Below are 57,695 nucleotides of genomic sequence, written 5' to 3'. Positions count from 1 at the left end.
GGATGTACAACAACCTTTGCCTTACGACAAAACTTGAACGAAACTGGCGAATTTGTTTAATGCGCCACGGACGTTCAGACATTACATGGTACAGCTTCGCGCGTTGTCCGAATGCGAGTTAACGAATGTGTTGACTCTACTTCACCCAACTATCTCGTAAAACATTATCTGTTGACATTTCACAAGTCCCATTCACGTAATTTGCCTTCGCGCAAAAAAATGAGCATTTATCCAAATGCAACACCTCCAAATACTAACACTTTTTTCTCTTAAACGAAACTTAAGAGTTTGTAGAAGACGCGCTTTCAACACCGGAGTCTCGCAGTCAGAATAAATGGTCACTTCAATCGCTAAAACTGAGTTACTGAGAGCAGGTTGAGCCTCGTCTCTGCGTCTCCCCGTAACCAACTTTTCTTGGTAGTCTAATGTCGAACTCAAAATACGCAACGACACACTTGGTGCACGGCACGTTCCACCTAAAAAGCGCCAGTGTCTAGACGCCTTCATACGATCGTCGTCGCTGTTTCAGATAACATTCCAGATGAACAACGAAGGACGAACCGCTCCCGGAACGTCATCTATGGCAACACCCTGCTAATACAAAACAAATGCGAACTAAAAAAAAGGCCCCTGACAAAACTGAAAAGAAAGAGAGAGAAAGAAAAAAAAAACAAAAAAAAAGTGTTTGCTTAGTCACTTGACCGGCCTTTTATTTATTTTTTTTTATTCGTGCAACATGCATAGCTTGATTGTTTAGATTAGGTCCGCTATTTGTGCATCCCGTATAAAGCCCAAAAAGGGCTCCGGCATGCGCGTTCACTCTGGTCCATGTGTAGCAGTCCTCAGGGGAGGCCAGGTTAAGGTCTCGTGCCTGAGTCAGGGGAAGGAGGCGGTGCTGAAGGTTTGGGCAATGCCAGAGAATGTGTCGGAGGCCAACTGCGGACGAGCTGGCAGAGCGGTAGGGGCACGCCGGGCTGGCATCATCGGGGCCTCGGCCCCAGGAGGCCAAGACTGCTGGGGTGACTGCGGAGTCCGTCCGGATCCTTGCGAGGAGGACCTCCTCCCGCCGGGGCAGGCCCGCCGGGAGGGGATGTGGGCACGCGGAAATGAGTGCACGCGTAGCGACCCTTATGCGGGCCTTGCCCACGACGAGTGAGGCCTCCGGCTCATCCGGAATGGGGGCGGGATCAGGGGGGGGGGGGGGGGATGTCCAATCAGGGCTCGAGCAATTTGGTGGGCTTTGCCCTGGTGAGTACCGTGCTGGTGCCCAGGGGTCCAGAGAATCCGGACATCTTTAGCAGATATACGATTTAGGGCATGAATCTCATGGCAGATATGTAGCAAAGATCGCGTTGACTTGAGATGTCGGATGGCAGAGGCACAATCCGTGTGGACGCGTACTCGAGTGACATCGGGCATCCGCGTTAGTGCTTGTATAGCGTCTCGAATTGCGTATAACTCTGCGATAAACGGATCGTCCAACTGTATGGCGTAGAACGCCGATGTGTCAATGGAAGGCTGAGATGGACAATGCACTGCGGTAGCGATGCCATGTCGGTACGTTGCTCCGTCGGTGTAGACATCTATCGCCAACTCATCCGAGCTCGGGGCCGCGACCTGCTCTACTCGTGGTGGCGCGGAGCCGGACGGATGCGTGCGGACGGTAGCAGACTTGTTGGTAGTAATCGTATTGTAGTACCATGGTGGCGGTGGAGCCCCAACGTACGGAAAGCAGCGGGGAGGTTCCTCGTGCAAAGGAGTGGTGGTATGCTTCAGATTGCAAGCTTCTCTTCATTGATTGACAAGTTGTTCAATAGTGTTTAGTTGCGCATACTCGTACAGCTGTGCCAGGTAGGGGTATGCTGAGGGAGACCAGTCATGCCGCGAATTCCGTTCCTATTGATGGTTTCAATAGTCTTCCACTGAGATGCAGTGAGACGCTGGAACTGAGCTTGGTATATCAGTCGAGGTCGAAGGACGCATTTAACCATACATTGCGCTACCTCAGTCCCCGCTCCGCCACATCGTTTCGAGATGCGTCGGATGAGGTGTGTTGTAGACGCCGCCGCCCTGCGTGCCGCTTGAAGCCACTGCTTGGCTGAGCCGGACTGGTGGATGAGGAGTCCCAAGATCTTGGTTTGTGTAACCATCGGAAGCTGTGTCGACCCTATTCTGAGGAGCATGGGAGTCAATGGCAGTTTCGTCCGGGCAGCGTTGTTGCACACATGAAGGAATTGCGATTTCTCGGGAGACACCGTTAGGCCCAAGGTCTTTGTATGGCAGTCTAGTTTATTCAGCCCGGCCTGTAAGGCATTTTGTCGCACCTGTCGGGATGGGTGAACTGACCACATTGTGACATCATCAGCGTAAATTAAAAAACGAAGGTGTTGTATATCAGCGAGAGCCCAGGCCAGGGGAAGGAATGAAATGTTAAATAGGGGTGGTGCAAGTACTGAGCCTTGGGGCACGCCACAGTTTGATAGGAAATTTGACGACTCGCCATATGATAGGCGGACGGCGAAAGTTCTGTCGGTAATGAAGGCGTGGACAGCATTTATGACACGAGGTGGGAGGCCGAGGACCACCATTGCCTCCAACAGTGGGGCGTGAGCGATATTGTCATGGGCCTTTTATATGTCAGTAGCTACAAGTGTCCGAACCAAGTGGCTATAGGGTGACAGATGTAGGAATTCCTTTGCAAGGCGGTCGAGGCCATCGTCCGTTCCGAGATGTTTCCGGAATCCAATTTGGTTGGGGTGATAGAAACAGTGAGCCTCCAGCCACCAAGAGATACGTTTAGCCATCATCCGCTCATAGATTTTGCAGATGGTGGGAGTCAGTGATATAGGCCGCAGAGCTGTGAGGCCGGTCGGTGCCTTGCTCGGTTTGGGAATCGGCACTACAATCGAGTGTTTCCATGATGTGGGGAGCTCGCCGGCTTCCCAGATCTTATAAATGATAGCTAGCAGGGCTGTGACTGCCTCTCCCTCAAGGTTCTTGTGCACCTCGTACGGGAGACCGTCATGTCCTGGAGCGGAGCGGCGACTAGCACTCTCGATGGCATCTTGGAGCTCAGCCAGAGTGAAGGGCGTAGTGATGCCAGTAGTGTCTGACATAGCCGTGACAGGGAACGGGACCGACGGGCTGGCATGGCGAGGGAAAAGGGTATCCGCCGCGCGCGCCGCAAACTCATCGTCGGTGAGCCCCAAACGCTACTGAATGTTGCCAGTCCGGCCTTCAGCTTGGTGAGGTCGTTCCATAGCGTGAAAGGTCCGCCAGAGAGCCTCAGGGTACTTCGGGTTACTCAACGAGGCACACCAGTCAAGCCAGCGTTGGCGTGCAAGTCGTTTCTCATGGCGGCGTGCCTTAGCTGCCACGTGGGAAGCCTCATCCTGAAGTTGGTGGTCGTCGGAGTGTAAGGCTGCCAATGTGACCGCTTCAAGTCGCTGTTGCCACAGGCGGAGGAGGTGGGGATCAGGTGTTGGTTGATCACAGTGCACCGTGGTAGTCGTGGTGCACTCCAACATGGCTTCTTTGATGGCTCTCTGAACTGTTTCTGGGTTCTGCGCTGTGATGTTAAGAGATGATCGAAGTTTATCCCAATCGGTTACCTGAACTTGCTTCCGGAGGCGGTTATATGCCGTGGGGAACCATCTGATAATGATCGGGAAATGGTCACTTCCCCTAGTGTCGTTTTCAGTCCTCCGTGCCGGATGGCCAGTCCCACGTCACCAGGTGAGGTCCGGAGCGTTGGACGGGTTCCCCAGGCGAGTGGAACCCGGCAAGTTGAGACGATGGAATCCTCGATCGGTGAAGCGATCGTATACTTGACGGCCTCGGGGGGAATCCTGCTTGTACCTCACTTCGTGTTGTGGGCATTGAAGTCCCCACCCACGATAATAGGTATGTTGGGATGGAGCGAGAGAATGTGTTCAAGCCATCCGAGATTATGACGGACGTTTCTAGGTTTTCCGTAAAAAGAGACTGTCACAACACAATTGTAGCGTGTCCGGACGAGGACAGCCACTACCTCCTGGCGGGAGGTGCACCATTTTGCGTGCTGAAGATGATCTTTGACATAGATAGCCGCTTTGCCGGGCCTAGAGGGATCGGAGTCTGAGGTCGTTAAATGCCGGGCATCAGTAATGGACGGTGAATGGTAGCCGCAGTACGTGGGGATACGAATGAGTTCCAAATGGTCTTGTACAAGGATGAGCCATGGATTGAGCAGATGATAAAAGATTCTAGCGCGCAGTTCCCCAAACGTTTGACGGCTACTACGACAATTCCACTGCAATATGTGGCGCGGAGGGGCTGGACTGTCGACTCATCCATTGCTGCAGGATCATAAGGACGGCATCTAGGGATGATTGCGTTGCAGCGATTTGACTCGTAAGTGTGTCCAGTGCTTTCTGCCGCTGAGGGTGACCGGGTCTCCTGATCACGCCGCGAGGTACGAGACGGCATGTTCTTGCACCCCTGATTTGCTGAAGGCTGCTGGATTCTTGCGAAGCTCCATATAAGTCTTGAGACGAATGTTGAAATGTGGTTGTCTTTCGTGGCGGTCACTGAAGTTTTCTGGTGGCCTTGACAATCGCTGCGTATGAGGGTTGTGGTGCCTCAAGGCCGTCGTTCGATGATACCGGGTGATCACTTTCCTCCTCTTCCCCTTCTTTGGCTAGGGCTTGGAATCGATTTTTCGTCAAGACCAATGCTTTGCCGGGATGAGGAGCGGACTTGACCGGCCTATGGCGACCTTCGACCTTCTCCCGTCCTTGGGGCATTGGTGTGTCGTGCGTAGTGGGAGGGGGAAAGTGATTTTCGTGTACGCACCCTTCCCCCTCCCACCTACCCCCTACCCCGCATTCTCTCTTGCGCTGCTCGCTCACGCGGGAGGTTGGGCAGAAAGGGCAGAGAGGGTCCGTCGGGAAAATGGTAAGGGGTCTTTGTTTGAAAAGAACCTGTTTTTAGTACAGCCTTCGTCAGAACTTAGGAGCTGGTCGCCGTTTTTTCTCCCTGTGTCGTCTCCGATCAGTGCGGGATCCGGTTTGGATTCGCGGTGCTGCAACACTGCACTTGATCTGTTCTGAAGTCACAAGACAAGGGAACTCGATTAAGGCATGTCGAAGTCCTCCTGTTTATGGTATATTCATTGACTGCGGCTTCACAAAGTGTTTTATTTTGAGTGCGTTCCCTAGATTCCGAAGCGCGCGCCATGCTCTATTCTTTTTGGCACCATGGTTGCTTATTTTGTTATGCAGCACAGAGACCTGATATTCAATCGTATCGAGCAAAACGCCAGTTATACCGATGGCTTATTTTTTTTTAGAGCGCAGCTCTTAGGGGCCCGTTTCCGGCTTGAGCGGCGTCGGCGTCACCGCGAGGTCACGTGACCCCCCCCCCCCCCCCCCCGAGGTCACGTGACCCACCCAGGTCACGTGACACCCCTAGGTCACTTGACCCCCAAGGCCACGTGACCCCCAGAAGTCACGTGACCCCCAAAGGTCACGTGACGCCCTCAAGTCACGTGACCCCTTGAGGTCACGTGACCTCAAGGAGTCGCCTATCCCTCAGTACGCTTCCATCTTCCTCCTCAAGAGCTGCGCTCTAACCGGCGTTGCAGGGAATTGTAAACGGCTTTCATTTTTTTGTGTTTTGCAGACCTTGGCAAGATCGCTTTACCATAAAGGCCTCTTCACACATGCAGCAGAGACTACAAGCATAACGCTGACCTAGCGCTAAGCGCGTGCTGACGGGAGATTTCACCAGTTTTGTATCGCACCGTCAATACTGTTGCTCATGGCAGACGAAAAGCAGCTCACAACACGGGAGCAGCGCTACTTCAGCGCCTCGCTGTGTGTGAGAACCGGACTTAATGGAGACATTTCTTCGATTGTACAGACTTTCGCGTTGATGGCGGGAGCTCGTTCCGTCACTTTGAAGCATAGTTTTAGCACGCACACGCTGGGTCTGTAATTCGCAGGGAACGGTCTACTAAAAATATAATATTGCGCTGGTCTGCTGTCAACAGATCGCATGTTAGATGTGAACCATTGTTGCACTTTTGTAGCCTAATTGTTATTCTATTATGTGTGTGTTATATCTCATACTTTTGTTGAGCGATCGGGTATTTCACGCTGCCCTTGTTGCTAATAATCCAAATTTCTTGCAAACAGGCAAGAAGCTGCCGGTGCGCCAATAAACGGTGCTTGGACCACGACCGGTTTGAACAGACGTCCCAGTGTTCAAACCATCGTCGACGCAAGTGCACTCTTCGGAATTTGGCGTTATCGTGAATTCTACCACTCAGGAACTTCGACTTCAGTCATCCTTGAATGCGATGTGTATCTACGAGGCAATAAAGCTACGTTTAACTTTAACTGCGCAATTTCGTTGCAGAGATTTGTGGCTCGGGACCAAATGTAAAGTATAAACCTTTAGTCCCAGGGGTCTAAATCCAAGGCCGCAACGTTTAGACCCAGTGGTCCAAGTGCAATGGCCTAACAGTTCGTCCTCGGGGTTCAATTGAAACGGTGTAACAGCTAATCCCAGACACCAAGTGCAAGGGCCTAACAGTTGGTCCTCGAGGTGCAATTGAAACGGTGTAACAGTTAGTCCCAACGGTGCTAGTGCGAGAGACTAATAGAGGGTGCAACTGTTACTCCCCTTCCCGTTTGTCTCCGAGGGGACTAATGGTTGTGGCAACGCACTTGCTCCCCTCGGGGACTAAGTCGCGCTCCCCTTTTAATTAGAGTGTAACTAAAACGTCGTGATTACGACCATGGTCTCAGTACTGAGAAGTAACCTACATAGGTAACTAGTAGCGAGTCATTTGGCTGGAAGCAATCGGGCGTTGGCCTTGCATCAGGTTCGTCCCGGTTTCAATTGGCAGTTGCGGCGGCAGTTGACTGCGTACATATATACTGCACATCTTAATCACAGATTCCGCTTTCATCGCGGAGCTGGTGAGGTCTGTCGCGGAAATCTCGTCGTGGGAGCACATCTTCCTCGCCGCATGCCTAACATCTTCATGAGCTACTGACGCGGCTTCTGTGGTGACGTTGGTTCTCCAAGAACTGTGGTTGGCTACTCAATCAGCGCAGCGGCTACAAAAGCGTTGGTGGGAACCGCCAGGGTTTTATTTGGCAGCGGCGACGGCACTTGACTGTGTAGTTATACTGCACATCTTAATTAGAGGTTGGTGCATTACCTCCTTGCTAGGATTCCCTTGTTATTTTTTTAGTTTTCCTGTCATTGCTGCCACTGTGAACGTGCTTGTCAGTAATCTGAATGGTGGCTGATATGAAAATTTTGAAGGACTTCAAACAAGAAATGCACGACATGAAGGGGGTAATCGAGAGGAAACTTAAAAAGGAGTACAAAAACCTAAAAACCTCGATTGACTTTGTTAGTCAGCTGTTCGATGAAATGTCACAGCTCTGCTCGAAAATCGAAAAAGAAAATGCAGCAGTAAAAAAGCAAATTCTGCGCTTTCCGTTAGAAACGCTAAACTATCTGATGAATTTACATCGCTTAGGGAGCAACATGAGAGCTCAGAGCGAAGACTAACTGATCTCGAATAATATTCGAGGAACAGGAATATTGAGTTCAAGGGCCTTCCGGCCGTTGAAAATGATTGTACCCTCTGACCTAAAGAAGCTCGGTTTCGTCATTGGCGAACAAATCGCCGAGACTGACATCGACATTTGCCACCGCGTACCGAGGAAAGACGGAGGATGCCCAAACATTGTCGTACAATTTCACTCGCGCGCGAAGCGAGATGCGGGGATTGAAGGGGCTTGCAAGAAGCGAATTTGTACTTCTAACCTGGGTCTTTCACGCCGCTTTCCTGTTTACGTGAATGACCATCTATGTCCGGTGGCCAACAAGCTGCTTGGTCAGGTTATTGCACGAATAAACAACAAACAAGGAAAGTATGCTTGGTCGAGGAAGGGCAAGGTATTTTGCAAGGAAGATAGACGCGTCAAGTATTCTGCGTGTAACTTGCACCCAGGACCTGGCCAAGATCCAATATGTGCCGACCTCGGGTATCGTCCTTTCTCCACTAAGCAGATATGTCCGATAACATGTTAACGCCAACAGACGTAACTGATGTCTACAGAACTAAAAAAAAAAGAAGGTATACATATTTCTTTCATTCAGATACGAAGTCTGGTTGGAATAAGGACAATGACTCGCAGGGATTTTATAGTGTTTTGGCTTTTTTTCGATGTTATGATGCTTTCCGAGACGTGGTATCAGGAGGACAGTGAAGTGTTTAGGATGCCCGACTATGAAACTCTGTACCTCAGCCGCTCTGTCAAGAGGGGGGTGGCATATTATTAATGGTAAAGAACACGTTGAAGTTCGACGTAGTTTAACATCTGACAACAATAACAAATGATTGTAGAATCCTAATTAACTATAATTTGAAATCGAAACATATTCTCTGTCGCGTACCGCCCCCCTGGAGGGAGCATATCTGCTTTCCTGTTGTTTTTGGATACTTTTGAGTGCTGGGTAGACGAAAATGGCTATAGCGTGGTCTTAGGTGGCGATGTTAAACGCGACGACAAGACAGTGTGAACTCAGGAGAACAATAAAGTTAAACGCTTGTATTAACACCATTACATTGACAACTTGTATTCAAAATGATTCTGCAACGCTACTTGACGTTTAATTACAAATTTAGACACTCAAAAACTAGTATCAGGTGTCATCGGGGTGGACGTCAGCGATCACTTGCCCATCTTTTTTATGACTAATCATAACGCAATAGTTAAACAATTTAAAAAAAAAATCATACTGTTACATATCACGACATTAATTCCCTAACATTTGAACAATTTCGCAATGAAGACTCCCACATTTCCTGGGAAGTACCATATAGTAAAACTACTCCTGATGATGCCTATGACAGGTTTCAAATTTTAATTTTGTTCAAGTCGGTTTATGTACGCTTCTTTTGTCACAAGACATCAAGAAAAAAAAAAGTCAAGGAAACCTTGAATAACGAACGAGTCGTTAAAACTAATAAAACAAAAAAGATGCTCTTCATCGACGGCTTTTACAATCAAGAATCTCAAATGATCAACATGCTTTCAAATTTTCTCGTAATGAAGTGACTAGTTTCTTTAGAAATACAAAAAGGTATTATGAGGACAATTTTTTTAAAGGGACAATGAAGGCAATTTCGGATATTTTTTTGGAGACTGAACTGGGTACAGGTGCCTCTCAGGCCACATTGCCCGAATTTCAGCCGAAACCGGCGCTTAGTGTGCCGCGCAAATCAATTGAACAGTCGTGGTAATAATCGTATGGAGATCGACTGGGGCGACGCCCCGAGAGTTGCGGGACAAGCCAGGAGAAGCCAGGAGAAGGCGGAGCTCACGTGACCGTTGCGGGGCCAAGAAGCGCGACGTCACAAGAGACGCGTCAGCGATTGGTCAAAATGAGAGACGTGCCCTCGGTCACGTTTTGGTTCGTGATTTTAAGGAATACTGTTCTAATTTCCGCTTGAATAATCGTGAAAAGTATCAATCGGACCGGAAATGATTAGTAAACCGTAAGTAAAACAGCATAATTGTTTATCTCTTTCTACTCTGGACGCGAAACGGGCAACGAGCAACTATGGGCAAACAAAATAAAATAAAAAAAGAACACGCGGGAGACTGAAAACCAGTATTAGTTCGGGCGACTTATAGTTTTCACGTGTGCGTTGCTGTTCGTGTTCTTTGACGATGAAAAGAAAGGACGTCCGACTTTGGTGAAAACCAAAAATGGTGCTGCTCATTTTCTCCTTCTTGGGGAGCGTCCCCCGCGGAGGAACCCGTTCCCGGAACGGGCAGGTCGCTGCCGCTTTCCCCTCGGCATCTCCCCCGCCTCCCTGTCTTTCGGCAACGCGTCGCTCTGGTCCCGCCCGCGCGGATGTTGCTCACTGCTTACCTGCTCGGAGCTTGCGGGCCGCTCGTTGCCGGCTGGGCGGCCTCCGCCGGGTGATAGCGGAGGCCGTCACACACATACTCCCGTTCCGTTGGTGTTCGGTCACTGAACGGAAGCCCGAATTCGCTCGCGAGAGCGGCATTGTCGTCCATGTTGACATATTCGACGAAACGACCGCGCCACCGCGCTGTTATAACCCAACGCAGTAACCAGAGTCTCGACCTCCTAAATACTACCGATACCGACTATTCACACTTGACGTCACTCCCTACGTCACCTCCGTTTTCGGAGGCCCAGAATTGGGCCTCCGAAAACTCAGTTTCGGTTTCTGCAGTTCTTTCGTGAACGCAAAAATACGCGTTACAAATGTCTACAAAAAATTAGGCAGCGTGCTAGGTTCCCAAGAAGCCTAGAAACACCATTTAAGAATTAAATAAAGTGGTCTTCATTGTATTTTTAATGCCGACATACTCAAACGAAGAGACATTACGTGGCAAAGACTGAATGCAGTGCTTGGTCGTGGCCAGCAGCACCCACAGTGTGTTCAAGATTTACTTTTAAATCGCCAAACAACATCGGGAACGGCGCTAGCTAACTCTTTTAACAACTTTCTTGTATCGCTGGCTAACAGTACATACGATCCACGTAGTTTACAATACCTAAAAGCCAGAAACCGTGAATGTGCGTTTTTAGGACCGAATAATGCTGAAGAAATTTATCACGTGTTTCTTACATTCCGTAAGAGTAACTGTTGTGACGCCGATGACTTACAAAACCGTTCAGTTGAGTACGTCCTGCATCTTATTTGTCCTGCACTTGAACATGTTTATAACCTTTCATTTATATACGTTGTATTTCCAAAACGTATGCAGTTAGCGAAGGTGAGCGTTTTGTATAAAGGGGGGGGGGGGGGGCGGGAAGAAAGAAACAAATTAACAAATTGCAGACCAATCTCAATTCTTCCCGTTTTTTTTCAAAATGTCTAGAAAAGTTAATTAACAAAATGAATTAATGATATAATGGCTGATTTTTCCGAAAAACATGTAGCATAATCACAAACTTTCAGACTGTGATTCAGGAAGGGTCGTTTCACCAAGTCCTGACACTCCTGACACAAAAAATATTTGACTCTCCATGCTATTGAACAGAAATTGCTAACACTAGGGATTTTTGTAGATTTTTCTAAGTCCTTTGACAAAATAAACGACGTGACCTCCTAAAAACTCGATATCGGTATTTATAGATTTGTTAAGAAGTTTTCAGTTTTCTTTTCCAGAAAGTTGTTAGAAACAGCAAAATGTCAGATATTAAAGCGATTGACGCCGGTGTACACCAGGGTAGCATCCTCGAACCCTTGTTATTTAATATCAATATTAATGACATAATCAATATTGATAGTTATACCGAAATCGCTATGTATGCTGACGACACAAGTTTATTTTTTAAGTCTTCCGATACTTATCTATTAATAAATCATGCAAAAAATGTTCTCAATAATTAAAACAATGGACCCTATTTAGTTCCCTAGCTAGTAACAACTCTAAAAGAAAGGCTGTACTTTTCAGGCCTAAAAATCAGAAAGAAAATATTGAGAACCACCTCATGATAGGGACTTCTACCGTGGATATTGTGCCCTCAGCTAAAAGCCTAGGAGTTCTATTTGAAGAACACTTAGTTTGGAGCAAACATATTATAATAATCGCTGATAACTCTCTCGCGTATTAGGTATTCTTACAAAGTTGCGCTTTTCTCTACCTACTAATATAAAATTGCTTTTTACAATTCCCTTTTTATTTCTCATCTTGACTACTGCCACCTAGTTTGGGAAAACACAACCACGTCAAGCATTACTAACCTTTTTTTTACAGCAGACAAAAAGCTGTACGCACTATCTCTGTTTCTCCTCACGATGCAGATACCGAACCACTTTCAGGAAGTCTTAATGTACGTCCGGTTTTATTTTTATATAATGATATACTGCTTAAGCGGTACTATGCTGAAAAAAAAACACGAAATAACAACACTGAACAGTTATCTAGATTAACAAGAACCACTAATATTTATAACACACGTCACGTACAATGAAACATGAATCATTCCTCACGCGGGCACGAATCACGGAAATCAATCTTTATGTTACATATTACCATTTTTACTGAATGCGCTCGATATATTAGAAAGAAAAAAAAAATGAGTGCTTCGTGTTTCATACAGTTTATATATCTAGATCTATAGTTTTCGCCTTGAATATCTTTGTGTACTATAATTGGTTAATGTGTAGTAAGTGATGCGGTAGTTGCATTAGTTGTTTAATATTGTATATTATTACCAGTGCTTTTGCTAAACTTTTTTTTGTTTATTACATTGTAATGTGACTTTGCATATAAAGAATGGGCTCAGACAAAATCTGGCCGTACTCTTGTGGCTTTTCATCTGTGCCTCAAACATCATTTTTCACTTTGTACTTGGTGGTAAAAAATAAACTTTGATTGGATTTGATTTGATGTTTCCGTCATTTCGCTTCGAAAGGGTTATAGCTCTCAAGTTTTGAGCAGAGCATGTGGCTTGCCAGAGCGAATAATTGTCGGTCGCGTTTTAATGGTGCGTCGGGCGGCGCACCCACGCTGCTCGCGCAAAAAGACGGTAAGAACAGAAAAGCTGGTATGACTGCATGTACAATTCGAAGCAAAGAGATCGATGGCTGTTTGTAGGGACCGCATAAATCGGTTTGTGCGCGTATTCAGCTAGAATTTTGCACACAGGTGACCGAAGAACGTGCATGAAAAGTATAAATAACTCACTGAGCAAACTTACCTGAGTAAAAAGTTAGAAATCGAGAACTTGAAACACCTGCCTACGCCGTCCATCTGCCCATAAAAGGCGTCTGAATGGCGTAGCTTCCGACAGATGGCGGCATGAAAGATCGCAGGCGGCGAGAGAGCCTTTTTCGCAGGTTTTCAACTGCTTGATCGTGGCCACGTGGTTTATGGGCCGCATTTGCAATGCGGAATGCAAGGAGGTGACCAAAGCATTGATCGTCTGCAAACGCCTCCGTCTTTTTCGCCTGCGTTTCTCGTCGCCACGCGTGGAAAGTGGAAAGGAAAAAAGAGAAAAATACGGTTTCTACTTTTTTCTTAAAGCTTACAAACAAACTTCTTATTTGGGACAAAAAATAATGAATGATGTTTTAGAATTCACTGCCTGAAAGTAATAATTTTATCACTAAATTACCAGCCCATAAAAGAAATTCATTACATTACTCATTGCCACAGAAATTAATTTTATTACTAAATTACCAGCCCATAGAAGAAATTCATTACATTACTCATTGCCACAGAAATTAATTTATTTACTCTATAGTGTTATTACATTAATGTCACTACTGCCATCTCTGCTCCCAGCTGAATATTTGTTTTAGAATGTTCAGTGTTTTTTAACGATTCATTTTTTTTGTATTATTTTGACTATTATCTTAACGAAACAACTGTCAGAATGTGGGCAGTTGAGCTGCTGTAAATTAATCACTCAATGAAGCGCCCCGGTATTGAAATAGTGAAATTCTTAAGTTGGGAAATGGATTAACAATTTGTGTGATCAACTCTAGAGCAGTTAATGACTATAATAAATCAGCATTCATATCTCGTATTCGGTGCATATCGAAATGACAAAGGGTACTTCGTAACGGACGTCAAATTTCCCTTCGTGCAGTGAAATAGAGGGAGTACTCTAGTTCGTTTCTTGATTACATGTAAAACAACAACAACAACAGACATATATATATATATATATATATATATATATATAATGCACGAGAATTTTTCGTTGAATTAGGTTTAAAATATACCATATATTAAATATGTGACATTAGTAGTCGGAATGTATTATAAACATATTCTTCTACCTTGATACATGCTACGCCAGATTTAAAAGGAGTGACAACGGTCTTAATAATAAAAGAAAGATACCGACAACGACGTTGAGAAGATGACACACCGGGCGACGGCGGTGCCTCAATCTAAGCCCTGGGCCTCGGTTCCTCGGAGGCGGCAGCTTCTGCTTTTACTGGGCTAGCTCCTTGGAGCCTGCTTCGACCCCACTGGACCCCAGTGAGCAACAGCACCATCATGTTCCTGGGGCTCGTTCATGCACGATCGAACTGCGTGTCAGATCCTCATGGCTCGCTGCTGACCCCTCAATCCGCCTCCACGAAATCTGGGCTTCTGCGAATCGGACTGCCGTCCTTCCCAATACCAGCAACACATGTCGTCGTCATCTTGCATGTATATGCTCATCACATTATCATGTTCACTAGACACGGCACGGCGGCTCTCCAAAGCCCACCAAAAAAAGACTAAAGACTAAAGACTAACGCTGACGTTCTTAAAGATATGCTATAAAATAGTTTGAGAGTATCAAATAACTAGTTCTTGTTCATGCCGCTGCACTTGCGCCGATATTCGTGCATAACGGCTTGTACACTAAAAGTAATCTTTCAGCGATTTTGCATCCTATTGTTGCACTTATAGAAAATTTGTCCCGAGAAAAGATTTTTGTTAGAAAGGAAGAGACCTGAATTATACACCGATTAATCTAAGAAATAAACGTAAATAACTGGAAATTCTAGGTAAAGCACATACTGTACATACTGTTACGTCAAGATTTTGTTGAGAGTACCGTAATTTCCGCGCTATAATTCGCACCGGTATATGTTCGCAAAGGCAAATTTGGGGTCAAAAAAAAAAAAAAAAAACTTTTTGCTTGGATAGTCCGCACCCCGTGCATAGTCCGCCTATGGTGCTTAGTCGACACGAAAATCTTCTCATTCATGGCGCACCTTGACTATTGTCTGCTTTTTTTAGCTCATAAAGAAGCCTATAATATATATAAATCATCATTAATATACGCTTTCGTTCACAAAGTCTGTCTCGGTTGGGTCATAATCAACGATAACGAAAAACAGAAATCCTGTATAGAGCGCACGCGTAGACAGTCCGAGAGGCCTAAGATTTCAACGTTTAATCATGTAAAGCCCGCGGGCTATAGCCCTGAACATACTGTGCTAATTCACTCGAATTTTTCTTTTACGTGTAGAAAGATAACTCGCATGTTGAATTGTTTAGTGTGTGCATACAGGGAGGGAGAGAAATATATATTCTTTCACAGTGTCATTCCTAGGAAACGGTAATACCATTGAATAAGGCCAAATAGCTCGCTGGTATATTCAGGAATAAATCATTTTGTTTTGTGCTTAAAACGAGAGGTTCAAACAAGAAATCTGGGCCATCTCAGGAACAGGTATGATATATATTTTTTAAGACGATGATAAATGTTTGCTTTTTAGGGCTGTAAAGTGGGGGGCGGGGGAAGGGAGGGGAGGGGAGCTATATAAATGTTTCAGACACCGAAGTTAGTCGTTGTTGATGGCAGCGCTCAACACATGGGGGCCCTGTGACCTTGCCACGCGCGCACTGCTATCGAGCCCAGGCTCAGTACACGCACACGGCTTGCGACGAAGTCACATGAGCGGACATTGTGGTTGCTTTGCTGTCAACTCCGACAAATGGTGGCCTTTGTAATATAGATTGCAATATACAAAACTTGGCTAAATGTCAACCAGATATTAACTCCATAATGGCTACAAACAAACATTATCAATTTAAATAATGTATTTCATATATTATGCGTTTTTTATTACTGATTTCAGCAGGTTTCTAGACAATTTTATTAGAGACCGGGGGGATGGATGATCGTGCGAGTGTTACTTTAAAGGGATGCCGAACCAAATATTTCTGTGTCTACGCACAATCTTTCAATGAGCCACCAGCCGCAGGTGTGCGCGAACACACGCAACGAAATTGACGTCATAGTCCTCCATTCACGACAGTGAAATGTCTGGGCTACGGGGAAAATGAGAATAAAAATAGGCTTTTTTTTCATTTCCACAGTGGGTCTGGTGTAAAATGTAAAAGAGGAATCGGTCTAACAAGCACGTAGCTTTAACTTGTAGAGATGAAAAGCCTGTCTTTATTCTGCTTTTTCCCCGAACCTATACAGTTCCCTGTCACCTTATGCGTAAATGGAGGAATATGACGTCAATATTGTTGCGTGTGCTTGCGCATACCGACAGCAGGAAATTATCGTGCGACACTTATTATGTACACTAAAATGTAGCATTCAGTATCTCTTTAACACAAATCTTGAACTCAAAATGCCGCAAAACAACATTCGAAAAAGGTGATCGGGTGAATGCCACTGTTAAGTCGAAGCCGCGGGTCTGGTTGAAATGTTGAACAAACCCGATTCTACTGCACATTTGTGATGCTGGCAATTTTGGTTCTGGCGTTCTTAGCGAAACACTCCTACATCTAGAAGACATAATGTAAAGCACAAAAAATAAAATCGAACACTAGGAAGAAGATACACGCAGGCGCCACTCAGCTATATTTGAAAATGCAGAAGAGAAAAAAATTAATATCTCGACTCCTTCATGACTTCCACTCATGCGCTTGGCTATACACGCTTTGTCTGCCATTCTCAAAACGCATAAAAAGAACCTTATCTCTGCATTATATAGTGTAATAGACTTGCCACTTACTTATTGTGTGGCCTTTCTTCTGATAAAATATGCTTTTATTAATCGCGCGCTTTTTGGCAGTTTCCCTTACATAGAATAGTTATCTTAGAAACACGCAGCTCACATTTACATTTCCTGCGGTATTGCGTGAACACTGCAGGCTTCACAAGTTTTCTCCTTGTCGCGGTGCACGAGGTTTGGGCTCAGAATCATGGGTAATGGCGAATTCGGGTGGTCAATCGGCGTCGAGACCGAGACGGTGGCACCGGCATCCAGAAACGCTCCAGCCGCACACCACGTGACCCTCAGTACCCGAACATGAAACGGAGACGGTGCCAGTTTACTTCGCTGCTTGCCCGCAGGACACTGCTAGAGAGGCTGTGTCCCTATGGCTTGGATTGACTGGAGTATTAACTGCTTAAGTGACTTCAGATCAGTTTCGTTCTTTCGCTCATTTTTTTCTTGCTGACTTCCTTTCACATTTCGTAGGTGAAGACACCAGATACATTCTGGCCGTAGAGTAATATACTAACGTAAAGAGTGGCCACCCTTAGCGAAAAGTCGTTCAAAATCAGTACACTCGAAGTGTACTGAAGTATACTAAAAGTATACTTTCAATGCGGTCTTTGTACTGATTGTATACTTTAAGTGTACTTAAAGTATACTTCCAGTAAAAATGGCGGTGGACTGAAAGTATACTCGTCCGTACAAAACTAGTACATGTAGTAGAATCGTACTGCCCGCGGTAAAAAGTAGTTCAAAATCAGTATACAGGAAGTGCACTTAAGTATACTAAAGGTGTACTTCCAGTGCTTGCAGTCGGCGTACTCAAATTATAATAACGGATATATATATATATATATATATATATATATATATATATATATATATATATATATATATCTATATATATATATATAGATATAAAACATCTGCCGCTCTTCCCAGCGCGCAGTTCTTGTACCAGGCAACGGAAAGCCAATTTTTAACGATGAATATCTCAAAAGCCGTTGCTTTTCCGCGAATTGCTTCAAATGGGTTAGGATGTAATACTGTGTCGTCAAAAATGCAATTGCGATACGGTCCGTTAAACTGTAATTTAAAAGATAATTAAAAGATCTTGATTAGTTAGTCAGCGTACTATGACGTTGACGCATTTATTTAATGTCCGCCAAGCTTCACAAATACACAGTGAAGACGGCGTCGACTTATCTATCACCTCCTTTTCAAAGAAATTATCTTAAGTTTAAAATACTGGACTGCATACTTATAGTGCACTTCTGTAGTAGGCATTTAAGGTGTACTAAATGTATTGTGCTTATTATCTCATTTCGAACAGATTTGCTCTACAAGAGAGGTCACAGATATGGGATGCTATTTTCAATGAGTTTGTATATATACGAACTGTCACAACATGTAGATTGCTTAAACTAGACATTCTAATTATCTTTTAAGGTAACGGTTCTATAGCCATACTGCTATTGCAGGCGTAAAGGGCTTTAAAGGCTAGTCCAATTGAAACAGTTCGCTTTGAGAAATTACCGATCAAAAGTTTAGTCCTCGTTTCAAAATTTGAGAATCGCGCGTGAAAGAGCGCAGCAAGCAAGAGTGACGTAGTCGTTTCGGGCGCCTCATAATATCGGTGATGGGACGTCGGCCCCTATGTCACTTTTTTTTTTCCAGTATTGTCCAAAATAAAATAGGCCAGCCTAGAGCAAATACTTGTTAGCTTGGCTTTTTTTTTAAATATGAATATATATATAATGCTCGTCTTTTAATTGATAAAAAAACGCTTCTTTAATTGGACATGAAGTGATTCATAACTGAGAAAAAAAGTGTGTCAGATGAGCGCGCGTAAATTAAGTTTCCACGACTTACTTGCAGTTATCGCTTATATTTCAGTCGCCAGCTATCTACGAAAGTGTTCGGTTTTCATGACGGCCGTATTCATTGGCCCAAGTGCGGTTCTCGCGATATTGGGACACTAAAATTAAAATAATTGAAGCCAAACACGAAGCTTGGATCATGAAAGTATTACAATGAGAAACAGGAGTAAAAGAAAACATAAAATTACTGGGATTATTGGCGTGGTTTTTGTTGTTGACCAGCATTTTAAAATAACATGTAAATTTCAAAAAGGCGGAAAATCAGGAGAAATAATAAGCTAGATTTATCGTTTGCCAACTCCTGCATGTAGCTTCGACTGCTTGTTTACTACACGGTAGTTATACGCGCTGGCATTTTTGTTTTTCTGGGTTTCAAATGTACTTGTAGAATCACACTCCATACATTGAACATAAAATTTTCAGTGGATGCTGCATTTCCACCAGGCGTTCGTTTCCTCATAAACGTGATTTGAAAGTTTTTTTTTTTTTTTTTTTTTTTTTGCGCTGGAGGTTTGGGCTTTTACGGGAGAGCGTAGGTTGCAGCAAACCATAGGGAATATTTTTGAAGAGCTTTTTGAGCTTCCCATAATTAAACGACAAAAATTAAAATTCTTATTTAAGAAACACTTTTATTTACCAGTCGTTGGACACAGTGGTCGTATGTCGGAGCACGTTATTCTTATCATGCTCCTTTGTAGCACATGTGTATCTAAATGGGAATGAAATTACTGCAGCAAATTTCCCCAAGGTGAAAGATCATCAACGTAAAAAGAGAGGGAATAATAAACACACAATCCGCGACCCAAGTAACACAATTTAAATTCAAGAGAACATATAGCAGTACAATAAAAAGCCATGAATGATACATTATATACCAACGATATCAAAATTATCGAGAACTCGCGTGCTGGTTACTCACATTCAAATCTGTACACCTGCCTAGCTGTTTAATGCATTTGTGAATGATAAAGGAATGCTGCGCCGCGAATGTTAGATCGCCAAGTCTACAAACCTAGTCTCGTTCAATTTTATTTGGAAGCGGAATTACCAAGAACGTCTCGCCGTTTTGCTTCATTACCACACATTTCTTCACGAGCTGATCACAGGTACACGCTCTCAAGACCCTTGAGCGGGTTGTCTCGCGCAGGGACTTGAAAGTCACATTCAGCTGGCTGTCCTTGAATGGGAATATTGGCACAGTTTCTAGCTCTTCGATCAGCACACGGTGCGACACTTTCGAAGAAGATGATGGATCTTGATAAACCGCAAGTGCGTGCACCATCGCGAAAGAACCATCGTTCAGCTGTGCTACACAGTTTACCCTTTTTGGCATTGCGTATGATTCGGAGCACCAAACGGTGTCGCAAGACTGGAATCTGTGATAATATGTCACAACAGATGGCACCGCACCCAGCAAGTTCTCCAAGGCCAGCTCGAATCTCAAGTTCGACGCTGCACTGGACCTCCTCTTGTACGCTATGACCCCTTCCGGCAAACAGATCCCTGTTCTTCCAATCGTTTTCTGTGAAAGCATCTTTTCTAGGAACATTCCAGCTTTTTCCGAAGCTTGCTTTTCTTCCCACGCCATGACGTTTTGCCACCACAAAAATTTAGTCGCAATTTGCTCAGCGACACCCCTTGTTCCAGAGATGTAGCTCAAAAGGACAGCGTTTTTCCCCTCAAAGGGGAAACAAGACGTTGCCCACAAAGGGCCCCATGCTTCGACAGAATCAGCCAGATGTACCAGCTGGTGGACGTTGAAAGACATATGTTGCTCTCCATAGAGTCTACCCATTTGCATGACAAACGTTTCCAAGAGTGCCCGCGAATGGCATATGTCGAGTTTGGAGACCTTTTCTTGCACGAGCAGGTAAATCCCGTAGGCAAAAAGCACATAATGCTTGAAGTATTTCAGTGGTAGCACAGGCTTTAACACAACGTAGCCATAAAAGAGAATAAAGGCTCTCAGTTCAGAGGCCTTCCAATACGATCTCTCCTCAAACTTTCGAGGTGTTCGCGTGATCTCAACAGGTGGACATATGGCCAGCAACAGTTTGTTAAGAGAAGCTACGCTTGTACCAATATACCATGCGGAGAGATGGTGCTCACTATCCAACCAAAGCTTGAAGAGCTGCCGCAATACTCCAAGGCAGGCGCAATGCATGTAATCTGGAATGAACCCAGCGACAATGTCAAACCGAGGTAGCTCCATAACAATGGACGGCCCTTTAACTCCCCTTGAAGGATTCGCAGGAGTTCCGTCCACCGCTTCCTGAAGATGCTTTGAGGCAGTTCTCTCCTCAGGCGCTGGCACGATGTATTCATAGTGAGCACCACCGGGATGATAACACAATCCGCACCCAAAATGGCCATTGAACTGCCTGCTATTGCGAACAGCCGGACGTGCAATTGCGTCCACTGAGCAAACTAGTGCAAAAACGCGTACAGTGACGTTCTTGTCTCCTTTTCTTATAAGAATGCCGTTTTCAAGTTTCTTTAACTCTTTAACGAACGGAGTTAAGAATGATGTCGTATTAGGTTTTGTATGGCCAAACCAGAGTGCTGGCATCAACATGTGTTTTTTACGCTCGGCAGGGTGAAGTTGTAGTATCTGGCACTGAAGCGGCCAGTTACTAAAGGTGGACTTTTCGAACACCTGAATTCCGTCGGTATTCCACAGCAACGAAATATCGTGCTCAGAAAAGTCGCCGGCAAGCTGCATGTGCATCAAGCCATCAGAAACATCACGAAATTCGGGATGGTCTTGATGCCGATCTGCCCATTTTAAGTTGGGTTGTGCCAGGATGCACTTTAGTTGCTGCTCTAACGGCATAACTAAAAAATACGGGCATAAATCATGCTCGAGTGTAGTGTCGCAGTTTTGACAGTAAAGTTGTTCAGCACTGGTCCCTAAGTAACCTGCACAGCTCGGACAGCAAAAATGACTCTCAACTTCACATTCTCCCCCCAGCGCCTTGAGGAGAAGGTACCTAGAATTTGGCACCTTTCCGGGGGCAAAGATGTCGAGGAGTTGAAGCAAGTCCGCTGTAGCTTTGTCGCTCTGCCTATGGCGTAAGCTATATGCCATTACCAAGGCAGCTACACCGCAACTTCCTTGTGAGTTATTAGGGGCGGTGTCGGCATCGCTCCCTTGTGGGTCATCTGGGTTGGCGTCATCACTACTCTCTTGCGAGCCACGCCGGGTAGTGTCGCCACTGCGTCCTTGTGGGTCACCCATGGTGGTGTCATCATTTCTTTCTTCTGACTCAGACGGGACGGCGTTATCATTACGACCTTGTGGTTCACTCGAGCTGGTGTCATCGCTCTCCATACCCTGCGAAAATTCACAATAATCTTTCAATCTCTTTAGAACACCCTCAATTTCATAAAAATAAGACTCGATCCTTGCCTTGCTGCACCGTAAGGCTGACTCCAAGGAGTAATGTTTCTCCAAAGCCAAGGGAGTTCTGCTTACCTGTTTGACCGAATAACCAAAGATGCAACCAATTTTTTATTTACAGGTAAAAAATGTATTGCCAAGAACCTCAGGCTCTTCTAAGTACAAAATGTATTTGCACGCCCCCCCCCCCCCCCAAAAAAAAAAAACAACAACAAACAAACAAACAAACAAACAAAGTATCTTATTCCAAAGGAGTTACCTCAACGGGTAGTCAAGGGCACTTGACCGCAGGTTTGCGTGTGCTTTGGTCAAACAGTTCAAAATGAATAGCCTATAAACATCTAACATGAAAAGCTGCTGGTGGCTCCAATGGTTATAGGCGACATTATCCGCGCATATAGGCAATGAACAAGCTATACTGCTTCTGCTGTAACTGTAGTAATCCTACCTCAGAATCTGGTGGTGACGTAGACCCAGAAGGGACGCCTCCTTGAGTGTCCTGGCTTTGCCCCTTCACCATAGCAGAGAACAATGTAATATGAACACGTATTTGTCTTTAGCTATGATGAGAGTGACAAATATGCTATCCCAAAACTGCCGCTGACGGCAATTAAAGCGCATAATTTATTTCGAATAACAATATGCTATCCTAAACTGTTACAGATGGCGATTAAAGTATTGCTAATTTAATTCAAAAACAAATATGCTATCCTAACCACTGACGGCGATTAAACCACTGTCAAATTAATTCGAGCAAAAATATACTATCCTAAACTGGGATTGATGGCGATTAAAGCAGTGCTAATTTAATTCGAGTACAAATATGATATTTCAGGCACGTAGCCAGGATTTTGTTTAGGGGGGGAGGGCGCCCATAGCAAGATGCTGTATGAGGGGGAAGGGAGATTGGAATATTTCGGAAGGGCGGTGGGGGCAACGCCCCCCCCCCCCCCCCCCCTTCACTGGCTACGTGCCTGCTATCCTAACCTGACTCCGATGGCGTTTAAACCACTGGTAATTAAATTCGAGTACAAATATTCTATCCTAAACTGACGTTGATGACGACTTAAACACCTCTAATTTAATTCAAGCGCAAACATACACAAACAAGTTGAGAGAGCAATACTATTGTTGCGGGTATCATACCTGACTATCTGGGGACGCTCCACAGCCACATGTGTCGCCTTGCTCGAGAGCACGGAATAACGCAGTGCTGCCGACGCTCTGGATAGAAGTGACCGATGACGCGAGATCGAGTCCAGCAAGTGCGCGACTTCTGCGCCAGGAAGTTGTGCGCGCGACAGGTACATCGTCTTCTAGGTATCTTTTCCTTGACGCCATTCACTCCTATTGCGCTCATTCATACACTACATACCAGCTCCCGTACACGATGCCGGATTATGTTCAATCGCAAACACAGACACCAGCGAGGCATGAACGAATCGCTGCCAACCACCGACAACATCCCAAGCCACCCCCTCCCCAGATTTCATCCGGAAATTCCCTAAATGTCCCTACGTTTTTGAAAACGTCTCAGTTGAAGTGGTAATGAAGAATACCGGTGTGTTTTAGCTTGCGAATAGATGTCTCTAGGTGAAGTGCCATTTAGAGCACAAACTTACTGTGCAAACTTTTGTGTGCACCCGCGTAATATGAAATTGTGCTATTTGTATCAAGCTGACACTCCATGTGTCTCACCATCGCAAAAAACTTACAAGAACGAAACCGAAACTGAGGAATCCCCAAGTTCTTGGATGGTTTAATAACATTCTGTAAAACATACGGCAGCTATTGTAAGCAACTATATGCTAATAAGAATTATTTTTAATATATAATACAAATGGTTCTTTACTCTTAAGGCAGGAGTAATAATTTAGCTTTTAAAATCAACTCTCTGCACTCTGGCAGTCTTATCCGGTCCGGCTTTCAATCCAAAGCCAAAGCTCAGTGGGCTACATCAGCACGTCCATACAGCAGTGTTGCCAACCGTAGGGTAATTACCCTACTTGTAGGGTATTTTAGGCATTTATGATGTATTGTAGGGCTGTAGGGCCGTCCGGCCATTTCCCCGTTAAAAGTAGGGTATTTTCAGACGTTGCTTCTTCAACGGCGAGCATAACAAAAAAAAAGAAAAAAAGCTGCCGCGCAAGTTTTGCACAGCTTTACAACCCGTGTACTGCCACACCACAACATCATGCAAAACGAAAGAATCCAAGTTGCAAGACGTGCTAACCGAGAGCACCACACACCAAGTTGGAGTATGCAGGCTCCTTAAGTTGGAGAGTATTGGAGAGCTGGAGCAAGTGGGAGAGGTGGGAGGAGGTGGGGTTGCGCTTAGGAAGTTTGGAGCCAGAAGAGGTATCTTCCCAGTGGAAATGGTCCCGCCAATTTTTTTTTTTTCTGATGACTGGTCCATTTGGCAGTCCTTGTTACACCTGCGAAACACGCGGCACCGCGGGCGGAACCATCCCGAGCCCACCCAGGACGGGTCCATACCGCTTGAGCGAATGTTTTAGCGAACAGCGACATTTGAGCGAATCGACGTTGTAGCGAATAGCGGGGGCCGCGGCGCTGCGCTTACGCCGTTTCGCGCGACAGTCTGCGGCGGCTCATTACAAAAATGTGAACCCATTTGGCCCACCCGAAAACGCGCCACTTCGCGGTGTCCGACTATTCGCTAAAGTGTCATTCGGTAAAAAGTGGGCGTTCGCTAAAACGTCATTTGATCAAGTGAGTGCATTCCTGGAGGCGTTCACTTGAGCGAACGACGTTTTAACGAACGAAGCCGAAACAATGACGTTTCATCGAATGAAAATTTAGCAAATACGGAGGAGCCGCCGGTTTCCTATCCTCCCCTGGTGTAAAAGCCTGGTTTGTCGAAATAGTACCTTAGTTTGACGAATCCCTAGGCAGTACACCCAAAGAAGCTAATATACCATTCGGATTAGCTTCCTTTTGTAATGAGCCACATTGTCTGACGCCGCGAGTGTTGGTTCCACGTAGCCCAGTTTTTAATTTCACGACAAATCGACTGTTGGTTGAGGATATCTGTGCGCTCGCTACATCACTGTTGTGCTGATGCTACACAGCGCACATGCAAGCATGGTGTTCTAGAATAACGCAGGCATAGAGTTATTATAATGTACGCTAGAGGTTCAAGTGGCGCTAGTGTGCTGACGCAAATTGAAGCAGACAGCAACCAGTCTAAAATTGACTTCCGGTAATGCATTTCTATGGGAAAAAGTGAGTGCATTTTCTCACTGCGCTCGATCATAAGAGCAAATATCCCGAATAATTCGTACGTTCTAGGTAGCTTGGAACATTTCTCAGTCAGGCCGACGAAATAATTGGTCAGTTACGGTGTTTTTCTTTCAAATTCGTCGCATTAAAAACGGTGCTAAAACAGCTTCGTACGTGTATTTATGTGCACTGTCGGACACTGTTAGCGCGAACACGACGTCGGCGCTTTTCAGCGTGGGGAATATACGTGCCAAACGAACGAAGGACATCTGGAAATTAAGAAAGACGGCAAGAACTACGCAGTAACACCGGATCAGGAACTACACGTGTATATACGATCAAAATTAATTGAAGGCCACGTAATCTATTTCTATTTTAAATAAGTAAGTACCGTTTTATTCTTTCTGCTCTGAGCGAAGCTGCTTGTTCTACGTTCAAAATATCACTCGCACGCTCGAAATCTTTGAGAACAAGTGCCCGATAAAAGCTGCCCGGCAGAGAAAAAAATACGAAGAGACAACTTTTATAGCCCACGGACTTTATTCTCTACGTTTTGAACGTTTTTATCCGCTCATGCACAACGGGGTCATTTTTATATAGTGACAGGACTGGCATATTATCAATATATAAGCGTCACCGGATTGCTGGCGAGCCTTGAACACACTCTACATTCCTTTCGATTGTAATTTTGCTTCGAATCGTCGCTTGTTTTTACACACCTGCTGCGGAACACACGTTTGGGACTGAAATGTAGCGAAGTTAAACATCGGTCACTGATGAAGAAAAATGCACTAACTAAAGCAATTACACTTTTACAGTGTTAATCAAGGTACATACTATTCGGTACGACCCAAATAACCAAAGTGTTCCGTGTTATTTTCCGGCGAAGAGACAAAATGCACGCGCGTTTTCCCATAGGAATGCACAGGAGCACCGCAAAAGAAGACTGGTTGCTGTCTGCTTCAATTTGCGTCACGGAAGTCGCATAGACACTAGCGCCAGTTGAACCTCTAGCGTACATTATAATAACTCTATGAACGCAGGTATGCGCGTGCATGCGTGCCCTGTCGCTTTGTACTGTATTAATATTACCCTGTAGCATCATAATCCATGCAACAGTATTATATGAACAAAGATTTGCCTCGTAGGGTAAAACGTAGGGTAATAAGAAACATTCGTAGGGTAATGTATGGTATTCTGGACGCTGCCGTGGGGTATTTTCGAAAAATAGGTTGGCAACACTGCCATACAGTGTAACATCTGCAACACGTGCGTGTGTCACGGTGTCCCTTGTTGATTTCCGTGTAACTTTAGCTTCACCTCAGAAAAAGGCGCGCGTAAGTACTGACTCAAAATGTGCAAGTTCGCCCTCTTCCGGTTTGATGACGGCACGCTCGCCGTTGGAATTGCCTCCATTATAAAGAATTATGACCCAAGAGTTCACCAGTCAAGCATATGGCCCCAGTACGAGAATGCTGATCAGAAAGCGAACCTGGTAACAGTTTATTGGCCCGACAGGGATAAAAAGACAGGACGAGCCACTGGCACGACGACGCTGTACCCTGCGCAGGTGGTGGAGTTCGGAAGTAAGTAATTAATGCTTGTTTGAAAGCGGAAAGTTAGTTTACGTTCGATCTTTGAAATTACGCTTTATGGCTCGTGCCCACAGTTTAGTTGGTCCGTATTATATAAGCGAATGACGTTTTAGCGAATATAAATCATTCGAGCGAATGGACGTTTTAGCGAATGGCTGTTTGTAGTTAGCAAATGGCTCTTTGTAGGCTGTAGGAATGTTTCGTCACGCGTGTACAACTTGGTCGCGTGTTAACACATGCGGACCACCCGTTCACGCCGCTTCGCGGCGACAGAAAAGGTGGCTCATAACAGAAAAAAAGCTAATCGTAGCTGTCGACGTAACTGCTTACTGTTGTTTGTAGGCGGCGGCACGTTGTAGGGACGCTTCGTCGCGGGTGTATCACTGGGACGCGTGCCAACATACTCGGACCCCTCGTTTACGCCACGTCGCGACGACAGACAAGGCGGCACATTACGAACTGAGCTGTCGATGTAACTAGAACCATTCGCTAATATGAACGCCACCATTCTCTAAAGTGTCATTCGACGAAACATCGTGGTTTCGTTTTAATTTGCTAAAACGTCGTTCGATCAAGTGAACGCCTCCCCAGTTCGGTGTTTGCTGGCGTACTTCGTGCTGCAGTAAATAGCCTAACATTGCTGCATGCACTATTCGTAGCATCTGCAACGCAAATACAATTCATCAGGGCTTCGCATTTCAGTTAAGTTTTTAGTTTATTTCTTTTTTCAAGGGTGCACTCCATAAAATAGGTCCATATTATATGAGCGAATGACGTTTTAGCGAATGACAGTTAAAATGGTAACAGCGCTTTTTGATTGTAAGCAATATCGTACGCAAAATAACCAATATTCTTGCTCGACGTTTGCACGAACACAATCTTGTGGTCCCCAAGAGTAAAGTGAGTTGGAAAGTTCGCCAATGCTTTTAGTGCTCCGACAACAATTAGCAGTCCACTGTTGTCATTTATATATTTGAGATCAGATTGTTTAATTACGTCTATGTAAACCACGATTTAGTGAAGTAAAGAATATTCAGTAGGAAAATGTACACGAATTTGGCAACTCTTGGTGTACTACCTTGAAGTTTTTGTGCTCTTTTTGGCCTTCAGAAACTCGAAGTGAACTGGAGCAGCGTTGTGATTCATTCATTGAAGAGACAAACAGGGCTATTTTACTACGGAGCTCAGAGAAAGAGGTGAGAGCCCTGTGCGCTGCACTATTCTGGAGACGATTGTTGCCTCTGTAACCGGGCATTGTTGCTATTGTGGCCTTAGCAGATGTTGCCCTTTGGCTATTTGTGAAGCAATCCAAAGTTTCTGAAAGACGTTAATTTTGGTCAGCAGACAACCAAGAAGCGCAAAGCCAAGCCAATTGAAGACAGGGTTCTCTCGCGCCTGCGACAGGATATACAAGAGAAGCGGGCAAGTAATATTTTGTCACACTAGCAATTAAGCACATAGCCAGGATTTTGTTCAATTTGGGGGGGGTACATGTGACAAAATACCATGGATGGGGAGAGGAGGTCGTCCCAGCAAAACAAGACTTTTGCGGGGAGGGGACGAGGGCGAGCCACTCCCCTGCCTATACGCCTGTCATCAATACAGGGCCGGTTTGCTCATCTTGCGGCTGCGGCTGCGGCCAAGAGGGATTTTTATGTCACGTGACGAGCTCCATGGGGACAGGGAAGTACCTCGCGTCCTTGCGTCCTAATGGCAGAGAAGTCCTTGCCGCTTCGAGTACAAAAGTCTAATTTCGCTCGCAGACACTGACTGCAGAGGGTTTCGACTGAAGTCTAATTATCCGCCCCATCGTACTTTAGGAGCGGCAGGTAAAGTTACGGCCGGGAAGGGAAATATAAGCCAAAATAAAGGAAAAATCGCGCAAAACGAAAGCGGCGGTTGTGTATACGTGACATAAAAATCCCTCTTGGCCGCAGCCGCAGCCGCGGCCGCAAGATGAGCAAACCGGCCCAGTACCAACTACCGGCTTCGTGATCAAGGTCTGTTTGCAAGGAACACGGTTAACTTTAGCCGTTAACCTCTATGAGGGCGATTTTAAGATCACGTGACCAGCCAGGTAGGGATACAGGAAGGAGCAATACCTATAGGCGATCCGTTTGTCAAAATGGCCGCGGCTGTGGGATCCGAAACGATGGATAATTCAATGCGCATCCTTTAATTACTACGCCAAGGCATCTTGTCACGACAAGGGAAATTACCCGAAAGAACGGCGGGCTGCAAATAAACACCAAAAAAAAACAAAAAAAAACGCCTGCGAGTTTGAGGTAAAATAAACACAGAAAATACGGAACCCTAATTATATGGTTAATCAGCTGTTTACCACTCTATGAGGGGTATGTACGTCTTCTTTACTCAACACTAAAGTTGGGAGCTTGCTTGCTTCATATAACACGTGCAAAGAAAAGCCACATAGAAAAGGTGAGTGCTAGTCTGTGTGTGTTATTTTTAGGGTTCGGCGTTTTCGGTATTTGCCGATAAACATAGAAAAGTGACCCCCAAACCTGTTTTCCCGAACTCGATGAAAACCGAAAGACACCCCCCGGGTTATTGGGATGGTGAACCGAAATTTGGATTTCAGAAAACAATGCGGGAGCTGTAGGCGGGGCGCTACAATCCCTGCAACACTACTCGTAAGGCGATATCTCGAATGCACTGCCATATTTTTGGAAAAAGAGGTCAAGATTGAACCAGGCCGACGAGGCGCGTGACGTCAATATATCTCGTTTCCTGCTTTCTTCGTTTCGCCCCTTTAAAGGGGTCATGAAACGCGTTTCCAACTTTTTCCTGTTTCGCTTTCCTCCTCAACTCATAAATCGCGCATTCCACCAAACAGTTCAAGAAGACGAAAACAAGGGAGGCCCCTCTCGCTCGGAGCCTGGTTTGCGTACCCGGAGAGAGCCATTGTCCCCCTAGAAGATTAGCCCGTCGCTCAAAACTCAGACAAAAGTTTCTTTCCCTAGCCCGTTCACCCCTAAGCTGACACTGCTGTGGAAGCTACGTGCTCCTTGGGCTAGCCACACTTTTCCCACGTAAGCGTGGCAAATGTGGCTGCAGAGAATGAAGTCAGGTGATGAAACGGAGGTGGCTGATTGGTCCGGCAAGCGCGTAGCTTCCACCACAATGTCAGCGTAGGGGTGAAGGGACTAAATGAGGTCCGGTTTTGTGTGACGTCAGTTTGGACCCGATGACACGCTTTTGGGACGGCGGATGTATCTCAGTGAAAAGGCAGAGCGGTTACGAAGGGGAGGAGGAACGAAATAGTCCGCTGTGTTTTAAAATTTTCGCACTGATTGTCAGGCTTTTGACTTTCTACCTTTTTGCTTTTGGCCCACTGAACGATGTTCTATTAGTAAAATCCCAATCTAAAATGATTTATCCCAACCCAAAAATCGTTTCATGGGCCCTTTAAGGCGGCGAGGCGGAGAAGACGCGAGGTCGTTCCCTCTCCTTCTCGGAAAAACAAGAAGTTAACATACCACTCAAATGCGCCTCCTTTTCTTAAAAAAAAAAAAAAAAAATACCTTCATCCGTTCGAGATATCGCTGTATGAGTGATGCTTTAGTGTTTGTATCCCGTTGCACGCTTTCGCCGCCGCGTTTTGTGGAATTCAGATTTCGGTTCAGCATCCCTTTAAGCAGACTCACTGCCTAGCGATTGCGAAGCGGCACCTTGCGCCGGTCGCGGTAATCGGGAGCGCGTCGGACGGAAGCCAGGTAACAGAACAACCCTCCTAGTATTAAAGGCCGCACATGCGGGATGCGCGGGAATGCAGTTTGGCTGGCGCTCTCATGTCCCGCAAAATTTTGCGGCCGACTGTAGACCACTTTTCTCTCGAACAGAGCCTCATTCAAAGCAAACAGCCACATGCTATTTAGGAACAAAAGCACCGGTAACTTTAACTTCGGTTTATCACTTGAATAATAAATATCCAAGCACAGCTAACAATTCAGCAGAATTGGGCCTCGACCTGTCGGTCGGGCAATTGCTTCTCGTGACGGCTGGCCCCAAGTCCTCAAGTAACGGTCGAACAAGAAAAGTACAGAATTGTTTTAATGAGAGCAGCAAAAAGTCCTTTACCTATTACATTTGGCAACGAAACGCAAAGGTGCGGTTAGTAAGTCTGCGAAATGCACGCGTAGGGAGACTGGCATGAGGGGCGCAATACTTCTCAGCATGGCATCTGTGGCCAGTTGCATTTGCATTCCACAGCTGGGCACCCTTCTTTCTAAAGGGTCTAACACAGGCAAATGTGGTGCCTGCCATGGCTGTTTTGGTGCTTAACAAATAAATTACACCAAAAAGCAGTAGCTGCACCTAACTAATGTAGGTGCAGTCACCCCTGTTATACTACTAGTAATAAAAATTTGTATGAACGCATGAAATACGTTGTATACCTAAAAGCCAGTACCTTGCGGTAATAGCATCAATCAAGTGAAGCGATTCGACAATAAATACATACTTGCACTAATACTTATTGGAGAGAGGTCCATTACTCACTTTTCTTAGATAGCATCTAGAGGCACTCTAACCTTCTGTATCATTACTGCCACTTATATTTTTGATTGTTTTACAGATTCTGGTTGAGAGAAGCGAGAATTTGCCTCATTCTGCACCAGCCCACATTGTTACTGAAACTGCCCCTTCCACTGAAAATATAGCAGTTCAGTGCCTGAAACGGCAGTTGGAAATAGCAGAAAGGGCGAAAGAAACTGCAGAGAAGCGCGCCAGTGCTGCAGAGCAGCGCGCCAGTGTTGCCGAGGAGCATGCCACAGATGCAAAGGAGCGTGCTAGCGCTGCAGAAGAAAGAGAAAAGGCGGCCAACGAAAGGCTGGCTTCCCTTCAGGATGCGCTGCTGCCAAAAATGAATGGTGGGAATTCACTTATAGTTAGGGCTCTGTGTTTTCAGTTCTTTTTTTTTTAATTCCACATATCTTTTTTAAGCAAGTTTCCCCAAAATTGCGTCAACTATCGACGCATATTTTCTTTTCTTTTGCTGTCCTTTCAGTTTCACTCAAGAGATTCAGAGTATACGGCTTTCGCTTTAATGAGACGAGTAACTAAATATAAGCTTTACATGGAGTTACTCAAATGTAACATGCAGTCGTTTCTTTTCTAGGCGGACTGAGAGCCTGCCGTGATCTGAATTAATAGTCACGCGTCATTATTTGCTGAAAGGGCAAACATCCCAGGTAGCACGCCAGAGGAATGCCCAACTTGGGCAGAGGTCTGGCAAACATAAGGGCCCAACTTTGGCGCAGTTAGGTTTTTGCACCATGGCACTCATCAGTGCCAAAGTACGGTGCCTAACTATAGCCTTAGTTGGGCGATCCTAGGGCATGCCAAAGTTTGGCTCTTCTCTGGTACGCCAGAGTTGTGCCAAAGTTGGTGCCATACTTGAGCCATAACTGCCATAGTAAATCCTAATCTGGGAATGCGAGGCATGCCAAGGTTTGGCGTTTCTCTGGTCCGCCAGAGGAGCGCCAAAGTTGGTGCCATACTTCAGCCATAACTGCCAGAGCGACGCCTAATTTCGGTATTTGGGACGTGCCAAGGTTTGGCGTTTCTCTGGTCCGCCAGAGGAGCGCCAAAGTTGGTGCTATACTTCAGCCATAGCTGCCAGAGTAACGCCTAATTTCGGTATTTGGGACGTGCCAACGTTTGGCTTTTCTCGGGTCCGCCAGAGGAGCGCCAAAGTTGGTGCCAGACTTGAGCCATAACTGCCAGAGCAGCGCCTAACTTCGGTATTTGGGACGTGCCAAGGTTTGGCGTTTCTCTGGTCCGCCAGAGGAGCGCCAAAGTTGGTGCCATACTTCAGCCATAGCTGCCAGAGTAACGCCTAATTTCGGTATTTGGGACGTGCCAAAGTTTGGCTTTTCTCGGGTCCGCCAGAGGAGCACCAAAGTTGGTGCCAAACTTGAGCCATAGCTGCCAGAGTAACGCCTAATTTCGGTATTTGGGACGTGCCAAAGTTTGGCTTTTCTCGGGTCCGCCAGAGGAGCGCCAAAGTTGGTGCCAAACTTCAGCCATAGCTGCCAGAGTAACGCCTAATTTCGGTATTTGGGACGTGCCAAGGTTTGGCGTTTCTCTGGTCCGCCAGAGGAGCGCCAAAGTTGGTGCTATACTTTAGCCATAGCTGCCAGAGTAACGCCTAATTTCGGTATTTGGGACGTGCCAACGTTTGGCTTTTCTCGGGTCCGCCAGAGGAGCGCCAAAGTTGGTGCCAGACTTGAGCCATAACTGCCAGAGCAGCGCCTAACTTCGGTATTTGGGACGTGCCAAGGTTGGCGTTTCTCTGGTCCGCCAGAGGAGCGCCAAAGTTGGTGCCATACTTCAGCCATAGCTGCCAGAGTAACGCCTAATTTCGGTATTTGGGACGGGCCAAGGTTTGGCGTTTCTCTGGTCCGCCAGAGGAGCACCAAAGTTGGTGCCAAACTTCAGCCATAGCTGCCAGAGTAACGCCTAATTTCGGTATTTGGGACGTGCCAAAGTTTGGCTTTTCTCGGGTCCGCCAGAGGAGCGCCAAAGTTGGTGCCAAACTTCAGCCATAGCTGCTAGAGTAACGCCTAATTTCGGTATTTGGGACGTGCCAAGGTTTGGCGTTTCTCTGACCCGCCAGAGGAGCGTCAAAGTTGGTGCCAAACTTCAGCCATAGCTGCCAGAATAACGCCTAATTTCGGTATTTGGGACGTGCCAAAGTTTGGCTTTTCTCGGGTCCGCCAGAGGAGCACCAAAGTTGGTGCAAACTTCAGCCATAGCTGCCAGAGTAACGCCTAATTTCGGTATTTGGGACGTGCCAAAGTTTGGCTTTTCTCGGGTCCGCCAGAGGAGCGCCAAAGTTGGTGCCATACTTCAGCCATAGCTGCCAGAGCAACGCCTAATTTCGGTATTTGGGACGTGCCAAGGTTTGGCGTTTCTCTGGTCCGCCAGAGGAGCGCCAAAGTTGGTGCCATACTTCAGCCATAGCTGCCAGAGTAACGCCTAATTTCGGTATTTGGGACGTGCCAAAGTTTGGCTTTTCTCGGGTCCGCCAGAGGAGCACCAAAGTTGGTGCCAAACTTCAGCCATAGCTGCCAGAGTAACGCCTAATTTCGGTATTTGGGACGTGCCAAAGTTTGGCTTTTCTCGGGTCCGCCAGAGGAGCGCCAAAGTTGGTGCCAAACTTCAGCCATAGCTGCCAGAGTAACACCTAATTTCGGTATTTGGGACGTGCCAAGGTTTGGCGTTTCTCTGATCCGCCAGAGGAGCGCCAAAGTTGGTGCCAAACTTCAGCCATAGCTGCCAGAATAACGCCTAATTTCGGTATTTGGGACGTGCCAAAGTTTGGCTTTTCTCGGGTCCGCCAGAGGAGCACCAAAGTTGGTGCAAACTTCAGCCATAGCTGCCAGAGTAACGCCTAATTTCGGTATTTGGGACGTGCCAAAGATTGGCTTTTCTCGGGTCCGCCAGAGGAGCGCCAAAGTTGGTGCCATACTTCAGCCATAGCTGCCAGAGCAACGCCTAATTTCGGTATTTGGGACGTGCCAAGGTTTGGCGTTTCTCTGGTCCGCCAGAGGAGCGCCAAAGTAAGTGCCAGACTTGAGCCATAACTGCCGCAGTAAATCTTAATTTGTCGATTCGGGACATGCCGAAGTTTGACTTTTCTCTGGCTACCCACTGAAGTGCCAAATAAGTGCCAAAAGTGGCAAACAAAGCCGAGAGGCCAGCCCAAGTTTCGAATATCTCTGGTGTGTCACAGAAGTGCTCTTTCACGCGTCCCAGAAGAGAAATAAATTAAACAAGCGTTGGAAACACGATGGTAAGATGTCATCACCTCCGTTCCCAAGCAGCACGGCAATACTTTGCAGTATCGTGCCAGTGCCGGCAGAAAGTCGGTTCCAATATCGCTCAACTGTCCAGTTTTGTACCACCGTTTGATACCCGGGAGGTATTGCCGTACAGCTGTTTCGCCCCGACCTAGCGTTCGCGCAATATTGTGCGAAAACTGTACGATGCGTCTGCTTCGTATTGGCCGAACGTCGTGCAAGTATATGTACGTTGCATGTCATTTGTTGCATATCCAATCACTTATACGGAGAAACAAATTTGTTTCGATCGCCCCCAGAAGTTTATTAAACAACAATCATTGCACACAGTGTATTCTCAGCATATTTACAAAGGTCACACTTCTCTGTAAAACGAAAAGCAAATTATAAAATACAATTAACACTGTCCTCATGCCAAGCAAAACTCATCACATAAAAACCGCGGAGATTGAGAGGAAAGCAGGACGACTATCAGAATCATGCTTGCAGTGCTCTTACTAACAAAAGAGCGATATCCTGTAATCCTTGATAGATGCATAATCCAACTCAGGCACCCCACAAACACATTCGAGGATTCGAGGACTGACGTCTCGTCGTCGGCGAAGAGCAGTTTTTGTCGAAGCGTGTCCAACAAACACATCACAAATATTCCACGAACTCCGATGCAAAAAATGGCTGTTACCGAAAAATTGGCATGGACGTATTCGGACCGTTTACGACGAAAAAACACAGTCGCGTCTGCAGCGCACGTAAGCAACAGAACACTGAAGAGCAGTTCGAAAACCGGACCTACGTGGCCCGCTTGTTTCTATAACTAGGCAAACGGCGAAAACGACAGCCCCAGAGATCCCATCAGCGTGAGAGAGAAAATCACGTGAAAAATTTTCGTCCAAACGTTTTTGTCCTACGCGTCCTACGTAGAGAGGTCACGCTGGGTCACGCGTTTCGCTTCACCCTTTTGATTTGCTTAAAGCGGCTGTCGCGCTCGCTGACAGCCACACGAAGACACAAAAGCAGGTGGGGAGGCTTTGCAAAAGGCGAGGTCGAAGGGGAATAAAAGGAAAGCCAGCCACTTTCTGTGGCTCCTCGCGCCCCGCTTGTCGGCTTTGGCGAAACAACCTCCCTCTCTCTTTTCACAATTTTTTTCTTCTATCACCTTTTATCCCCTTCCCCTCCCCCAATCCAACGATGACCGTTCGGCCCATGGCTGTAACTCCAACGATGGTTTTTCCTCTTTTGCAAGACTTCTCTCTCTCTCTCTCTCTCTGCCGGTGACCTTGTCGCCTTGCCTAGTCTGTCAGCGTTCAGCTTCCATTGAGGGCCTCAGAAAGATAATCTCCTTTCTTGAAAGCGAAATGGACGGGGTGGTTATGTTTTTCGGGCTTGTCGCCATCCGATAAGCCTCATTATTTCATTATTTTCTGTCCCCACTCGCTGGCAGTGGCCTCCCATGGCTGTCTAAAGGCCCGTTCACACATTTGCGTTCGGAGCGACCACTATGCTTACGAACGAATGCAACCGCTGCGACTTCAACGACAACTGTGCGCGACGTGTACACACACATGCAACCGCATGCAACCATACGAAGCAACAGCCAATGACAAACGAGCTTCAGCTCTTGCTCCTAGCCAATAGGAAGCGACCCAGCTGCGCTTACAAACATGGCGGACGGTTTCGTGCCCGACGCAGGGTAGCGGGGTCCTCACCGGAGCAGCCCGAGGGTTCGGCTACGGCGTACAGTCACGAAGATCTGCTGTGCGCCTACAGTAGCTGTGTAAAGGCTGGTTCAGACATCTAAAACGAACCCGTTATCCGCGACTGCGTTCGTTGTGACCAGAGCGACCGGAACGATCGCTCTGCGCCGCGCGTACTCCTGCTACCACTGCAACAAGCGACAGCGGGTCGGCAGCACGGCGACCGCCTCTCCGTTGCCGTCAGCTGTTTCAGCGGTGCCTCCAAAAAGAAGGGGACGCGCTGCCACTCACTTGCGTAACAGAAAATAGACAGACCGTCTTCTATGACCTCAAGCTTTATTACTCTTTATTTCAGGATACGCTTGCAGGGTAGTGCATTAAAAAAAGAAAAAAAGATGCAGTACGCCGTCTTGGACGATCACGACTTTAATACACGACTTTGCCAACAGTACAAATTTCGCCACACGCCTTTTTTACGATTATAAAAGACGATGTAATCTTAGCAACGATATAGCAACGTAGAAACATAATTTGACAGACGATGCGAGCGTTCAGGATTGCTAACACTAATCACCTTTTTCGGGCGATGAAAACGAGTAAAAAATTCGCATCCTTTGTACGGTACGCACCAGTAATACCTTGAACTTGAGCACACGCAAGGAATGCGCCAAAAAAGAAATCCGGGTGATGTTTGAGGACACAAATGCTAAGAAAGCACCACTGTAGTCGAAGTAAACAAACACGACGGCACGGGCGTTTCTGCTGTCTTGAGAGTGCCGCCACGAGATCGCCGCACAAGTAGGTGGATCTTCTTTTCTAGTACGTGCTGGGTTATCCTTACGACACACGACGAAAATTCAGTCAAGGATAGCCCTTTTACGGGGAACGATGAGCCTTCACCACACCGTCCTGCCGACGATCACCACCGACGCCATGTTTGCAAATAGAAGGAGCTTGGAACGACCGGCATGCAACGCGCGCGACCGAGCTCCTTGACCTGTGATTGGTCTGTCGCTCCCGTCGTTCCCGAACGTAACGAAAAAGTTCAGCCCGGCTCAACTCCTTGCGTTGCGAACGAACACGAACGAAACGACCGTTTGGCGCTTCGTTGCTATGGTAACTTGTCGCTCCAACCGGTTGCATTCGTTCGTAAGCGTAGTGGTCGCTCCGAACGCAACTGTGTGAACGGGCCTTTACCGGTGAATTTAGGAGCGCAAAAATACTCCAGAAGCCGGGCGAAGACATGATAAATGTAATAACAAAAACGGCTTGACATCACAAAAATAACAATTTAATTAAACGTTTCGCCTCCCATGCGGGAGGCATCTTCAGTAGAGCGCAGAGCGAGTGAGAGTCGCAGAAAAAAGTTCGGCTATTTAGGCATAAAGTTTGTGTACACATCCGGCAGGGGGCCACGGTTCTTGTTTACCAGCGATAAATCACTTCCGCGTTTGTCGTTCTGGATGAACCAAGATTCCAGCAGCTTCCTCAGTCCCCACCTTTTATCCCTCGCCTTGTCAAAGTCAAATTGGTGTCCTGACGTCCAGGCATGGTCGACGAGTTCGGACTTGAAGCGGGCGGCGTTCGTGGAATTGGCGACATCCTGTGCGTGTTCTTTTAGTCTTGTTTTTCTTTTTCGTTCCGTCTCTCCAATGTAGGAAGCGTCACATTCCTTGCACTGCACCTGGTAGATCACGACCCTTTCTGCCTCTGGCGGGGTCGGGTCTTTTGGCTTGGAGATAATATTGGCAATTGTTCTGTAGGGTTTGTATACAGTTCGTAGCCCCAACGGCCTAAGGGCGCGTCCCAATGCCTCTGAAACCCCCTTAACGTACGGGATGCACACGACGTCACGTGTTCGTTCGGCTCGATCCGGGCGCCGACGGGACATTTGTTTCTTAACGCGAATGATAAACCGGTCGGGGTAGTTACGTTTCTTCAAAGCCTCCCGCACATGGCTAAGTTCTTGATCGCTAAGTGTTGAGTTAGATGGAACTGTTTCTGAACGATGAAGGCAACGATCTTACAACTGAGCTTTTGTGTTGAGTAGGGTGATGAGAGTGGTAGTCAAGAAAGTTTTGTCTGTCACATGGTTTACCATATACGGATGTCTCCATCTTAGAGAAAGATTCACTAGTTCTATGGACACGCACATAAAAAAACGGCAAGGTACTATCGGTTTCATGTTCGCAGGTGAACTGAATTGAGGGGTGGACACTATTCAAATTGCGGTGAAAATCGGTTACGTTCTCTCTGTTAACTATTACAAAAGTGTCATCGACATAGCGACGGTAGAACTTCACGGGGAAATCAATGCCAGACATTACCTTTTCCTCAATATATATATTCCATGACGAGATTCGAGACGGTTACGGAAACTGGACTCCCCATAGGGCATCCGCTGACCTGATGAAATATGTCCCCATTAAAACTAAAATTACACTGGTTGAGACAAAAACGCAAAAGGAGTATAACGTCATCAACTAGGAGGGTTGTGCGAGTGGACAACGACTGGTCTGCCAACAACCGGTCACGGGCGACATCAACCGCCAGGGTGTTGGGGACATTCGTAAATAATGAAATCACATCAAAGGATACCATAGCCTCGTGCGGTAGCAGGTTCTGAGCGCGTACAAGTTCAACAAAGTCACGGGAATTCCGGACGCTAAACTCATTGTTTCCCGTAAGAGGGCTCAGAATCATAACCAGATATTTGGAAAGGCTGTAAGTGGATAAACCAATAACATATACAATAGGGCGTAGGGGGCAACCCGGTTTGTGAATTTTGGGGAGTCCATACATCTTGGGTGTCGCGGCGTCAAGGGAGAAGAGACGACGGTATAGGTCGTCACTGATGCGTCCTTTCTTTTTTAGCTCTCGAAGGTGGTCAGCTAACTCTCTTTCGGACTTAGCAGCGGGATCTCTTGATAGCCTCACGAAATAGCGACTGTCATTTATAACTTCATACATCTTCTTCATGTAGTCATCCCTATCAAGCACAACGGTTCCTTTTCCTTTGTCGGCCTTTCAAATCATGATGGAGCTGTCTGACTTCAACTCATTAAGAGCAATGCGTTCTTGTTGATCTAAATTTGACCCGGCCGGTTTCACATTGTTCGAAACACTGACAACGCGGCTTCTCGCGAGATTTACCCCTGTGACATCGTGCACATGTCTGAGTTTCTCTTCAATTTCAATTATGAAGTCAGGTTTTGGAACGTACCGTGGAGCAAGGGCATAGTCCAGTCCTTTGGATAGCAGAAATTGCAAGCCAGGGTTGGTAATAGTAACATAAAATACGTACGGCAGAACTCCCTGCCATAAATAAAACGATTTGGCTAACGCCAATTTAACGCGAAATAGGTGCAAAGAGTTTTGCGATAGGAAGCGTAAACCGAAAAAAAGGAAAAAAAAAGAAAGAAAAACTGAAGGAAAGGAGAAATAAAAAAAAAATCTGGTGACGTGGCAAAAAAAAAATTCTGTTCATGTCATTTTTCTTGTTACGTGACCAAACAAAAAAAAAAAAAAAAAAATAAACGAAGTAAAAAAAAGAACACGAGAAAAAAAACCAGCCCGGTTTCGAAGCTAGGCCCGCTTGATCGTGAAACTAGCGCGCTGTCCGTTGCGCCAACATAACTTTTTTTTTTCTTTCTTTATTGCAAGTTGCGCCAACATAACTCCGCCTGTAATGCTCACGCATTCTCCCATCATAGGAGAAAGCTTAGTTGCCTTCGTAGTTTTTCATGCATGTGTTATTTTTATTTGTGGCAAGAGTTCACGTCCAGAATGCTTTTAGAGTTTTCGAGCAAAACGAGTTTTCTTCATGCGAGTCACCTTCTAGAACCAGTAGACCGCACTGGGTCGTCCGGCTAATCAAGCAGCTTTTTTCAAATTCTCTAAAGTGCCCGTCCTCGGATCTGAGGTCGCCGTTTGACAAGCTTAACTTTCTTCCACCTTTTAGCCGGAACCCCCACCGCAGCTTTGTTCCGTCCCCACTCCCTCTCGAGAAGATGGCTCGCCCCGAGGCTAATCCCATTCTCTAGACGCTCTTTCCACCCAACGATGGCCCTTTCCCTCCCCGTCCCCTAGCTTCGGGAGAGAAGGTTCTTCTCTGTAGAACGTCCCGTTTGTACACCGGCCTTTAAAGTTCAGATTGTCCTGTCTGTATCGTCCCTTTTGTGTCTCCACTTTTTAATGTTGAAAAAGTATCAACACGGTAAAATAGTACAATTTCCGGGATTTTATTTTCATTCCCCATGCGTGATGCGGGAGCCGCGCCACGGAGCCCCGGTCGTTTCCGCTCTTTGTTATCGCTAGGATTTGACAGTGCTCAATCACAATGCAAGACACGCACAGAGCCACGCTCGCTTTTGCAATGCGCCGCCTAATAATGATATCTCTTGTGGAAACGTGCGTACATCCGTCTTGCGCAGTGTTAGCTCAATGGCAGCACTTTCTGTAAAGGCGGATTCACACCGGGGATGTAAGCAGTCGAGCGATCCAACTAAATCGCATCGCAAAAAAAAAAAAAAAAAAAATAGAAGTAATTAGTTGGTCAATTTGGCGTGCGCGATGAGCGAGTCCAACGCCTTCGTTGGCGATTCGCTTCTCAAAAACTCTCGCTCCGAACGCCGTTGGTTGGCTCGGCCTCTCCGCGACTAGAGTGCATCGTAAAAAGTCGGGTCAACAAGCGACTGCTCAAAACCCGTCACGTTTTGCCCGCGATGGTCGCTTTTGCGATGAAAGTTATGGCGCGACTAGATCGCATCGCCGGTGTGAACGCGCCATAATGTCGAACTAGTCTCACGGCGCGCCCCGATATTGGCTTGTGTACCTACGCGCGAGTGCAACCTCTGGCACAATTTATTTGCGTTTGCAAAGCCTGCTCCAGATGCGTCAAAACATTCAGCCAACCTTTGGACTGCAGAAATCAAGAGACACCAAAAATAGGATAAAGTTGCCAGCCGAATAAAACTTGATTTCTATTTAATTAAGATGAAGACCACCCGCGTACATCAAATATTTCATCAGCCGAACTCCAAGGCAGTAAGCCTAGTTCTGGCACTTGTTTGGCAACTTTGGCCCGCAGCTGCCAGATCACAGCCAAACTATCGGGAAGCGAAGCCTAACTTGGGCTCTCGTTTGGCGACTTGGGCCCAAAGATGCCAGATCTCAACCAAACTACAAGGTAGTAAGCCTAACTCTGGCACATTTGTGGCGATTTTGGCCCGAATGTGCCAGGTGACAGCTGAACTGTCAAAAAGTGAAGCCTAACTTTGGCATAAGTTTGGCGATTTTGGCCCGAAAATGCCAAAGCTCTGCCGAACTACAAGGTAGTAAGCCTAACTCTGGCACATCTCTGGCGATTTTGGCCCGAATGTGCCAGGTGACAGCCGAACTGTCAAAAAGTGAAGCCTAACTTTGGCATTAGTTCGGCGATTTTGGCCCAAAAATGCCAAAGCTCTGCCGAACTACAAGGTAGTAAGCCTAACTCTGGCACATCTGTGGCGATTTTGGCCCGAATGTGCCAGGTGATAGCCGAACTATCGAAAAGTGAAGCCTAACTTTGGCATTAGTTTGGTGATTTTGGCCCAAAAATGCCAAAGATCTGCCGAACTACCGGGCAGTAAGCCTAAATCTGTCATTTTTTAGGCGATTTGGGCCCGAAGATGCCAGACGACAGCCGAACTACCCGGCGGCGAAGCCTAAGTTTGGCACTTGTTTGGCGAATTAGGGCCAAGATACCCAGACTGTTGCCAAGGGAGGTCAGGTTTGGCACTACTTTGGCTTCTTCGGGCTTCTTAATGCCCTAAACTGCCAGACGCAAGCCAAGTTTTGGCCCAGAACTCGGTGCTGCCTGGGATGTTAGGTCTCTTTGAATCTTCGGAACTGGTTCAAGTAGTGCGGGAACTGGCCCATATGATTCAACCGGAAGTTCTATGGTGAGGCATGGTCAGAGTCCTGCACTTCCTCTACTGGGACTGAACTAGTGCAGATCCAGTTCAGCCAGTTCCGACGAATCGAACAGAGCTATTGCTAGCTGCAACTTCCGTTGGGAAGTCACACTTCCAAATCGCGTAACTCGGGCATAGTTCTGGCACTCCCTTCCTTCCTTTTCATTTTTAGCACTGTCAAAGCTATGGAGTTTGTACAGGCAAGACCAGCGGCAAGAAATATATTGCACATATTCCTCTAACCAGAGGGAAGCTTGGAACAGTGCGATAAAGTCGGTTTCTTCTTTTCCCCGGTATGGCGGGAACAAGCCAGATAAAAATTAACCAGACATTACCGGGTTTTGGCAAGACTGTTTTTAAAATACTGACCTTTATTGGTTGAAACTCTATTTCCGAAAATGGATTCGGCATACTTGTATCGGTTTAAGCGTATGGGAACTGAGAGTGCAAAAACTGTTGTGATTGAAATACGATCCGAGATAGGTTAATATAAAAACAAATTGAGTAAAACTGTTACTATATAAACTTTCTTAATTTTCCTAAATAGGCCCGACATAGAGCAAAACAGTATCAACTTTTTACCATCATATTTTCATTTTTATGTTACCAGGCGAAGTTCAACCCCGCCCCGCGTCAAATAGGGAAGCTAGTAGGCGAATGTTTTAGCCCTGGAAGGGGGGTCACAGTGCAGTGCCGCTGCCTGGGGGTGCATTTATGCCATTGCAGCAGTTTGGACACTTTATTACCTTTTTTTTTTTCTATTGCTGAAAATTGCATGCACTTTGGCCTCTCTGGCCAAGTACACAGCTTTGTCCAAGTTTAATCTATGTCAACATTTCAGACATTTGTAAAAATTTAAAGCACTTTCTAAACTATATGCATGGCGGGCACGCTGGTGTCTTTTTCATATATTTTTCAGCTGTACTGGATGCATTCCAGTCCCAGATTTTAAGGCAGGAGTGTGTGGTGCCACAAGCAGTTTCTAATGCTGTAAGTACTGCAGTGTATTATACTTGCCTGTCGTTCACATCGTACTTTGTTTACTAAATAGCTATTATGTCAGAATAATGTTGAGGGGTGATATTTAACCACAGCAATCGCAGCAGAAGTCATGTGTTAAGGGAGACAGCATGTACTGAGTTTGTTCACGCGGAATGCGACAGCACTTTAAGAGGCTGTAACTTCACTAGAAAATGAAATGATGCATGAAACTCCAGTATGAGAAGTCCTCACTGCTAACACAAACAAACATGCCATCACCGACACAACAGCACCAGCTCAGACACCGCTGCGGCCGTTTCCGGGGCTTTTCTCCGCCCATGGAATAGCATGGCATGTGCGCTTTCACTCCTCGTGTGCTCCGCTGACCAGGCATGTAGCCAGGTTCTTGTGCAGGGGGGAGGGCGGGTACCTATGACAAAGTGCCATAGATGGTGGAAGGGTAGAGGAGGCCACAATAAAACCTTTCTGGCTACCTGCTTGCCTGGGACGAAGAGCGAATCTTCCCTGGTCTGACCATGTCTGGAAGAATGGTGAATGCACCGCGTTGAGCCGCTAACCACAGTAGAACTAGGACGTTTTGCTTTCCGGATGGAGAAAAGGATTTCCAGACCACAGGTATTCAAGCTTTAATTTAAAGGCTAACAGGTACCTCCCAGTAAGTTCAGGTAGGTTTCTGGCAGAACTTCAGGGCCTACTGGCATCATCTTGATATATGCCACTATGCCCTGAACATCTGCCAGACAGAACTCCCTCAGGGTTCGAAAGAAAAACTGCAAAAAAAAGTTTGAATTTTTTAATTTCTTATCTTGCCATATGTCTTGGTTCTCCTCCGATAAATTGGTTGGGTAACAATAATTCATGTTGCCAGTTAACAGTGCATATTCGTAGCTCATGTTGTCGGTATGTTTTGTTAGAAAAGTGCTTCTTTCTGTGCTCGCTTCTGTCCATCTTTTAATACAACTCTAGTTCCGAAGTAATGTGCCGTGAGCCCAACTATCCTCTCCATCTGTATCTGCAAAGACCTCCGATACAACAATTCTTGATAATAAGGCAGTGGCACTTTTTTATATTTCTGCGCAGAGTTTGTTCGGCAACATTGTGGTGCCTGCAGCTCGGCTTGCCCGGTTGAGTGACAAGTCAGCGTCAGCCTATACCCAAGAACTGGCAGTGATGGTTTTCGGCAAAGAGACATTGGCTACATGTTGCCTCACTGGCACAGTCAGTGGCAAAGAGGCACTACCTAAGGCCTCTGTAGAGGACATTGTGGGTAATGTCATTTGTATTATTTTGTGAGAATGAGGAAATTCAACCAAAGCAGGCAAACAGGAAAAGTCAAGAAATTTTAAAGAAGTAATTTGGCAGACACCATGACCACTTTATCCTCATCGTCAAGTTGCATACAATGTAATTTTTGTGTCTGCTGTCTGCACAGGTGGGCTAAAACCTGTTTCTGGTTCCCACACATATTTTTTGCCCAATTTTGTGCAGGAATAGCATAAATGTGAATCTTGAAGCTTAGGTAAGATAGAGCTCTTCATGAACGAATAAGGTACAAATCGCTCTACTCAGTAAGAGCAAGAAAGTGCTCTCAAAGCATATGGAATCGCAAACCATTGCTTTACTGTAAAGTATTAATTCAAAGCTTTCATTAATTTTGGTTAATTGCAAATACACTATGGCCAGGCAGGATGCATGTCATATCGCCTGCATTGTCAAGAGGGGAAAATGTGGAAGCATATGTTGCTGCTTAAATGGTCCAGGAAAAACGACAAGTCAATTTGCATGGCCTACTCTTGGTTGGTTAGAGGCCAGTACATGTCTGCGAATCCATAATGTTGGTGTGCTATGCATTATTATAGGGGGCGATATTTTTTATTTGAAATAGATTTTGAGGGAAAATGTGCTCACTCTTTCATGGATGCCGTCTTCACTGCGTTTGTGCGCCTCGGTTGACATTAAATGGCGGATAACCGCAGCAATATTTTGACTAATTAACCAAAATGTAACTTTTTTTATTTTATTGATGCTTTTTACATTGGGACGAAGTGAGTAGTACAAATTTCTACCATTCGTGCTAGTTCCTGCAGATTATGCTAGTTCGATGGCATGCAGGAGATACCTACGAAGCGGGTTTTAATTTGGTTTAATGCGAAGCTGGCTGAACACGAAGGGGTTTCATGAGCCATGTTGAAATTGCAGTTTTAAAGACAGCGATCATTAGAGCCTAACCAACTGAAAACATTCGTGAACCAGCAAGGAGCTCTGAAATATTAATCGGTCAAGTTTTGTGTTTTCTTCGTCCGATTCCAGACAAATGTGCGGTAAAGGCGACGGAAGCTATGTACTTATGAGTGCATAAAATAGTGACGGAGACCTCCCGACAATGTGTCCTTCGTGGATGGGCCGACGTCACACCTCTAAGCTACTGACGAGCGCCCAAAACCGCTTAGTCACTCCACTTTCCCCGCTCCTGCCGTGAGTGGTTCTTGATTGGGGCGAAAAAAGCGCAAAAGTTGATAAATAAATATCTCAAAGCCCCTTGCTGTTTCGTGAATAGTTTTGATTGGGTTAGGCTATTATAATGACTACCTCTAATACAGAACCGTTAAAAAGGTAATTCACGGTTTTTAGTTAATTAATAAAAATGTTGCCACGGTTATCCACCGATGTGATGCCCGCCGAGTCGCACGGCACTCTAAAGGCTGCATCAACGTGGCAGTGAGCTCCTTTTTTTCTAAAAACCTGTTGATTCAGAAATATCACTCGGTATAGCTGACATAATGTGACAAAGTGATGCTTTATTTCTCATTTCAGACCACGTCGTCCAAAAGTTCCCCGGGGAAACGACTGGCACTGTGAGAGCATACTTACGTCGCAAATGCAACAACATGGACTACGCCTCGAAAAATCAGAAATATAGAATTTAGCTACATTGTGCGCCACGGAAAGTAGCGTTATTTAATTTCTCATTAATTATTTTATCTAGTCATTTTTACTATATTTATCAATGGGAAAGTCTCCTTTTACTGCAAATATAGCTTTCATTTTCCCTGAACTGTATTTCTTACCCTTATTGAAGAATAAAAGTTTACTGTAAAAAACTGTTAGCACTATTCGGAAGCAATACGATCGGGAGCGATTGCACCAAGTGCTTGATGCTGCTGATGCAAAAGCATGCACATATCTTTGTTTTCAAAGTGCACCGCCACTTGCATGCTGTCTCATAGGATAGTAGACAAATTAGGTTTGTATGATAATCCAGTGTTTTTTTGTTGTTGTTTTTTTTTTTTTTTTAATGCAGGTCTCGGCGCACTAAATGCTGTTTCAGATATATGCCTCCACAGCAAGCAAAAGGACAGGAGGCCGAGGAAACCACGGCTAATAATACACCATAAGATACTCCACCTTGCATAGTCACATGCAGCGCAAATCAGCTTCTGAACCGCATAAGCGAAGTGGTGTTATGAATAGCAGCTCGCTGTGAAAGCGTCTGGAGAAATCGGCGCCTTCACCGAGTGTTTCATGGTGTGGATTTATCTTGCAAAACTCTAAAACATCTCAATTCACGTGAAAAGAGCTTGACCATTGCAACATTGAACATGCCAACACAGTCGATCGAGATTTCCATCTTCCGATGGTGGCGCCCCTGCATTAACATCAATTAAGTTGTCAACGGCGTTTCTGAACATTTCACAAGTATGGAGCTATATGTCATGAAATTTCACAAGTTGGAATCCAGCCGTTCATAGAAACACCTTTGAAAAGTCAGTTTTTTAAATGCAGGCGCCGATTTTTCTGGCCAATTAGAGACCGCTCTTTCCATTCAGATCGCCCCACATACAAGACGTCCCAGATAACTTGCACCATGTTTAGGAAAACAACGGAGCGCTCTGCAGGAGTGAAATCAACTGTCGTTAGCAAACGTCTTGAGAAAGTGCACGGATTTTTTTAATGCGCCTGGTTATGTAAATAACTAAGATTAATGAGCTAACCTTTCAAATATTCTTTTAAGGGCCAAGATGTCAATTGTAAAGTTGCAGGGCGCATTGAGAAATACCCAATTAAAGTGTTTGGAACATAATACATTTTCGTGCTTTTTTGCGGCCTTCAAAGAACGCACATTCGCGGCGCGCTCGCACGCCGTGATTGGGGAAGCGGGTTGTCACGCGGCATTTTTTTGTATTTCGCGGGCGTTTTTTTGAAGGCTAGGAAAAAGGAGCATGCAAAGTGCACCTTGTTGAAAATGGTTTAATTGGGTGTTTCTTAATGCGCTCTACAACTTTCCATTTCACACCTCGGCTTGTAAACGAAGATTTCAAAAGTTAGCTTGTTACTCTTAATTAAATAAATAGGCGCACTAAAACAATTACGTGCAATTTCGCAAGAGACTTTCTAACAGCGTACAGTTGGTTTGACTCCCGCAGAACGCTCCGTTTTTTTTTTAAAGTTTGGTGCAAGTTATCTGGTACACTCCGCATATATGTACTGGTAGTGTACATTTAGTACACTAAAAGCATACATGTAGTGCACTAAACGTGCACTCATAGTATGCTAAAAGTACACTCGAGGTGCACTTATGGTATACTGCATATGTCCTTGGGGTGTACTAAAACTATACTATATTGTTTCATAAAAGTGTGAAACTAGTACCATTTCAGTACATACCCTAAGTTCACTATTAGTATACTTTCAGTATACTGATTTTGACTGACTTTTCGCTAAGGGCACTCCCGTAGTCTCCAGCGGCTCACTTGACTGTCAGCGCACCAAACGGCTGTCGTGAAGTTAGTCTCGGCTTCCTGTTTAGGCGCTTTCTTTCACTACATGACTAGAGACATAGATAGCTGCTATACGAATGGTTGGATATCTAATATAATTGATTTCGTTCGTATTAGGCCGCAGCTTACACCAACTAGTCTGCCGTAACTACCTAAAATTTTGAATTTAGGTAGGAATCTATCGCTTAAATGTACGCGTGAACTCAAAATTTCAGAGCAGACCCTGAAGAATATGCAAATAAAATTAAGACCTCTTCACTGAACAGAGGAAAGAAGGGGAAAACCGTACGAGAGTTGAGTACAGCACAAGCATTAATTGACCCCAAAGGACAACCATAAGAGAGATAAATGGTCTGCAGGCGTTCGTGGAAATGTGCACTACAATTCACCGCAAAGGCGAGTAAAGCAGGAACTACGAGGGCGAGCTCGACACTTCAAACGAACCTGCAATGTACACACGATCGTGAAGTGAAAGCGTCGTTCCAGAGAACACGTTCGTGTTTGTAGCGTCAGCTCGCTTGAATATATAGGAAACAGAAAATAGCTTTCGGCGACGCAGCTGACTCTCAAGAGCCGGAAACGCTCTCCAGGTGATTGTGCTTTTACCGTCTCACCTTCGCCACAGAGAAAGAACGTCGAGAAATCCACTCAATGACAGCAACAACAATCCGGATCCGTCCCCCGCCACCTTAGCTGTGGTTATGGCAGCTGCCAGGTCGTGCGTCTTGCCCAAGTCCAGTCGCAGTCGTTGTCATACTTCTGAAAACGTTCGAAACTACTAATTGTTTTAGAAATAGATCAATCAAAGTAAAACTATTCCTTATTGGTACAAATATAACGACTATAGAAATAATCAGGCACCGGTTCGCCAGCTAGCGGGTGTTGTGAATCCTAACAGCTGGGCCGCAATAGGGCTTCAGCGGCCACTTTTTACGTTTACTATAACTCCATGGCCTGGCGCCCCCTCGCCCAAACATTCGGAGCTCGGGCGAAAAAAAAAATAAAAAAACGCGGGAGAGTTGCCGGTGCTTGCCTAAGCACGAAATTGCAAATATGTGGTTGTGCTACTCGAGAAAAATACGTGGACGGGAAGGAATACGCGACGTTTCGGGCGGACGCCCTTCTTCAAGTGATGGACGCGAAAAACGGCGAGGAACAGGCAAGGGTCGTACACGTAACAAAATAGGGCTACTACATTGGCCGAGAGGGAGCGGAAGGTGAAACCGTCAGAAGACGGAGCGCAACTTCTGCGCTTGTCATCTAACGCAATAAATAAAAAATGAAAAATCCAGTACGCGCAAGTACTAGGGCATCTCGAACCTGCCTTATGGCGTCCTACGAGAGAATACGACACCCAGAATGGTCCTCGAAGGTCTCCCGCCGCCACAACTACGACCACAGCGGTTACGATGAGCGGACGCGCGGTTCAGGATCGGTTCGAAGAAGCCCGCCACCCTGGGTGTCGGGTGATGGGTGTTAACTTCGGCGCCGTTTGTATCAAAAAGATAAAAAAAGAAAAAGTTTTGTAAGCAACAGAAGGGACAATTATTGCTATTCACTTTGAGTGTTAATTTATTTGCCTCCAAGTCGACAGGCCTACCCAGTGCCGAAACCGCCTACACGGGAAGGCTGTTCGCAAAACGGCAGGAAGACGCCAACTACTCCCCCCCCCCCCCCCCCCCCCCCACGCACACACACACCGCCCCCCCCCCCCCCCCCCCAAAAAAAAAAGGGAGAAAACGGGCATTTTGAAACATTCTGGGGGTATTTTGTAAATTTTTATCTTGCTTAAGGAAGTGGCAAAAGAAGATCGAATAAACTTCTTTCCCGTTCACATGGCTATATGTGCGGGAAAAAAAGTTTGATGAAAAGCACAAGTGGAAACCGCAAGCCAGTTCCAAGTTTCGAAAAAAAAAAAAAAAAAACTGGAGTTGCATTGAAATTTTTTTTTTCTTTCTGGAATTATTTGTTTGCAAACTGTTATACGTAACCTGCGATATGAGTAAATATGTCATTCCTCTTAGGATATTAAAGAATTACTTTATAAACTGCTGATTTCCCTCACGGAGCCTTATTCTCGTGCACAGGCGATGGAAATCACCGAGGGACCGGTTTATCCGGTACGTGGCCGAGTTGGCAAAGCAACAGAGGAGCGGTGCTGGAGCAGAGGACGCCATTTCCGAGGTCACGCTGCCCTACTTCGACCATGCGCTCTTACTGAGGGACACCGTCGCCCATCGCCAGTACACGTTTTTTTACATTTGTGGAGTTCTTCCTAGAGGGGGACATACAGAGATAAATCGAGGCCTTTTATGGGCATTTTTAAGGGATGCAGTACAAAACATGTTTCCTGGAATACTTTTATGCAGGACCTCTGGAAATATGGCCGTGCAGGTGGTGTACGAAGGGAGAGGCATCCTACAAGATGACTGTGCGGAGGACCTGCTGGAGCGCACTGCTGACCTTAACGAAGCACCGGATCCAAGCGGATATGTGGACACGGTGATCGTGGAGGACGTGCAGTGCACAGACAGCCCTGCAAGCACCTCGAGTGCTGCCAAACAGGAGCTCTTTGGAATGTGCTGAGGTGCCAGCGAGCCCCAACACTGCTCCCAGGGGTGCTACCAACCCGGCAAAAAGAACGATGAGCTTTTGTAGTGCTAAATATTAACGCCTCCCCCCCCTAAAAAAAAGGTGCAGGATCCGGTTTTGGAAGAACTGGAAGATATCAATAATAGGCCAAAGAGACACCAGGATATAGACTCGCACGAGTACTTCCTGCTGTCGCTGGGCGACCCAGTGCAGCTAGTCGATATTTTGCGGGTCCTAGACATGCGAGCAGAGCTTTTAAAGGGGGTAAAAAAATACATGCCAGGAGCTGCAAAAATTGGCTAAAAGCTTTTTTATGTGTCTATGAAAAAAATAACATAAACTTATCGTAATCATTTTTAAATGTTTTTAACATATTTTTTCTACGTTTTTTACATTGTTTGTTTCATGTTTAAATATAGCCTGTGTTTTTCTAATATTTTTTTATGTAATTCTGTGCAAATTTTGGCGTGTGCCATTTATTCTGGGTTAGAGCGCACATACTATACATGTCTAAAAGTAGAAATTTTACCCAGTTCAGACTATACAATATTTTTTTCTAGATTGTCCACTGTTACAAAAGATGGGAGTTCATGAATAACATAGTCTATTCATGTTGTTTTATGTACGATGCAAGCTTCCTCGTAGGCTAATACAGCAGGTATTTAGGGAAGGGGTGCTGCGTACGATACTTTTAATGCGCTAGTGCTGGTACATGAGCTGACCTTTGTGGGTCGCCTGTCAATTCCCGATCAGGCCGAGTTCTACTCGCCCCGAGGAAGTCACACAAGGAGCGCTATGATGGACAAACACTTTATCGATACTTAAGTTGTGCTGCGGGGGCCAAGGCTGCCTTGTGGTCCGGGTCTTCCCTGGGCTCGTTCCGTACCGCCTCTTGCGTTCGTCACGGCTCTTCCAACTCTGTTCACGCGCCCTTTTCCACGAGCCTCGCCCCTTCGTCTTCCTCTCTCCTGGCGCCGTCTTCTACACGCAGTCCGCTCACTGTCCCCCACACTCCCCTCCCTTCAAGCTTCGGCTCCCCGAGGGCTCTGGACGACTGGTGTGGATGGGTTTTCTTTGAAGTATTCCTCCAGTTCGTACATCTCCTCGTCGCTGGTGCCGGTAGACGCGGATGGGGCCGCAGCTGTTAAACGGGAAGCTTGTGCCGGAGGGGCCGGTGCGCGCTCGGTGGAGGGGCCGGGGGCCTGGTCCCGGCCGACGGGTATGTTTTTTTCCTCGTCGACCGGAGCAGGACATGGTGTGTTGACCCGGTCGGCTTGAGCTGCGCCAAAGGCCGCTGGGGCAAGGAACTCTGGCCGGTTCCGGCGGAGTAGCTGGACTGCCGCCGCAACGGAGGCGGGACGGCCCATCCTCTTTAGAAAGTCCCCATGCCGGTGGCTGGCTTCGTGGGTGTCCTGGTGGATGACAGGGACTTGGCACAGCCAGCAGGCGTCTGGGTCGTCTTCCGAAAGCGAGAAGGGCGGTAGGGTATGTCCCTGGAAGGGCTGTGGGATCTGGGCGGGCAGCTGGGAAGGGTTTGGACGGGGCTGGTTTCTCCATCACACCCTGGACACGAAGTGGACGGCCTCTTGGCCGTCCTGGGCCGTCCAGGTGGCCACGGTGTGGCGAGGTGGCTTGCGCCGGGCTGGTTCTCCAGCCGCCGTCGAGACCGCTTCTCCTCGTGGGGTGGATTCTCGTCTGCCCGCCTGGTCACTCGAGGCTCTCCGGTGCTCCACGTCTCCGCCGACCTGCCTCTGTTGATATGATCGAGGCCAGGGTTGATCACCCCGCCTCTGCCAACCGGGTTGACCACCCTGTTGGTTGGTCCGCCTTGTTCTTCGCCAACCGGGTTGACCACCCTGTCCGTTGGTCTGGCCGGTCCGCTGCCGAACGGGTTGACCACCCTGTCGGTCGTCGGTCTGGCCTGTCACCTGCCGAACGGGTTAACCACCCGGTGGGTTGGGCTGGCTGGTCCAGCGTTCGAAGGGTTGACCACCCTGGGAGTTGGCCCGGCTGACTCCGCCGGTATCACGGGAGGTGGAAGGTCGCCCTCCTGGATGGCGCCGCCCATTCTGGTTCCTCCGGGGGGGCATTTCTGAACAGAACAAGCTCTATTAACATCTTGCAAAGATTAGATCAAGTTCTAGGCCGCAGATTATAGCGCCGCGCAGAGCACCTATCGGATCTCTCACCGACGGGTTCGCGCATTGTTCGGCTACCGCGCTTAGGCCGCGTTGCCGGTCGCGTGCGAGAGTCACGCGGAACGGAGGATCCCTCGTTTTGTTCTCGTTCATCGTCATCCCGATCACGAAGATGGTACTTTTTTAGGTCTGTGATGTGGACCGGCCCAGACTCCTCGCTCGCATTTTCCTGAACGAGCCTGTAGGTAAGACGTGACAGTCGTGCCTTTACCACGTAGGGCCCTTGCCACTTCGGAGCAAGTGAGGCTGCGAATCCGCTCGCTGCATTGCTCAAAGGATGGGTTCTCCTGAGGACCAAGTCCCCCACCTTGTACTCCAGGTGACGATGAGTCTTATCGTACTGGGCCGCCTGTTCGATTTTTGCTGCAACGAGGTTCTCTCTGGCGTCGTGCAACGCATTCGAAAGGCGAACTTTCAACTCCGCCGCGTATTTAGAGAGTGGGCGTTCTGTCGGACCTTGGTTATTTCGTAACCCGTTCTCCAGCGGAGACGATAGCTCCTTACCCAAGTTTAGAAGCGCAGGCGTTAACCCAGTCGATCTGTTAACGGTCGTCCGGATTGCAAACCCCATCTCGACAATGTGTGCGTCCCAGTCCCTGTGTCTCTCCGTTAGTGTGATCAGCATGCTCTTCAAGTTTCGGTTCACTCTCTCAGTGATATTAGCCTGAGGATGGTATGGTGTCGTCCTTTTGTGCTTTATGTTTAGCGCCAAGCAGGAGTCCTGCTCGTAAAATAGCTAGCATTATCGCTGATGAGACACGTGGGTGTACCGAAGCGCATGAAAGTTTCCAACAACTTCTCCCAGATGCGCTCCGAGACCAGCTTCCTCAGCGGGTGTAACTCCACCCATTTTGAGAAATGATCGGTTATTACCAATAAATACTGGTTCCCACGGGGACTTTTTGGAAGTGGGCCGGTGATGTCGCAAGCAACCATCTCCCACGGGTAGTGACTCACTACAGGCTGCATCAGGCCTGGGGGCTTTCCCCCTCGCGGCTTCGCTTTCTGGCAGGCTTGGCAGCTACGGGCTTATCGGAGTGTGTCCTGTCTCATTCCCGGGCCAGGTCGCGACGCGACATAACTTATGAAAAGTCTTGCTGCCGCTGCCATGACCAGCCAAAGCCGAGTCGTGGAAGTATCCAATAAACCGCTTCCGTAGCCTCCTAGGAATCACCCTGAACGAAGAGTCGTTCCCCTCCTCGTCGTCGATTGTTGGAATGTAGCGGAGCAATAAGCCGTCTTGACCCAGCAGGTATGAATCAGTATGTTCGTTAACTTGACCGCCAGCGTTCCCGAAGTTGCTTGCCATTTCCGCAATTTTCCCCAACACCCGCTGACAAAAACCATCTGCCTTTTGGGCCTCGACAAGCTCTTCCTTGCTCACCACTTCACCCTAAGCCACGATCCTCTGTTCCCTCGTGCGGCCTCCTAACACTGCGACAAGCTCCTGTTGCATCGATCCCTTCCCGCTGTCTCGCTTATGAGCGGCCGCGCGGGAAGCTTGTCTCTCGCAATCCCCTGGTTGCGTCTCCTCCTTCCAACCACTATCATTGGGCGCCCGAGAAAGTGCGTCTGCAACCTTGTTGGTGGAGCCCTTTCGGTACTCGACAGTATAGGAGTATCGCTGCAAAGTGAGTGCCCACCGAGCTAACCTTCCCGCCGGCTCTTTCAACCTTTGAATCCAGGTGAGAGCGGCGTGGTCTGTCTGAATGACGAAGGTGGTCCCGTCTAAATACAGGTCAAATTTCTTTAGAGCAAACATGACGGCCAGCCCCTCCTTCTCCGTCACGCTGTAATTGCGTTCTGGCGGTGTAAGGGTTCGGCTGGCGAATGCCACCGGGCGCAGCTGTCCGTCATGTTCTTGCAATAACACCGCACCGACGCCGTAGTCGCTCGCCTTTGTCTGTACCACGAACGGACAGTTAAGGTCTGGCAGGCACAGGCTGGCCGTGGCTGCTATAGCCTTCGTGAGGGAAGAGAAAGCTACCTCTTGTTCTCGGCCCCAGGCCCATCTCGAGCCTTTGTGGAGCAGCAGGTTCAGTGGCCGTGTGAGTCCAGCGCACCCTGGAATGAACTGCCGATAAAAACCGACCATTCCAAGGAACCTTTGAAGGCTCTTCGCGTCGCGCGGTGGTGGGTAATCAAGAATGGCCCTCAACTTATCCTCGTTCGGCCTCAAGGTACCATCATCTACGACGAAACCCAAGAGGTTGACCCTTGAGGCTGCGAGCTGGACCTTCTTTGGATTAATCGTTAACCCCGCTTTGCTCATTCTGCTTAAGATAATCTCAAGGTCTGCTAGGTGCTCCTCGAATGACTTTGAAAATACGACGACATCATCCATGTATGCCATGGCAAAGTTGAACTTCGCGTCCCCCAGCACGATGTCCATAAGCCGTTGGAAACTCGATGGCGAGTTAGACAATCCGAACGGAAGGCGGATAAACTCAAACAGACCCCTGTGACAGGTGAACGCCGTCTTCTGGACATCGTGTGGTGCTACCTGGATCTGCAAAAAACCTCTACAATCCAAGGTAGTGAAAACCCTCGCGCTACACAACGAGTACATGATGGACTCAATAGATGGGAAGGGATATGAATCCCTTCGTGTCATCTCGTTAAGTCGGCGGTAGTCAACGCAGAGGCGAGCGGTACCGTCTTTTTTTGGCGCTAAGACTACCGGAAAAGCCCAGGGGCTCTGTGACGGACTCACGGCCCCTGTGTCTATCATCTCATCGAGAGCCTTATCTAGGAGAGCTCGCTTGTGCGCACTCAACGGTCTGGGATTACAACCCCATGGTCTAGCATCTGTGTCGATTCTGTGTTGTAAAATGTTTGTAAGACCCGGCCTCTCGGTAAACATAGCTGCGTGTCGATGCAAGGCGTCTGCTAACCTACGGCGTTGTTCTACCGGCCCGTTGTAAGAAGCGACAATCGCTTCAACGTTTCCCGATACGACTCGCGCAGCTAGTGTTTGCTCCTCTCGTGATCCGACGATTGAGCTTTCTGTGTCCTGACGGAAACTCGATGGGACGGCAAAGGGGATAAGGGGAGTCAACGGATTATAGTGGTACCCGTTATTCTTCAAGTCTATGATAATCCCCTCCCGGCAGACGAAGTCCTGTCCTAAAATCACAGGGATTTGCATGCCTGGCAGATAGAGAAAACGCTGCCTCCTTCGACTGCCGTCGAGGCTAAGGTGAAGGCGTATAGCGCTTTGTGCCCTAGCCGATCCTGCTGCTAAACGCAGCGCGGTGGAAACTTCTCGCACGTGAAGTGCTCGTCGGCGACAGTCTTCGTAGACTCTGTCGCCGATTAGGGAAAGAGTCAAACCGGTGTCAATTAGTGCGTAGTAAATGTTACCACCGATCTCGACGCGCGGGTACGGCCCCTTCTCAGATGTCAAACCCTGAGTTCGACATGCCGACGGGGCAAACACCGACCTGTCGCTGACCGCAACTCCAGCCCCGTTGGCAGACTGATGAGGGGCCTCGGCAGCGACCGGCAACCGCGAGTCGGGAAGTCCAATTAGTGGCGCCGGCCTCTCCCATTTCCCTGAGACCCATGGGGGGGAGCTTCCGTCAATGTGCACTGACGCTTGATATGCCCAAGCTGATTGCATTTATAGCACCTGACCTGTCTCCTGCCATTGTGTGCTGAGCGTCCGCCGCTACCACCACGCGAAGCAGTGTCGCGCCGGGGGTCATTGTAGTTCCCGCGACCCTCGTAATGATTCGCGACTCCGCGGTGGTCGGCTGCGCCGCCTCCCCTACGGGGATGCGCCCTGGAAGAGCCCGCGTTAGCTGCTCTGCGCCTCTGTTCAAAAGCGAAGGGATCTATGGCGTGGGGCACAGCAGTTGCGCCACTCCTATGTCCTGTAACGGCCACGTACGGCGTACGTGAGTCGTCGCAAGCTCCCGCGCCTCGTCCTGTCCGGGCGCAACCCGGCTCCAGAGATTCCTCTGCGCGTGGAGGGGGGCGATACGTCAACTCGGCGAGCAAGCTCGCCTGAACGATGCGCGCCTCTCTGGCAAGTGCTTCTAGATCAGCGAAATCACGTCCGCGCAAGTAGGGTTTAAATCTAGGGTGACACTGGCGGATTGCCCTAGCTACCTTCTCCGCGTCTGACGCTGTAGGGTCGGCTCTGGAGTAGAGCTCCTGGAGAGCGCGGATGTATTCTACGAGGCTCTCGTCCGGATGCTGAGTACGGCTGGCTAGCTCATCTCTGATCCGGATCTCATAGTCGGGAGGCAGAAATTCCTCTTTGAATCGTGTCCGGAAATCTTCCTTTGAAAGGAACGGCCTCTGCATTCGTCTCCAACGCGCTGCGTCATCCGTCAACGCGATTGGGACGATCTGTATCAGGGCCGTTTCATCCGACGCGCCCAACGCGGCAATGAACGCGTCTAGGTCCTGCAAGGAATCGTGAACCGATGCTGCGTCGGAGTAGCCCGAATAGGTCGGCGTCGGCACGCTCAACCACGGGCGAGGCACGGGCGTAGGCGCGGGATTCACCACCCCCTGGGGCCAAACCCATCTGTCTAGAGAACGTCGCGAACATCGCCGTCATGGCGTGCATTAGTTCGCTGACGTCTCCCGTGTTCACCGCCGGAATCGGGGGTTCTAGCGCTGCCGCAACGCTCGCTTGCCCACTCGTGCCTTCTCCCACGTCCGAGTCAATATCCGCCACTGACTGGGTTGAGGCCTCGGGATGGGCGGCCTTATTCCGTAACCTGGACATGGCGGCAGAACGTTAAAGGGAAGATGGGGCACTTCTACATTTGAGAAAAAAAACTTGAATTGCGTTCATTTGACCTTTAGATTAACAGATATCAAAATTGTATTTCAATGCGACGCGCCGGAGAGCCATACGAGCAATTTCAAAATAGGACTGAAGCCCCGCCTCCCTAGCCTTGGGCAGCCAAAAGAGCCGTCGATGACGTCATGGACAGCGACTGTCTTTCGCGTTTTTCTCGCGTTTAACAATACTTACGCAGCAAATGGTTTGGGTATTCGG

At 47.1% G+C, this 57,695-nt stretch overlaps 1 pseudogene; it reads left to right on the top strand.

Annotated features, from left to right (window-relative positions):
- Positions 1 to 21,343: 21,343 nt before the first annotated feature.
- On the top strand, positions 21,344 to 50,783 carry LOC115331054 (annotated as a pseudogene).
- The last annotated feature ends 6,912 nt before the right edge of the window (positions 50,784 to 57,695 follow it).

The sequence above is a fragment of the Ixodes scapularis genome, unplaced genomic scaffold (assembly GCF_016920785.2).
Source record: "Ixodes scapularis isolate PalLabHiFi unplaced genomic scaffold, ASM1692078v2 ptg000476l_1__unscaffolded, whole genome shotgun sequence".
NCBI lineage: Eukaryota > Metazoa > Arthropoda > Arachnida > Ixodida > Ixodidae > Ixodes > Ixodes scapularis.
The sequence above is the reverse complement of the archived record's forward strand: the minus strand, read 5'-3'. Positions and strand labels throughout refer to the sequence as shown.